Genomic DNA, 72,089 nt, shown 5'->3' with positions numbered 1-72,089 from the left:
ATACCCTTAATATAACTATCTTGTCTAATCAACTGAGCCAAAGGCTCAATAACCAGTGCAAATAGAGCTGGTGACAAAGGACAGCCTGTCTATTCAATCTAGATAATATAAATGAAGTAGATACCTGTCCATTTGTCACCACTTTAGCCTAAGGGTTTTTATATAAAGCCTTAACCCAGCCAATAAAAAGTGGCCCAAATTTAAACTTTTCCAACACTTTAAACAAAAAAACCACTCCACTCTATCAAAGGCCTTCTCAGCATCTAAAGCAACTACCAGACATTGGCCGAGTTGCCCTCAAGAAACATTCATTAAAGAAATCAACTTCACAATATTATCTGCTGACTACTGAATTTTAATAAAGCTGGCTTGATCTACATGAATCAAATCTGGTAAATATTTAGCTAATCTATTAGCTAGAACCTTGGCAACAATCTTATAATCCACGTTTAATAAAGAAATAGGTCTATAAGATCCCACTTTTAATGGATCCCTATCCTTCTTCAGAATAACTGTAATAAGCACTCTAGAAAAAGAAACCTGAGAAGAACCAGTCTCCATCGCCTGGTTCAAAACATCCATCAATAAAGGAATTAATGAATCCTGAAATTCTTTATTCTCAGAATTTCTCAGAAGTGAAACCATCCTCTCCTGGGGATTTCCCACCAGGCATTGACTGTAATGCCTCTGTGGTGGCCTGCAATTGTGGAGATCGGGCTGACACATCGCACGGCAGCAGATGTGGACAGAGATCGCTAAAGCAACTCCCAGGACAACAAATTGGTGGGGGTAGAAGCTGTGGTAGCATCAGAACAACAGACCTAAAATTGCATTGGTCAAGCTGCCCAGCTAACTCAGCAGAAACAGGCTGGGGAAAGAGAGCATTCATATGCATGGATGTTCCCACCCGCTATTTTTATTCATACGGATGACTCAGTCAATCAGCAAAAACAGCAGGAACTTGAACAGTATAAAAGCAACCTTTCCAGCCTTAATAAAGGAGAGAGCTTAACCTGCCACACTGTGTGTGTGTGTTTCTTTGTAGCAGTCGGCTACACTTCCTTCACCTCTACAACAGTAAAAGAAGCATCTAAGTCTTTAATCTCTGTGTCCCTCAGAGACGGTGAAGCCAATTCAGACAAATAAGGTGGCGATTTTAACATTTGATACTCCAGAAATATACAATTTCTCATAAAATAAATGAAAATTCATCATTAATTTTCTGAGGTTTATAAGTCATCAACAAATCATGTCTCATAGCATTTTTGTCCTGGAAGCCTGTTCAGTCTGTAATTGCCATGCTAACACTTTAGGGGCTCTTTCACCCCACTCATAATAACATTGTTTGGTCCTCTGTAATAACTTCTCAAGTTTGTAATGAATTATACCACAATTTCAAATTAGTTAAACAAACTTTTTTTTTTAGCTTCTGTGGCATCCCGTTGTATTTCTTTCTCCAAAGTCTCTATCTCCTTCTCTAATTTATTGGTCTCAGCCAAATGATATTTTTATAGTTTTAGCTGTATAACTAAAAATCTGTCCCCTCAAATAAACTTTCAAGGCATCCCACCGAACAAATTTACTATCAACCAAATCTACATTTATTTTCAAAAATGACTGTACATAATCCTTCATACTTAATAAAGTCAGAATTTTTCAACAACATTGAATTAAATCTTCATCTATTCACATTTTCCACTGTCTCAGAACAAGTATGTGATTAACAGCAAAAAATGATTAGACAAAATCCTACTCTTATATTCAACCCTAAAAATACTTCCTTGTAATTGCTCTGATACTAAAAATAAATCTATTCTCGAATAAGAATCATGCTGAGGTGAATAAAAAGAGAAATCCTTCTCAGTAGGATACCAAATTCATATCCTTCATTACCGTCATTAACTATTTAGCCATTTTTGTTCTATTTACCGATTTTGGAGATTTATCTAACAATTGATCCAGACAACAATGAAGATCAACTCCAACCAATATTTTATCATATGCCTGATTTAAATTTAAAAAAAAAGAATCCACCATGACTTGTTCATCATCTATATTGGGAGCATAAACATTCATTAAAGTCCAAGATTCTGAAAAAAGTTTGCAATTAACAATCAAAAGCCTGCCAACAGCTTCCAAAACTGAATCCACTATAAAAGATAACTGTTTAGGAATTAAAATAGCGACACCCCTTACTTTGGAATTAAAAGAAGAAGCTATAACTTGCCCAACCCAATCTCTTCTTAACTTTTGATGTTCCTTTTTGGTCAAATGAGTCTCTTGCAAAAATATAAGATCAACTTTCAACTTTTTAATATAAGCTAATACCCGCTTTCTCTTAATCAGATTATTAAGCCCGCTAACATTAAAAGTAGCAAAATTTAAGTCCTCAAAGAAAGAAAAAACAGAGAAACCCCCATAAAAATCCCCCCCAAAAAACTACAACAGTATCAGTGTAGTACCCCCCTCAATTATGCAGGAGTGACAAATGCCACAAAGTGGCTGATGACTTAATGAATTAATTGGCAGTTGAACCACCCCCCGCCCCAAACAGAACAAATAAGAAAAAAACATACAATCAATTCAGGTATGGTAAGCTGCTTCTAAATCACGATTGACTTGGTCATCATCAATACCAATGTCAATTAACTGTTGAGTCTCCATCTCTCACTTTCAATTCTTCCCTTTCGGAACTGAAACAAGTTGTTGTGTTATGAGCCCAGAGGACCCAAAAACCCAGCAGCAATAGATATTCACCAAGACAAATGGTTACTTAAACAAAAGTTGCTTTTAATTACCTTTAAACATGAAAACAGAATCACACTTTAACTTAGCACTATTGACTTAACTAACCTAATGTAACCCCCTTCTAATTCTAAGCGCACGTGTATGTAATGTGTGTGTAAGTTGAGAAAAGTTCTTTGGTTCACAGTCCAATCTCACTTCTCATTCCTCCAAGTTCACTGGTTGCAGGAAATTCTTATACTGTGCACAGAATTTAATATTTATAAATTTCACCAGGCTTTAGTGCTTGAAAGGTAAATGGTTATTGCCTAAGAAGGTTCTTGTTGGTTTTCAGAGAGAGATTTGTTCTTCCAGGACACCCACAACTGATTCTTTTTTAATCAGCCACTTCAGTGTCTTGCTGACGAAACTTGCCCCTCAGGGTTCTCCAGATGATAATCTCTTTCTTTTAGGTCACCACAGAGTTCCTTTCTGTTTATCGTATTTCAAGCGAAACATTAGACAACCAGTCCTCTCCCCTTGCATGAACCACAAGGGCTTTGACCAGGCTGAACTAAGAACTCACAACCCATCTTCCAAATGGGGTTTTCGCTCTCTCTCTATCTCTCTCTATCTCTCTCTCTCTCTCTCTATCTCTCTCTCTCTTTCTCTCTCTCTTTCTCTCTCTCTCTCTCTCTCTCTCTCTCTCTCTCTCTCTCTCTATCTATCTATCTCTCTCTCTCTCACACACACACACACAGAAAGTCTATTTGACTCTCTCTGCTTTAAAAATCACATGACCCACTTAGAGCATCAAGTTCCCCTCCAGACAGTCTGCGGCTCCGACAAGCTCTTTCATCGCCTTTTTGTAAACAACAATCCATTAGTGAAGTCTCTTGGACACTCTCCAAAGCTCTTGCAAAGGCTCTTGGGACCGGCCTGTCTAGCATGAACAGAGCTCCAGTATTTTAAATAAGATCTGTTTTAAAGTGTTTGTGTGCAACCTACACTAACAAACCTGCCCAAATTTATCTCCCAAAGTCATATCTATATACTTTGTCACAGTTGAGAAAACTGGTCATGTTTAACAGGCAAAGAGTTAGGAAAGGCAAGAGCCTCAGCATCATTATCAAAAAACTGAGCATGATAATCCCCATAAAAACTTTTAACGCAGCAGGGTAATGAAAAGCAAAATTATAACCCTTTTTCCTCAAAACAGCTTTAACCGAATTAAATTCTTTACGACGCTTAATGACAGCCTGGCTCAAATCAGTATAGAAAAAAACTATTATTCTCAACAAGCAAAGGACCCTGGTTACATCTAACATGCTGTACTGCAAGTCTTAAAATCAATTCTCGATCATCGAATCGGAACGGATCGTGACGCTTGACCCAGAAGTGGTTTCCTTCTTATTGCTTGATGACTTCTGTCCAGTTCCAAGCCACTCAGAAAATGAGCTTTTCCCAAAACCTTGGGAATCCACTTCTGAAAAAACTGAACTGGATCCAAGCCTTCGAAATCTTTTGGAGGACCAACAATTTTAACATTATTTCTCCGACTCTGCTTTTCCAAAACATCAAACTTTTTCAACAAATCACTCTTCTGACTTTCCCAACCAGGTAAGACATATTCTTCAAGTCTGCATATTCCTTTCTGCTGGGCTGATCCGGACTGCACAGATTTTTCAGCCACTTGGATGTCCCACACCTGCAAGAAATAAACTCATTTTCTTGCCTTCAGAAAAGGTATTGACATTAAAAACGGCATCCATGCGATCAGTATAGTCCTCAAAAGGCTCCACAGTCTCCTCAAAGACACCAACATTTACCGAAAACTGCCATCGTGGGTACTTTAAAAGTCCTTGTCGCCAATTTTGTGTACTGGAGAAACTATAAATGAAGTTTGAAGTTCCAGTCGTTAATGTACACAGACAAGGCACATGTGACTTGATAGAATGAGATCTGCAACTCAAGTGGTTTATTCACGAAGCACATGGACCAAGCGGTGGTCAAGTCACATTCCAAGGTGGTTCAGTCATAGCTTACATTTTACCATATATAGCATTCCTTGGGGTACTAATTATACAACAGATCTGCATTAGGGTCTGCATTACACCACCTGCTGAGCAGAAGATCTGACATAAAACAATGAGGTTAATGAGTTTAGCATAATTGCATTGTCACAAGATAGATACAATCTATCAGCATAGATGCTGACTTATAGGACCTCAGTCAGTTGGTCTGTGGAGTCCTTCAGTATCTGACTAGGTATGTTGTCTGGTCCCACTGTCTTGAATGGGTTCACCTTGGATAGGGTTCTCCTCGCATCAGCCGCGAATATGCTCATCGGGGTGGGGTGGGGGGGGGGGGAATACGGAGCTTTCTTCTGCGTCAGCTTGTTCTCAGCGAGCTGTGCACAGATGTTCAGTCTGTCCGGAAGGGAGGTGTCATTGTCTCTAACTTGCAAGGTTATCGTGATCTGTATGGTCACAATTCTTTGCCACATGAGCCTTATGTCACTGCTGTTGCACAGCTGTCTATGGATCTTCTATGTCTGCCCATGCTTTGCCTTCCAGATTTCACAGGAGAGTTCAGCCCTGGCTGATCTTATCCCCTGTTCTGAAGGCAGCACCATGAACTCTGAGAAGTGTCTGGACCTCTCCATTCAACCGTGGTTTCTGGTTAACCACCTTGGTTTTGAATTATTCTATCTCAGTGACCTCTCAGTGTGCTTGCTGATGTAGCCAGTCATTGAGCTCTTCGGTATTAACATGGCCGTTGTAACTGGCCACTTCCCTGAACTAGTCCATGGTCTCAAAGCAGTCCTGTAATGCTACTGTACCCCCCTGTTCCCTCTCTGCCTTGTCCAAATCTCCCTGCAAACTGGCTTATTTCATTTTTCCAACGGTTTGTATGCCAGGGTTATCAGGACAGATGTGGGGCAGTCTTGTACACACAGAGATGTTGGTGTGCACTCAATCCAGGATGTTTTCTCCTCTGGTGGTGAAGTGGACATGCTGTTGAAACTGTGGTATGACTGTGGTTTCCAGTCCTGCACTATTGCCAGCTACAATCATGGCACCATCAGGGTGGGATGTCTGGGCTCAGCAGCTTCACCTTAATTAGCAGAAAGTGGAATGTGAACTGCAGCAATCCCCGTGGCCGAGAATTCCCTGGACGGGTGGAAGTGTCTGCATAACACCATCTGCTGAGCAGAAGATCTTTGCAACAGAGCCATTTGTCCACCAGTTCTCATGGATGTAAACTGCAGAGATCCCCTCCTTGAGTCTTGCCAGAAGCAGCCCTGAGGGAGATAAGGCCATCCAGCTGGATTGGAGTCCTAGCGCCATGTTTCTGTAATTGCCAGAGCACAATGACCCTTTTTAAATTCCTACACCTTTTAAACTCAACAAACGTTTCAGTTAATGTCAATTGCTTAAATCTGATATGAGTCTTCTGACAACAGGAAAGGAGGTGGATATGGTGCATGAATTTCAGTAAGGGTCTGACAAGGTTCTCCATATTAGGCCCATTGAGAAAATCATGAGGCAGGGTATACAAGAAACCTTGGTTGCTTGGATTCAGAATTTGATTGGCTGCCAAAAGCAGACAATCGTAGTAGATGGAATGTATTCTGCCTGGAAGATTTGCAGGGATCTGTTCTGAGACCCCCCGCCCTTTGTGATTTCTATAAATGACTTGGATGGAGGGGTGGATCAGTAGGTTCACAGATAATACTTAGGCTGACGGTGTTGTGGAACAGTGCAGAAATAGGAGCAGGATTTGGCCTCCTGGCCTGTTGATGTCATTACACCACTAGGTCACCAGGTGGCTCACATGGTGACCTTGTATATAAGCCCAGGGGGATCCTTTCCCCCCTCATTCTGGCCTAGGCTTATACAAAGGCAAGACCTCAAAGCCTAGCTGTATACCAGTCTATTAAAACTAGTGTTTTACCTGCACTCTGTCTCGTGTGGTTTGATGCTAGTAGCCTACAGAACCTACTCCGCCATTCAATGTGATCATGGCCGATCTGATGACGGGCTCATCCCCACCGACCTGCCTTTTTCCAGTACCCTTTAATTCCCCTACTATGTAGAGATTATCCGGCCTTGTCTTAAATATATTCACTGTGGTCGTCTCCACTGCTTCCATGGGCAGAGAATTCCACAGGTTCACCTTCCTCTCAGAAAAGCAGGTCCTCCTCGTCTCTGTCCTAAATTTACTAGCCTGAATCTTGAGGTGATGCCCCCTAGTTCTGGTTTCCCCCACCAATGGAAACAACCTACCTACCTCAATCTTATCTAAGCCTTTCATAAATGTATATGTTTCTATAAGATCCCTTCTCATTCTCCTAAATTCCTGCAAGGTGCAGCCCCAGGTGAACTAATCTCTCCTCGCAGGCCAACTCCTTCATCGCTTGAATCAACGCCTCCAAAGCCAGTACATCCTTCCTCAAGTAAGGAGACCAGAACTGCACGCAGTCCTCCCGATGTGGCCTCACCAGTATGTTGCACAGTTGCAGCCTAATCCCACTGGCAATGAAAGCCAACATTCAATTTGCCTCCTTGACAGGCTGCAAACCAACCTTTGGCAATTCACACACAAGCACTTCCAAGTCCTTCTGTACAGCAGCACGCTGCCAACGATCAGCATTTAAATGATATTCTGATCTTCCATTCTTCCTACCAAAACTGACGACCCCCACATTGTTCTCTATCTGCCCGAGACCCTTGGCCACTCATTTAACCTATTCTCTCGTATTCTCTGTACGATTTCCTTTTCCACTCAATTTAGTGTCATCAGCAGACTTAGTCAGACAGCACTCCAGATCACTTATAATTCTGTGAAGGACCGCTGCGGCTCCCCACTCCTCACCACTGATTGCCAACCAGGAAGACATCCCTGCACCCCAACTGCCTGCGTTCTATTGGTTAACCAGTCCTCTGTCCATGCTAATACATCTCCCCCATTCCACGCATCCTTCTGCACATTGTTAAGACAGCACCTTATCAAATGCCTTCTGAGAATCCAGGTAAACAACGTCCATTTGCTCCCCTCCATCTACTGCACTCATTATAACCTCAAAAAAACTACGGTGAATTTGTCGAACAGAACCTGCCTTTGCTGAATCCATGGTGCATCTGCCTGATGGACCCATTTTTCTCCAGGTACCTCCTCTTTAATCTGTAATGATGGCTTCAAGAGGCTTCTGCAACTACAGATGTGAAACTAATTGGCCTATAGTTCCCTGCCTTTTTGCGCACATCCACTGCTCTTAGCGATTTTTAACGTCTTTCGTTTGATGTCTTCCTCGATCTTAGTTAACTGGCGTGACGCCTTTACAGCAACAGCGATTGGAACCGGACCAGGGTTCAAATCCCGGGCTGTCTGTTGGTACGTTCTACTCATGTCTGCATGGGTTTTCTCCAGGGGCTCCGGTTTCCTTCCACCGTTCAAAAACGACCTGGGGGGTCTGGGTTAATGGGGTGTAAATCGGGCGGCACAGGCTGGTGGGCCAAAATGGCCTGTTACCGTGCTGCATGTCCAAATTTTAAAAAGTTAAATTTAACTTTCCTTTGTATAAGCCTAGGCCAGAATGAGGGGGGAAAGGATCCCCCTGTTAGAAATAGAAGTACCTTTAAAGAAATTGCTCGAGACAAAAATTGAGAACAAAGAACATTTATTTTACAACAATGCAAAGTTGGGTGCTTCCCCTTACCCTGGGAATACACACATACACTGGGGCTCACCCAACTTTTATACAGTTGATTTCAGTATAGGAATACCCTCCCCCTTACATTCTTCTGCCTCCTGCTGGAGAGGTTTGGCATTAGGCAATCTTTCCTGCCTACGTGCAGTTTCAGTATACTTGGAGGACCAGGGGGTATCCTGTCGGTGTCCCTTCATGTTATTGTCCTTATTCACACCTTCCTGATTCTCGGGGCTACAGTCTCTTGGTATGCAGAGTTGGCTCATCCTGTCTAGGGTTGGCTAATTTAATATGTATAAATCTGTGTAAGGTTAGCTAATTAGATATGTAGGACTTGGTACTTCTGTCCAGGGCTAGGAGACCCTTATCTGATCCAGACTACCTCAACTTCCTTACCATTCCTTATCTTAGTCTTATGGTGGCTCTTGTCACAAAGAGTAGAAGATTCTTATGTTAATCGTGCTGACTCTGCTTTCCTGCATCCTAATCCCCAAGCTCATCCTGTTTGTACTGGTTACAGCCATTAACTGATGTATGAATTTTAGTTTCCTTCATGTTCATAATTTTAGATCAGTTTTCCCATCTCTCACAATCCTCACTTTTCTTTTAGATCAGTAATACTGATCTTTCACCATGATCAGTGTTACTGATCTTTGGTTACTGGTCTCAGTGTGACTGATCCCCCCCCCCTTCCTCACTTTTCTTTTAGATCAGTATTACTGATGTTGTAAAGTGCAAGGTGTTGTTTTTCCCAGCTGGTCAATAACCGAATTGTAATCTCTGTGTAAAGTCTTTAGGTAGGGGAGCACCATAAAGGTCAGAGTAGCGAGTCCAGCTGCTATTAGGGTTGCGAGTATCAGACTTGTTGGAATCTAGGGGTTAAAACAGTATGAAATAAATGATTAATTAATAAGTGTATATTTACTGCATGGTTCAGGGAAAAAGGAATGTGATTAAGTGGCAATCACAGCATGGAGCAAAGTTGGCTGAGCAAAATTGTCTGCTCCAAAATACAGGGAGAGGAAATGCATAAAACGATTTAGGAGGAATGCTCAAACTAAAGGAGGTGGTGAGTAGCACAGGAGACACAGGCCAGATCAGAACAAAGAATGGCCTGCAAGAAACAAAGGGAATGGAAAACCAGTCTAGGAGGAAGATTAAGGCAGGAGGAGGTGTTAAAGAGAACAGCAGAAATTGGCCAGACAAGAACAGAATGGTGATTAGAAATATCTGGGGATGAATTAATTTCTGATCAACACAACAGGATAGTCTGGCCTGGAGGATTAAGATGGGAGTGCTGCACCCCAGATATCTGCAAAACAGGAGATGACTTGTGATAACCCTTATGCAAAAAGATCTAGCAAAGGAAGACAACTTTTGTTCTGTATGATAATGAAATCTAGCAAAGGAAGCCAACTTTTGTTCTGTATGATAAGGTTGACCTATATAAACTGAGCCAACTGGACAATAGGGGTCAGTCTTGGGGAGTAGCTCACTGTGCAGGTGACCTATGAACTAATGAGTGACCCAGAGCTCTGTTAAGTTTTATTCTTGTGCTGTGTAATAAATTGACTGTTGAACCGAATACCTTCTCCTATCACTTCATTCAAAGAACACGCTGGACTCAGACTACACATAGACTAAATTAAGAGTAAGGTAAAGCCAGAGTCCGACAGACTCCAGTTCTCAGTAGAGTCTAGTCCATCCCACATCAGTCCGAGGTTGCCAAGTCTGAACATGGGCATGGGCAGATTCTCGTTGAAGTCCTGAAGCAGTCTGTGAGAAACGCTGCCTTCAGCAGCGAACGAGTCCTGAAGAAGTCTGTGAGAAACGCTGCCTTCAGCAGCGAACGTGCCCTGAAGAAGTCTCTGAGAAATGCTGCCTTCAGCAGCGAACGAATAGTCGAGAGTCAGGCGGTTCCGTTGAATTGTGGCTCGTATCTGCCGTTCCTCTTCAGCCCCGAACCCTAGGGCCACCGATCTCCGAAGGCTGTCTGGAGTCTGATATTGAAATGCCAAGCAGCTTTAGAGTACTGTAGCAGCTCACGTTGTTTGTAACTGGTGCTCCCCTTCACGGGGTGGTGTTTGTGATGAAAAGAGACCGAGCTGGGGGGATTGTTTCTTGTGATTTAACTGTGTGTTGCCGTTTGTCTGCTAACATTAGCATGGGTATCATTGAACTTGTGAGTTGCAGCCTGTCTGTGTACATTAGCATATGTATTAACTCTCTCTCTCTCTGCGACATGTACAATCCTGACTACCATTCTGTCTGTCTTTGTCCCACCATGTCCTTTGTGCTATCGCTTTAAAACTCCTGTCTTTAACACCTGTGTAGGCTAAGTTACAAATTAGATGTACTCCACTAAAGCTGTTCAGTTCCCCTGGTCCATGTTGGAATCCCTTGTTAACCCATACCCCACTATGACTATACATTAAATCTATGCCCTGTCTACATTCTAAAGGAAAATAATTGTCACCTCTGCTGCCCCTATCCCAGGAAGACTTAATACATTGTGAGTAATTAAGTGATGTCCCAGAAATGGAGAAGCAACAATTAAACAATACAATAAATGGTAAAAACAACATTACGGCACTTTTTCACGGTGTAGTGTCACTTTCAGGTCAGAAGGATGAGGAACTGCACACCAGGTTGAGGGTTGAGTCTGTGTGTCATGATGTTGTGGTTCGGAAGCTGGTTTGATTCTTTGAATGTGGGTCCAGCCTTTTTCTCTTGTTTGTACTGCGGTGTCTGTAATTAAAAGTACACAGTAAGGACCATCCCAGGCAGGTTTTAGTTGATCCTCTTGCCATGCTTTTACATATAACCAATCACTAGATTTTAATAAAATGAATAACAATCTGACTTTCCTTTGTGTTAGTGTAAAAATTGTAAAATGAAACACAAACCATATTTCCATGGGTTTTGAATATGTTAGACCTTATTAAAATGCAGTTGGAGCTGCTTGTCTGTATGGGGCACAACCCTCCAATTTGTTAGAGTGAGTTCATAACAGACATTGCAGCACAAGAGCCCCTGCGAGAGAACTTGAAACATATTCAACCTTTAGTTCTGCCTTAAGTAAAATGCCTTGTGCCACAGCTCACAGGAGCTGGCCTTATTTAAAACAGTCTGTAAAACAGGCACCAAAAAAATTTAAAAGATGTTCTTATGAAGATTGCACACACAATCATTTAAGTACAGGCTAGTTTCTATTATATTCTACTTAAAAGTTCTGCTGCATGAATCCTGGAGCTTGTGGAGTCATTCTTTCTTTGGCTTGGCTTCGCGGACGAAGATTTATGGAGGGGGTAAAAAGTCCACGTCAGCTGCAGACTCGTTTGTGGCTGACAAGTCCGATGCGGGACAGGCAGACACGACTGCAGCGGTTGCAGGGGAAAATTGGTTGGTTGGGGATGGGTGTTGGGTTTTTCCTCCTTTGCCTTTTGTCAGTGAGGTAGGCTCTGCGGTCTTCTTCAAAGGAGGTTGCTGCCCGCCAAACTGTGAGGCGCCAAGATGCACGGTTTGAGGCGATATCAGCCCACTGGCGGTGGTCAATGTGGCAGGCACCAAGAGATTTCTTTAGGACTGTGGAGTCATTATTGAATCAAGAAATATTGGTGCCGTGCCAATCTCATTCTAACATGCCAATTTCTCCAGTCCTTAAGTCAAGGTGTACTGAATAGCATCTGGTACAAGATCTGTGAGTTATTAATGATATTATTATTCTTATGCACCCAATTGTTCTGAACTATGCCACCAATTTAAATCATATTCCACCTATTGCAGTACTCACACACCACCATAGACCAGTTCGCAGGTTTATTTCTCCATTAAGCTGAATCCAGTTGCGCAGGGTTGACCTCCGTGATTATTTACAATGTAACTTCCGCACTACCAGATTTAAATATAAACCTGATGAATCATGAATCTGTGAGTTATCATGAATTAAATAACAGCGGCAATACAGAGAAATTGTGCTGAGGCATTAATTTCACTCCGGAGGTAAATGCACCAGAGAAATGAATGATTAAACTTATGGGAATCCCCAGAGGTATCTTTATTCTCCAGAGGTGGGCGATCTTTAAACTCACGGACCTTGACTGTTGAATGTGTAGAAGAAATATACTAAATCTGTTGATAGGGCTCCATACCTCTAACTGCAAGACAAGAGCCTGAAGCCTCAATATCACGTCCACAGTGCACTTAAAGGGACATGCACACTCCCCCTTCAACTGGCTGATCCAGCCACTTTACACATCAGATCCTTTCTTTATCTCACATACACTTAAAGTTAAGATGTATAGAACTCACCCTATTTGCGCAAACATTTCTCCCTGCAAATGTTATAACATCACTCAACTCTCAGGTACTCCCTGTGCAAAATCACATTTGAATACAATTTATTTCATAAATTGGAATTAACTGGTAGTTAAATTTGCTCATTCTACAGTATTGATAAATGATCATTTATGACATTTAAATTTTAGCATGAATTTTAATCAATATTGGTCAGTGACTGAAGTGGGAAGTCGTGATTTATGAAATTATCTCTGGTCTCTACTCTCCCACTCCCGGCACTTCTCCCAACATTCAGGAGCTGGCACACAGTTCCTTCCTTTTTCATGTTACTCATCTACTATTCCTTTAACTGCTTGCATTAAAATTTTAGCCTTTGCTTTCTGCTTATCCTCAGATGTCTGGACAAATGCTTTTTTGTGCTATCTGTCGAAGCTGGGTTATTCCCTGCTCATGCCAATTTTCTGTCTTTTATAACTTTCTTCTAATGTCTGGGGCTGAATTGGTAACAAAACCTGTTAGTACCAATTGTTCCCCTGCTGGGGATTCTATGTCGAGACCCCCATATTGTATTTGATCCCAAAAATTAGTCTAACTGTTCGGCACATCCCTGGGGATCTTCTATCAGGGAGGTCAGTTCTTTCTTAAAGTTATGCACTTCAGTACTGGTCAGGGGCACATTTACGAAACCGAGACCCTCTCCCATGGGAACTTCCCGCAGTGGTCTCATCCAGTTGGTTTCTAGCTTTTTAGGTCTGGGTTCCTGCTCCCTGGGAAATGAATCAAAGGGTTCTGCCCTTTCTTCCTGAAGAGTCTCACGCTGTTCTGAATTAAAGTTACCTCTCTCTCCTGTCAACAGAGGTGGTAATCGAGTGCTTTGTGAGCAAGTCATCATACCACTCCTATTCTCTTCTCTCTTCTCTAGCTGTGGGGGAGGAGGGGAAGGTGCAGAAGGGTAGGGCATAGGAGGGGGAGGAAAGATAGGAGCCGGCATAGGAGGAACATAAGGTGGAGGGAGGGAATGTAAGCACATCCCACCCTTGTGGTTCAGGGACAAAAGGTTCCTCCTCTCTCTTGTCCTTGTACTCTTTTTCTTTCAAAACCAATTGATCACATGATCCCCTAAGCCAGCAGGCTGCATATTCCCTGCTCTCTAGGTTATCTCTGGTTTTGATAGAGCCAGATGTTCAAAACTTGACACATCCAGTCATCTCAGATCCGAGTTTTGGCCAGTACATGGAGCTCCCTTTTATCGGGTATTTAACCCAGTCCCTACAACAATACCTGACCATGGTCAGTTTGTCCTTTCCACGGGTCCTTCCCGTGCCCCACTCAGATAACATCAACCCGGGCGGGCTGTATGTAGTTATCTGATCCTCACATCCTGAACCAGGACTCTCTTCCTTGCTACCCATATTTCCCATACTGAGAGGCAAGTAAAATTCCTCTTACCGGGTTCCAGTAGCAATGCTCTAGCGCGGTTCCTTCCGTCGTTTGTTCTCAATGCCTCTTCTCGGATATCACTCGCTTCTTCCACTGACCAGCCACCCGTCGTCCGTGAGTCCAGCTGAATCAGCCAGGGTGCACCTACTCTCGTCGTCGGGGTACTCTGTCAGTGGAGGGAGTGTGATCCCGGACGAGCCCCCATTTGTTAGAAATAGAAGTACCTTTAAAGAAATTGCTCGAGACAAAATTGAGAACAAAGAACATTTATTTTACAACAATGCAAAGTTGGGTGCTTCCCCTTACCCTGGGAATACACACATACACTGGGGCTCACCCAACTTTTATACAGTTGATTTCAGTATAGGAATACCCTCCCCCTTACATTCTTCTGCCTCCTGCTGGAGAGGTTTGGCATTAGGCAATCTTTCCTGCCTATGTGCAGTTTCAGTATACTTGGAGGACCAGGGGGTATCCTGTCGGTGTCCCTTCATGTTATTGTCCTTATTCACACCTTCCTGATTCTTGGGGCTACAGTCTCTTGGTATGCAGAGTTGGCTCATCCCGTCTAGGGTTGGCTAATTTAATATGTATAAATCTGTGTAAGGTTAGCTAATTAGATATGTAGGACTTGGTACTTCTGTCCAGGGCTAGGAGACCCTTATCTGATCCAGACTACCTCATCTTCCTACATTCTATTGTTCCTTACCACTCCTTATCTTAGTCTTATGGTGGCTCTTGTCACAAAGAGTAGAAGATTCTTATGTTAATCGTGCTGACTCTGCTTTCCTGCATCCTAATCCCCAAGCTCATCCTGTTTGTACTGGTTACAGCCATTAACTGATGTATGAATTTTAGTTTCCCTCATGTTCATAATTTTAGATCAGTTTTCCCATCTCTCACACCCCTGGGCTTATATACAAGGTCACCAGGTGAGCCACCTGGTGACCTAGTGGTGTAATGACATCAACAGGCCAGGAGGCCAAATCCTGCTCCTATTTCTGCACTGTTCACAATACCGTCAGCCTAAGTATTATCTGTGAACCTACTGATCCACCCCTCCATCCAAGTCATTTATAGAAATCACAAAGGGCGGGGGTCTCAGAACAGATCCCTGCGAATCTGCCCCCACCCTTACTATCTTGCTTTTAACTGGAATATTTGAACTCCGTGAAACATCTCTCCGCTGTCCCAGTCTACTCTGACCAACTTTTCCCTTGTAGTTTCTCTTGCTTAAGCGTAACACAGATTTAGACCAAACAGTCGTACCCTCCACTTGTAAGAGAGACTGAATCACTCTTGATCACTCTTTCCAAGAGGATCCCGGACTACAAGATTGCTAATTTTACCTGTCTCATTGCACAGGACCAGATCCAAGAAAGCATGTTCCCTTGTCTGTTCAGTAACACGTATGTATTTTATTAAGTCCTCCTCACAATCAACCTGATTCACCCAGTCTATGCACACTAATGTGTCCCTCTCTTCAGTCAAAGTTTGGCCTTAATGAAAGGTTCCAACCTAAAATTTCAACCATTCTTCTTCTTTAACTGGCGTTGTGCAACTTGCTGACATCCTCCAGCAGGTGGTGCCTAGGTCGATGACAAATTCATTGCCAATCACGTTATACAATGTACATTTGCACCAACTATTTTACTTGCTGCAGCCAAAAGGGTATTTCATTTAAAAAGAAATGACAGTGGTACACCTTGATCACCTCCGCTTCACTAACCATCAACACGGGAACCCAGCGCTGTATGCTTTAGTCCTCTACTGTTCCCTATCCATCCATGACTGAGTAGCCAAGTTCCAACTCAATCTACAGATTCGCTGGCTACACCACTTTTGTTGGCCGAATAACCAAAAAATTATGAATCAGAATACAGGATGGATATTGAGAACCTGGTTGACTGGTGCCAGGACACTTTGCTCTCAATGTCACTATGACCAAGGGATTTATTGTTGATTTTAGGAAGGAGAGGTGGAGGGACCATGTACCTGTGTCCATTGATGAAACAGAGGAGGAGAGAGCCTGAACATTTAAGTTGCTGGGAGTCCATATTTCAGAGGGTCTCTCCTGGAGCCAGCACATTGAGGTAACTGTGAACAAGGCCCACCAACACCTCTCCTTTCTAAGGAGTCTGGGGAGATTTGAAATGTCATCTATCAAACTCCTACAGGTGCACTGCGGAAGGTATACTGGCTGGTGGCTTCACAATCTGGTTTGGCAACTCAAGTGTTCAGGAACAGACACCAAGTCCAACCTCCCATCCATTGCAGTTACCTATGTGAAGCGTTGACTCAAAAAAGCAGCAAACATCCAAAAGGACTCCTCCCACCACCCTAGTCACAGTGATCTTTGGGCATTCAGAGGTGGAGAGGGTGAGCAAATTTAAATTCCTGGGAGTTACCTTTCATGGACCCAGCACATAAATACCAGGGTGAAGAAAGCACACCAATTCCTTCACTTTCTCAGGAACTTGCAGAGGTTCGAAATGACACCAAAATCGTTGGCAAAGAGCTACAGATGTGTAGTGGAGAGTGTACTGACCAGCTGCAACGTGGCCTGGTATGGGAGCACCAATACCTTTGTGTGGAAAGCCCTGCAAAAAGTAGTGGACACGGCCCAGTACATCACAGGCAAATTGCTTCCCATCATCGAGAAAATCAGAGAGCAGCAGCGATCATCAAGGACTTGCTCTGTTCTCACTTGCCCCTTTAATAATGAAAAATAAAGCCAATGTAAAGGCCGATATTCTCTGCCTTTACTTCGCTTAACTTATTGAAAGCCCTGAGGGCGGATTCAGGAGGCGAACTCCAACCCAACCTGGGGTGCGGTGAGGGGATGGGGGTAGAGACAGAGGTGGAGCGACTCCCTCCACCTCCTCCCTGAAGGTGATGCTGCTGAACATGGCTGTGGTGGGGCAGGCTGCTGATGTCACGATGATGTCATCAGCTCGTGACCCAGGAGCGGGAGTTTTAAAATCCCGTATGCCATAATGTAGGTGATTGTGTTGCTCAGGAGATCCAACTGAGTCCAAAGACTCCTTGAACAGATCTCCACCAGCCCTCTTACCTGCTCTTCCATTGCCATTTTGGGTATAGGCCACTTTCCCTTCTCGCTGTGTGTGGATGATGTCAAGCTCTCAACGCCTTGTAGGGGATCTCCATAAAAAGGGAAGTTCAACGTCTACTGTTACCATCAGAGGTATTGGTGCCACAAGACTCCCGCCACCAGGTTCGGGAATAGTCGCTCCCCCTCCACCATCAAACTCCTCAATGACAAACTCAATCAGAGACTCATTCAAGGACCCTGCACATTATTTATTATTGAATATTTATCGTCTGCAATGTACAGTCAATTTATTTGCACCTCCTTCTTTGTTTATATTTCTCTCTTTTGTCTACACATCTTTTCACGAGTACAGTTTTTTTCCACTACCGCTGAGTGGAAATTCTGCCTGGCCCGCAGGAAAAAGAATCTCGCGGTTGTATGTGATGTGGCACCTGTACTCTGACAATCAATCTAAACTTTGAAACGTCAGTTGTACATCAATACCTGCTGAGTTCCTGTGTTTTCACTACAATTGTAGCATCTGCAGATTTTTGTGTTTCACTCCGTGCAGTTGCAGCGGAACCTCCCTGCTCATTCATATATTCAATATCTCAAGTAATGAAGGCCAACATCCCGTTTGTCTTCTTGATTCCCTGTGGTACCAGCAAACCTATATTTTGTAATTCATGCACAAAGCACGCCTGAGTCCCTTGATGCAACAGCGCACTATAATATTTTACCATTTAAATAATGATCTGACCGCTTCCTTATTTCTTAGTTGACGACCTTGCATTTCCCAACATTGTCTTCCATGTGCAGGCCCCTTGCCCACTCACTTGATCTATCTGGTTTTCTGCCGACACTTCACATCCTCTGCACAACTTGCTTTTCCACACAATTCAGTGTCATCAGCAAACTTCAATCCGTTACACTTGCTCCCCTCTTCCACGCCGTTGATGTATTGAGTGAACAGTTGTGGAGGCAGCGCTGACCCCCTGGAGCATGCCACTAACTGTTGATTGCCAATCAGAGGAGAACCCATTTATCCCAGCTCTCTGCCTTCTGTTGGTCAATCCATCCTCTATCCAAGATAATAGCGGCGGCACGGTTAGTACAACACCAGCGATCAGGACTGGGATTCAAATCCCACACTGAATGTAAGGAGTCTCCCCACATTTACATTGGTTTTTGCTGGTGGCTCTGATTCCCTCCCACCGTTCAAAACGTACCAGGTATTGTAGGTTAATTGGGTATAATTGGACAGCATGGGCTCAGGAGACAAAAGGGCCTGTTACCATGCTGTATCTCGAAATTTAATACTTTACTCACAATGACATGCATCCTTTTATTATGGTTAGTCTTTTATGTGGCACCTGACTGAAATCCAATTTACCAACATCCACCTGTTTTCCACAATGCACTCATTATATGCTCAAAGGGCTGCAGAAAAATGATCAAATATTGGCCATATCGTCTTACATATGGAAGGGTAAGCACCCTCGCCTTAAGAAAGACCTAAGAGAGATGGTGGAATGGCTTGACCTAATTTTAGATTCTACCACTGGGCTGTCAGTGTACGAAGTCTTACATTTTAGTCCTTCTTTCATAATCATTGTTTAAGTTCTTAGACAACACATGGGTGAAGGACAAGGCTCCTTATTTCAAAGTTGATGTAAACAGCACCATGAGGCAGGTCATGAGGCTGCAAATCTCCATTACACCTACAGCATCCTGTGTGTCTCCTGCTCTCTGTCAGCCCCTGCGGGCAGCCAAGTCTAATTAAACAGTAAGGGCCTTGCAACCACGATCACCATCGTTATGCCCATTATGGATATCAATGGAGCTGAATACTTCCTCCAAGATATTTCTAATTCAGTGCTTTTTGACTCTTCACTTCCATTATCAACTCAGTTAAAAAATAATCCTGTTGGTAAATATTCCATGAGAACTTGGGGGAAATTTAGAAAACATTTTGCATTTCATAATTTTTCTCTCTCAAATCCTATTGTGTCCAATCACTTTTTTTCAACTCTCTTTACATGACGATATTTTTCAGAGATGGTACAGAGAGGGTATTCAAAGCTTTAAGGATCTGTTCATTGATGGACATTTTGCATCATTTGAACCGATGACTGATACATTTAACTTGCCCAACTCTCAATTTTTTAGATACTTGCAAGTCCAGCATTTTCTTGAATCACAAGTTTCTAATTTTCCAAGAGAGTCTGAATCAAATTTTGTAGATGAATTTTTTTTCCCACTTAATACCTTCTTGTAAAGAAGGTATTAAGAGACTGACCGAGAAAGAACATTTGGAGCCAAAACGGGACTGGGTTGGCCATGTGATAGCATCATCCTTTAATTCTAAAGCTAGAGGAGTAGCAATTTTGATACGTAAAAGTGTGCCTTTTATTTTGGAGTCTTTCTCTGCCAGTGCTGGTAGAGTGTTGAAGGTTATTTGTAAAATATTTTCAGAAGCTTGGACCCTGATGAATGTGTATGCACCAAATGAAGATGATATAGAATTTGTTACGGACACATTTTTGAATCTGAATCAATCGAATGAAAATATTTTGGTAGGAGTGGATTTTAATTGTTGTTTGGATCCATTATTGGATAAATCTCCAAAAACTATGAAGAAAACTAAAATGGCTAAAAGAATAACTGAGTTGATGAGAGACTTAAATTTAGTGGAAATATGGAGGCAGATGAATCTGACTGAAAGAGATTTCTCATTTTATTCTGCCCATCATGATTCATTCTCAAGAATTGACCTTTTTCTATCAATCGGCACAATTGCAAGGTAGAATTACTCATGCTGAATATAAGAGTAGGATTTTGTCTGATCATTCACTATTGCTAATTTCATGTAGTGCAGAAACTACTTACCATTGGAGATTTAATGAAATGTTGTTAAATAAACCTGAATTTATTAAATATGTTAGAGATCAGATTGGCTTTTTCCTACAAACAAATGAAGATTCAGTACAGAGTAAATTTATCTTATGGGATGCTTTGAAGGTATATTTAAGGGGTCAGATTATTAGTTATGCAGCGAGAGTAAGTCAAAACTTAGAGAAAGAGATAGCAGTGTTAGAGAATAAACTTCAGGAGAGTTTGACCAAGGTACAATTATCCAAATTGAAAATGCGTTATAATACTTTGCAAACTTATAATTATGAGAAAATTATTCAACGATCGAAACAACATTATTATGAGTTAGGTGAAAGGGCCCATAAGGTTTTAGCCTGGTAGTTGAAGAGTGAACAAGTATCTAGAATGATTAATGCAGTTAGGATAAGTTCAGGGATAACATATAAACCACAAAGTTATTGATGAATTTTGTACATTTTACCAGAATCTATACACATCTGAAGGGACTCAAGATATGAATCAGATTAAATCTTTTTTGGCTAATTTAAATTTACCTTTGTTAAATGATACAGATATTATGGAATTAGATGCTTCATTTATTGATTTGGAACTTAAGGAGGCATTGTAATCCATGCCTTGTGGGAAATCTCCTGGAGAAGATGGATTTACAATGGTAGACAGTGCTGTCCTCTATCACCAGCCTTATTTGCATTAGTTATAGAACCTTTGGCTCAAGCCAAAGGGAATTACAATGGGCAAGCAAGAGTATAAAATTAATCTGTTTGCAGATGATGTGTTGATGTATCTTATCCTAAAAGTTCTTTAGAACTATTACAAAATCTGTTGGAACAATATGGTGTGATTTCAGGTTATAAAGTCAATTGTGATAAAAGTGAGATATTATCAATATCGGATGAAGATTATTCAGATTGTAAACAGCTTACAAAATTTAGATGGTCCAATAAAATCAAGTACTTAAGAGTAATAGTAGATAAAGAATATCAAAATTTATATAGTTTAAATTATATACCTTTATTAAATAAGATTAAATTTGATTTAAATAGATGGAAAGATTTACTATTAACCTTGACTGGACGAGTAAATTGTATTAAAATGAATATAGACCCTCGTATTCAATATCTATTTCAGTTTATTCCGAGTGCTGTACCTTACTGAAGAAATTTTTTAAGGAATTAAATCAAGTAGTTCATTTGTTTTTATGGAAAGTTAAGTTGTCAAGAGTTGACATGGAAGTATGATTTAGGTGGACGTCAATTACCACACTTTCAGAATTACTACGAGGCAACGCAATTAAAGTTTATTAATAAGTTGTTTGATATTGGTCAACCTCCAGTATGGGCGAAGGTGGAGTTAGATCTGATTTCCGAAAATAAAATACATCAATTTATATGTAGATGGAATCCTTTATTTTTTGCAAAAGTATAAACTGCCAGTACTGAGACATTTAATGGGTGAATGGCACACATGTCAAACTCTGGCCCGCGGGCCAAATTTGGCCCGCGATATAATTATATTTGGCCCGCAAGATCATTTCAAAAATGTATTAGAGGTGGCCCACCCTGCAGCGAGAGCCGATGCTGTTTTTTGGTAATGTCACCCCCACCATCCTCCCCCTTCATTGCACATCCTTCCCCATTGTAACACGAGAAATTGTAACACGAGAAGTCTGTCGATGTCATCAGCCGGCAAGCCAGTAGGAAGGCTCCCCGCACAACCAGTCACTTCTCCCACCTGTCGAGCGGTGCGGCGGATTGGCGAGCGCCTGTGATTTCCTGTCGGCGCGACGGGCATGGCAGGCTGCGCACGGCCCCCGGGCAGTGCGAGCCCCGCGCGACTGGCACTGGACGGCCCTTCCCCAGCGTGAACGCACTTCTCCCGGTTGCCACGGCCTTCAGCGCTTGCACCCGCGCGGACCCCAGGGACGGCTGGTTCGGCCCTGCACGTGAAGAGAGAGATGGTGGCTGTCCGCAAAGGCTGATCGGCAGAGCGCTGGGCCTGAGTGGGTGGGTAAGCAGGGGTGGGCAGAGGGTGTAGGTGAGGAGTAATGGGCAGGGGAAGTTATGGTGGTGCGAGGGGCAGTTAGAGGGAGGGATGAGTAGAAGGAGGGGTGGATAGGGAAGAGGTAAAGGGAGGGGCAGGGCGAGTAGGGGAGGGGTGATTAGAGGGTGAGAGACGGGTAGAGGGAGGAACAGGTTGAGGGGAGAGGCAGTAGAGGGGCGTGTATAGGATGGGGTGGGTAGAGGCAGAGCGAGTGGAGTGAGAGGTGAGTAGAGGTTGGGTAAAGGACTGGTCAGGTAGAGGGATGGTGGGTCGAGGGTGAATAGAGGCCTAGAGCCTGAGGAGTGAGCAGGAAATGCTGAGTCCTGATGAAGGCCAAAATGGAGACAGCCTGTGAATGCTGACTACATCTCCACAGGGACCAAATATGTTTCCCTCAGGTCAAGCAAAGGGTGAACTTGAGCTACCTACTCCTGACTTGTAACATTATCCTCCTAAAGTTATATCCTAAAGTTTAACATTACATATGTTGAAAGAAGAGAAAACATGCAGATGTTGTTGAAAATTTTCAATAAATATTTAGTTCGGCCCTCGACTTAGTCCAAGTTTTTAATTTTGGCCCTCCGTGAATTTGAGTTTGACACCCCTGGTGTATGGTATAAGTGGGATCATATTATAGGAACGAAAGGTAAAATTTTAACTAAGACACCACTATATCAGAATAAGATAATTCCTTTTTCTTTAAATAATCCTTATTTGAAAGACTGGGAAATGAAAGATGTGAATTTAATGGAGGATTGTTTTGCAGGTATATTTCTTTCTTTTAATAGATTTAGAGAGAAGTTTGGTATATTACATAACAACATAACATAACATAACAATTACAGCACGGAAACAGGCCATTAGGCCCTTCTAGTCCGCACCGAACCAAACACCCCTTTCTAGTCCCACCTCCCTGCACAATGTCCATAACCCTCCATCTTCTTCTCATCCATATACCTGACCAACCTTTTCTTAAATAATACAATTGACTCCGCCACCACTATTTCTCCCGGAAGATCATTCCACACAGCTACCACTCTCTGAGTAAAGAAGTTCCCCCTCATGTTACCTCTAAACCTCTGCCCCTTAATTCTTAACTCATGTCCTCTTGTTTTAAACTTTCCTCCTCTTAACGGAAATAGTCTATCCACATCCATTCTGTCTATCCCTTTCATAATCTTAAATACTTCTATCAAATCCCCTCTCAACCTTCTATGCTCCAAAGAATAAAGACCCAATCTGTCCAATCTCTCCCCATACTCCAGATGCTTAAACCCAGGCAACATTCTGGTAAACCTTCTCTGCACTCTCTCCACTCTGTTTATATCCTTCCTATAATTAGGCGACCAGAACTGCACACAGAACTCCAAATTAGGCCGCACCAACGTCTTATACAATCTCAACATCACTTCCCAACTCCTATATTCCATGCAATGATTGATAAAGGCCAGCATACTAAAAGCCTTCTTCACCACCCTATTCACGTGAGTTTCTACCTTCAGGGAACGATGTACCGTTACTCCTAAATCTTTCTGCTCTTCTGTATTCCTCAATGCTCTCCCATTTACCACATATGTCCTATTCTGATTCTTCTTACCAAAATGAAGCACCTCACACTTATCAGCATTAAATTCCATCTGCCATTTTTCAGCCCACTTTTCTAAGCAGCCCAAATCCCTCTGCAATCCTTGAAAACCTTCTTCATTATCCACTATTCCACCTATCTTAGTATCGTCTGCATATTTACTAATCCAATTCACCACCCCATCATCTAGATCATTAATGTATATAACAAACAACAATGGGCCCAATACAGATCCTTGAGGCACACCACTGGTCACCGGCCTCCAACCTGACAGACAATTATCCACTACCACTCTCTGGCCTCTCCCTTTCAGCCAATGTTCAATCCATTTGACTATCTTAAAATTTATACCTAAAGACTGCACCTTCCTAACTAACCTTCCATGTGGTACCTTATCGAAGGCCTTACTGAAGTCCATATAGACAACATCCACTGCGCTACCCTCATCCACATTCCTAGTCACCTCTTCAAAAAATTCAATCAGATTGGTCAAACATGACCTTCCTCCCACAAATCCATGTTGAGTGCTCCTGATCAGACCCTGTCTATCCAGATGTTTATAAGTACTATCTCTAAGAATTTTCTCCATTAATTTACCTACCACAGACGTCAAACTTACAGGCCGATAGTTGCCAGGCTTCCTCCTTGAACCCTTTTTAAATAACGGAACCACATGCGCAATGCGCCAATCCTCCGGCACTAACCCCATATCTAATGACATTTGAAAAATTACCGCCAGAGCCTCTGCTATTTCCTCCTTCACTTCTCTCAATGTTCTGGGGAAGATCCCGTCTGGTCCCGGAGACTTATCCACCTTTATGTTCTTCAAAAGCCTTAAAACTACACCTTTTGTAATCTCTATATTCCCCATATTTACCCAATTTGCTTTTTTTATCCCACATCTCCCAATATCCTTCTCCTTAGTGAATACCGAAGAAAAGAAACTGTTCAATATCTCCCCCATTTCTCTAGGTTCCACACACAGTTTTCCACTCTGATTTTCTAAGGGACCAATTTTGTCTCTAGCTTTCCTCTTACCATTAACATATTTGTAGAACTCTTTTGGATTAGTTTTCACCCTGCTTGCCATAGTTTTCTCGTACCTTCTTTTAGCTTTCCTAATTCCTCTCTTAAGATTCCTCTTACATTCAATGTATCTTTCAAACATCTCCTTAACTCCATGCTTCTTATATCTAATGTACGCCTCCCTTTTTCTTCGAACCAAGTTTCCAATATTCCTTGAAAACCACGGCTCTCTCAAACCTTTTGCCCCTCCTTTTAACCTAACAGGAACATAAAGCTTTTGCACTCTCAAAATCTGATCATTAAAAGACTTCCATCTCTCTACTACATCCTGCCCATAAAACAAATTGTCCCAATGCACACCCTGCAAGTCCTTTCGCATCTCCTCAAATCTAGCTTTTCCCCAATCAAAAACCTCAATCCTTGGCCCTGATTTCTCTCTTTCCATAATGACATTGAAGCTGATGGCATTATGATCACTGGACCCGAAGTGCTCGCCAACACTAACCTCCATCACTTGACCCATCCCATTTGCCAACAGTAGATCTAACACTGCTCCTTCTCTGGTCGGCACCTCTACATATTGTTGTAAAAAACTATCTTGCACACATTTCACAAACTCTAACCCATCCATTCCTTTCACAGAATGTGTTTCCCAATCTATATGTGGAAAATTAAAATCTCCCATAATTACAACCCTGTGCTTATCACAAATATCTACTATCTCCCTACAGATTTGCTCCTCTAGGTCTCGGTCCCCTCCGGGTGGTCTATAATACACCCCTACAAGTGTAACCTCTCCTTTCCTACTCCTCAGTTCCACCCAAATAGCCTCCGTGGATGTGCCCTCTAATCTATCCTTCCTAGGCACCGCTGTAATATTTTCCCTGACAAGCAATGCAACCCCACCTCCTCTTGCCCCTCTGACTCTATCACACCTAAAACAACGAAACCCAGGGATATTCAGTTGCCAATCACATCCCTCCTGCAACCATGTCTCACTAATCGCTACCACATCATACTTCCAAGTATCAATCCACACCTTCAGCTCATCCACCTTTTTTACAATACTCCTGGCATTAAAATATATGAATTTCAGGGATTTCCCATTTTTTAATCCCTGTTTTCCCTCATCTTTAAGAACAACATTATTTACTTTTCCTGCCAATTGCCCTTCATCTTCTTCCAGAGCATTTCCCTTCTCTATCACCTGCCCATCCATATTCAAATACTTACTACAAACTTTCATTGTTTGCATTCTAACCTTCTCCTTACTGCTCTGTACTGTTTTGTTCCCTCCCCACAACCATTCTAGTTTAAAGGATCCTGAGTAGCCCTAGCAAATACCTCTGCCAGGATTCTGGTCCCCCTGGGATTTAAGTGTAACCCGTCCTTACTGTACAGGTCACATCTCCCCCAAAAAAGGTCCCAGTTATCCAGAAACTTAAAACCCTGCCCCTTACTCCACCCCTTCAGCCACGTGTTAATCCTCCACCTCATTCTATTTCTATTCACACTGTCACGTGGCACAGGGAGTAATCCAGAGATTACCCCCTTTGCGGTCCTTCTTTTTAACTCCCTACCTAACTGCCTGTACTCACTTTTTAGGACCTCTTCTCTAATTCTCCCTATGTCATTGGTACCTACGTGTACCACGACCTCTGGCTCCTGTCCCTCCCACTTTAGGATATCTGGGACACGAGCAGCAACATCCCGGACCCTGGCACCAGGGAGGCAAACCACCATCCGGTTCTCCTTGCTGCGTCCACAGAATCCCCTATCCGTCCTCTTAACTATGGAGTCTCCAACCACAATTGCCCTCCTCTTCCTTTCCCTCCCTTTCTGAGCTACAGGGGCCGACCTCGTGCCAGAGGCACAGCCACTGTCACTCCCCCCAACCTTGATGTCCCCCTCAACAGTGCTCAAAGAGGCGTACTTATTGCTGAGGGTTACATTCACAGGGCTCGTCTCTGGCACCTTACGTTCTTTTGTCCCTCTCCTAACAGTTACCCACCTTTCATCCTCCCGTGGCCCTGGCGTGACCACCTGGCTGTAACTCCTGTCTATGACTACCTCTGTTTCCCTAACCAGCCTGAGGTCATCGAGCTGCAGCTCTAGTTCCCTAACACGGTCCCTGACAATCTGCAGCTCGACACACCTAGTGCAGATATGGACATCCGGGAGTCTGGAAGACTCCAGGACCTCCCACATCCGGCACTCCCGACAACACACAGCCTTAACACTCATCCCTTACCCCAATGAAGAAATAATGAAGACTATCTTAGCTTTCTCTCCGCCTGCTTTCGCCGAAGCCTGATGAGCCAAAGCCTGGAAGTCCCACTCCTTCACTGGGCCACTCACTCGCTGGGCCGCTCGCTGTCCCTCTTATTTATTGGCCTTTTACCAATTAACCCCTTCTGTCCTTCTCCTCTCTCCTCTCCTCTCCTCTCCTCTCCTCTCCTCTCCTCTCCTCTCCTCTCCTCTCCTCTCCCTACTGTTAAGCTCTGTCCCCAGTATGAGTCTTTAAAAAGACCTTACCTTCCCGTCACACTCTCCTGTACGCTGGCTCGACCAATGGCCGCCTCTGACGCCGACTCCTCCCCGCAGACCCTGGTAAGAGACTTTTTAAAAAGTTTTCTTACCTGCCCCGGACTCTTTTCTTTTCTGTCCTTCTCCTCTCTCCTCTCCTCTCCTCTCCTCTCCCTATTACCAAATACTTTATTTGCTTATTATCAAGTTCAGGATTTATTGTTAGAAAGTTTTGCACGAGAATTGGTGTTACCTGGTCAAACAAAATTTGAGATATTAATTGCTGATAAAGGAAAGAAGGGAATCATTTTGGAAACATATATGTTACTCCAGGAAAAGATGGCTAAAATGGATGTATATAAAATGAATGATAAATAGAAGGATTTATCTATTACTTGCGAGGAATGGTCAAACATGTGTGTTGATAGTGTTACTAAGTTAATTAATGTACTAAGTTAATGTCTGGTTAATTATAATTTCTTACATCAATTGTATTTAACAGCTGACAAGTTGAAAAAATATGTTTTTAGTTCATCAGATTTGTGTTTCTGATGTGGAGAAGAGACAGGTACATTCAGTATGGGAATGTACAAAAGTTAGTCCTTTTTTGGAAAAAACTTATTAAGTTTTGGCGAGATTTATTTAAGATAAACTTGACCCACTGGTGTGTTTACTGGGTTATGTGAATACACTAACAGTTTAAGATTGGACAAATCTCAAATTGCATTTATATGTTTATGGTTGGCTGTAGCTAGGAAATGTATTGTTATGTGGTAAAATGATGTAGAATTGAATATACAAAGATGGCAATAATGAATCACAATCATGTCTTTATTTGGAGAAGATAACTTATAATTTGCAAAATAATTATTCATTTTTTGTTAAAATATGGAATTCATATTTGGGGAATGTATGGGTTTGGATATTAAGTAAATGTTTTTATTAGTGATGCTCACCAAACAGCCACTATTAAATATCTGGTATAATTGTATTTTTTTAGCTCCAAGGTGGGTGGGTGGTGGGAGGTGGGGTAGTAGGGGTTTTTTTTGTTAGATTAATTGTATGTATCTATTTTGCAAAACTTCTAAATAAAATTTTCAAAAAGAAAATAAATTGTTATGTTTAAATCAGAGTCCATCAGTTAAAATCAAAAATGCTTGGGAACAAGTTTAAATTTGGATGTGGATTGGGACACAATTCTTAAGTTGGTTCATAGCTCGGCATTGTCCTCTATGATTCATAGAGCACATTTGAATAAGGCTAAATTGTCTCACTTTTATTCTAATCTGACTCCCTGCTGTGACAGGTACAAGAGCGGAGAAGCGTCATCAATTCGTGTGTTCTGGATTTGTCCTAGTCTCAAAAAATACTGGAGAGAGATTTTCCACACTTTATTAAAAAATTTCAAGATAGATTCAATACCGAATCCTTTGGTGGCCTTCGTCGGCACGACGGGAGAGAACGATTCTTCTTTATCTCTGGCTCGGAGTCTTTTGGCTCTCTTTTGGCAAGGTGTGCGGTCATACAGAAATGGAAGGTCGCTGCCCTGCCTACTCACGGCCTGTTCGAACATGGAAAAGCTTTGTTATTCAATTAATAATAAAGACGTTATGGGGGGGGTTATTTGTGACTCACTCTCCTACTTTATAATTTTACTCCAATGTAATTAAATTCTCCAACTCATTTCTTTTCTGTGTTCTTTATATTAATTTTTTTTAGCCTTGTTTGTCTTTTAATACCAGTCATATATCGCATCTGGCAACGTGGTTAGGGAATGGGTTTGAGTTTTTCTCCTCTACTAGTTTCTTCTTTCCTTTCTTTTTTTTGTGTTATTAGTTTTTTTCTAAAAGAGGCATATACTCTCTAAAATATGAATTATGAATATGATTTACAATTTATTTATTTTAGTGTTATACGGAATGTCTTAGTTAGTTTGTCTAACAGTCCATATCATCTTACTGAATTGTACCTTTTTTGTTTGCATGTTCTTTATTAAAATCAATAATAATATTTTAAAAAGGAAAGAAACATGGGTTTCCCCTTCCTTAGTCCATGCTGTGTCTGATATCATGTGATAACGCATTGAACTAACTGGCCTGCAATTCCCTGATATTGAGTAGAGTTACAATTCTTGTTTTCTTGAGATGCAGACATCAGTGACGTCTTTTAGCACATTGCCAAAAGGAAGTTTTGATAATGACGTTGAGAGCTGTGGTTTCCTGAACATGATCGATACACAACCGTCGTACATTCCGTCAGATAGCTCACACACAACGACCTGATGCAGAAGGGACCCTCTCCCACTCTGACTTCAGAAGATATATGGACTTCTTGTGTCTACTTATCTTTTGGAGGATGTTCCCCTTCACAGTCTGTGAGTTTTGTTTCACTTTTCTGACTATGTAGAATATTTATGGGCTTAAATTTTACGCTATGTGGGGATAGGTTGGAAGGAACTCAACCTTGCTGTATCCCACGACAATGTCCCAAATGTTCTCTTCAACAACTTTGAAGACACCCAACACCCAACTTAAAATTCAAAATGACAATGTATTAAATAAATTTATATGGGGCAGCACGGTTGGTGTGGCAGTTAGCGTAACACCTCTAGAGCGCCAGCGATAGGCTCTGGACCGGGGTTCGAATCCCACTCTGTCTGTAAGGAGTCTGTACGCTGCCCCCCCACCCCCTCCGTGTCTGTATGGAGTTTTCTCCAGGAGCTCCAGTTTCCTCCCGCTGCTCGGATCGTACCGGGGTGAGGTTAATGGGGTGTAAGTTGGGCGGCACAGACTGATGGGACGAAGTGGCCGGTCACCGTGCAGTAGGTCTAAATTTAAATTGAATTAAAATGCCATGATTCGGAGGGTGTGGGTCGAACCCAGGCACGTGGAACTCGCTTGTGTATCCACCTGGGACAGCAAGGAAGAGTTGGGCTGAAAGAAGGGTTTGTTTCTGTGCTGTATAACTCTGTGACCATTAAATATGGACATTTTGAGAATGCCTGTCTGCTATGCGCTTCCCCTTGTGGTTGTTTGCGTGGGTGAATTCTATCAGTAATCGAGCAGCGAAGTGCACAGGCCTTAGGCTTGTATTATTGGTCACTCTCTAGCTCACCCTCTTGAAACATGATATACTAATCTTCAACTCCTACCTTTTCTTCCCTCGTTAAATCAGTGTCTGTGTTTTTTTTCTGCTCGACCACTCAATCTTCTGCATGTCCCTGTCTCAGGCCTGGTCCGTCTCAATTTGTCTGCCTGCCTTCCCAACAGCTCTGTCTATCTCATTTCCTCTCTCTCTCCCTCCCATTTTGACGTTTGCTTATTTCTCCATTTTATGATGTGAGCCTCAACCACTTCTGTCACCATTTCATGCAATGTTTCAGGACACTCTTCATATGAGAGACAGCAGGCACCCGCCGCATCTATTTTTAATGTTCCCAACTCTGCCTCATTCTCTCTCTCTCTCTCTCTCTCTCTCTCTCTCTCTCTCCTTTCCCCACCCTCCTTCCCAGTGGTTTCTCCTGGAAGGAGAAGATGTGGGGAAATCTGCTTTCCCAAACGCTGAGCAGTAGGGCAGTGAATCCTGACCAAGTAAACAATTTACCTTTGCCCTCAAACTGGCAACCTACGTACTGACATTCCTGCACTGACATGACAGTCCATGGCTTCGTGCCCTGTCCATATTAGACCATTCATAAATTGGAGAAATAACACTTTATTCCATCTTGACAGGCTCCTATTATTCTCCAGTTTCTGCTAGCCTCTCCCCCTATTCTCTTGCTTTCCCTCATCTCTCCAACTCTTTCAGCTACCAAAGAGCATCTTTCAAAGCCCTCTGTTCCCCTCCCCTTTGTCGGCTTCTAGTGTCAAACCACACGAGGCAGAGTGCAGGTAAAACACTAGTTTTAATAGACTGGTATACACCTATGCTTTGAGGCTTTGGTCTTACCTCTGTATAAGCCTAGGCCAGAATGAGGGGCAAGGGATCCCCCCCGGGCTTATGTACAAGATCACCAGGTGAGTCACCTGGTGATCTAGTGGTGTAATGACATCATGCATGACATACCACCACATTCACCACCCCTTAAAAAATTGTGACTGACCCTCCCCCCCATCCCCTCTGTCTCTTTGCACCCGTTCATAAGTCCAGTATTTGACATGGTTTCCTCTTCCTTCTGCACCTTTGGGGGGCCGGGGCAGGGGAGGTGGGGGGTGCCAGGGCCTGGGGGTCTTGTCCCTGGGTAAGGGTATAGTGCGTGGGTGCAGGGCTTTCTGCCTGTGGGGGTGTGTTCGTCTGCTGCTCTTCATACTGCTCCATGGGGGACTGTGACCCTCCCACGTCAACAGTGGTTCCTTCCTGCTGATCCTCTGGAGCCCGTGGTGCTCCTGCGTTGACTGCCATCCCGTCCTGCCAATCTGTAGGGCTCTGTAGTTCTTCTGCACCTCCCACATCTCCTGCTGGTGCAAGGTTCCTGGTGGCCACTGAGTCTTCCCATCCATTCTCAAATGCGACACAGGCGTAGTGAGGGCTTGCGTGCCTCACTTCCACAGGCTCCACCAGCAGGTCGGTCCTGTGGCGTCTGCAATGCTTGTGGAGGAGGACATTTTAATTCAATTTAAATTTAACTAACATCAGCTATCTAGGCAGCACGGTGCCTGTCATGGCTTTCCTCAGTAAAGAAAAGATATGGTCATGTGGTGTCACGTTAGTGGCGGAACACAATAAAGAGCGTATGGAGAGCAGAGCCTCCGGTAACACGTCTTGCCACCTTGCTACTGGTAGGTCCTTTGCTTTGAAAGTTAGCAGAACTGTCTTCCAGATGGTGGCATTCTCCCTTTCTTCCTGCCCGTTCCCCCTAGGGTTATAACTCGTAGTGCGACTGGTCGCAATGCCTCTATCCTTGAGGTACTGTTGGACCTCAATGCTCATGAAGGCAGCACCCCTATCTGTATAAGCCTCAGCCAGAATCAGGGGGAAGGGAACCCCCGCAGGCTTATAGTGGTGTATATAGCTAGGGTACCCACACAAACTGAATATAGATTGCAGGCACTTTATTACTGTTGCTGCGGTGACATCGGGACATGGGATAGCAAAGGGGAACTGTGAGTACTCGTCAATAGCATTTAGGAAATAGATGTTGCTGTTGTAGGATGGGAGCGGGCCTTTGAAGTCAAGGCTAAGCCGCTCGAAAGGCCTGGTAGCTTTTATTAAGAGGACGCTGTCTGGCCGGTGGAACTGCGGTTTACACTCTGCACAGATGGGGCAACCCCTGCTTACCATCTGTACCTCCTCCACTGAGAACAGGAGGTTTTGGGCCCTGACAAAATGGAAGAGCCTCGCAACTCCCAGGTGGCCCAGCTCATTGTGCAAGCTCTGCAGCTGGGACATGTGATTAAGGGCCGCACAAGTGCCCCTGGACAATGCGTCTGAGGGTTCATTGAGCCTGGATCACCCTGTTTTGATTATCGAACATGAATGCCACGGATCATTGGTCCAAAACAAGGGAGAAACGTTTACAGGCCAGAAAATGTCTCCAGTGCTGCACTGCTTCCACAATGGCCTGGGCCTCCTTCTCCACTGCCGAGTGTCTTACCTTGGATCCTTGGAGGGTCCACAAGAAAAAGGCCACCAACTACCCCTCTTGATTCAGGGTGGCAGCCAACGCCATGTCTGAGGTGTCAGTCTCTACCTGAAAAGGGACCATCTCGTCAATGGATCGCAGGGTGGCCTTCGTGATCTCTTTGAATGCTTTGATAGCTGCAGGACTGAGGGTAAAAGTTGAGGACTTTATGAGTGGGTGGGCCCTGTCGGCGTAATTGGGGACCCACTGCGCATAGTATGCAAACAGCCCCAGACACCTCTTTAATGTCTTTTGAGAATGAGGGATGGGGAGGTCTAACAGCGGGTGCATGCGGGCCGGGTACGGTCTAATTTCCCCGTTTTGCACCACGTAGCCCAGGATCACTAACTTCCTGGTGTTAAAGACACATTTATCCTTATTGTACGTTAGATTGCGGTCCTTTACTGCCTGAAAAATATTTTGAAGGTTAGCATCGTGGTCAGCTTGTGAGTGGCCACAGATCGTAGCATTGTCCAGGTACGGGAACACCCCCTTTAAGTGGTAATCGTCCACTATGCGATCCATCTCCCGCTGGAACAGGGATACCTCGTTGGTGATACCAAAGGGGAGGCGGAGGAACTGGTACAACCTGCCGTTCACTTCAAATGCCATGTATATCCTATCGCTCTTTCTAATGGGCAACTGGTGGTAAGCTGCCTTGTGGTCGATAGTGGAGAACACTTTGTACTGGGCAATGCTGTTTACTATGTCCGCGATACACGGAAGCGGTTATGCATCCAGCTGAATGAATTTGTTGATGGTCTGACTGTAGTCTACGCCTCTTCTCCCCAGACTTCACTACCACTACTTGTGCTCTCCAGGGGCTGGAACTACGGAATTTTGCACCGATAAACTCCCTGTCCTTTGGGCTGTACCGCCTGCTCTTAGTGGCCACCGGGGTGCAGTCAGGCGTGAGGTGCACAAATAAAGGGGGGGCCTCTATGTTCAGGGCCGTGAGGTTGCAGTAACACTTCTTTCTAAGGATTAATGGGGGAAGTGGCCCATCATGCACCATTGTGATGCTTTTCAGTTGGCACTGAAAATCCAACCCCAGCACCACTGGAGCACAGAGGCGTGGGAGCACCAGCAATTTAAACTCCTCATATGCTGTACCCTGGATCTCCAGAGTGATCCTGCAGAAGTGGTTGTCCTTAGTCACATGGTTGTTAGATGCTATTAGGATCTGGTGGTCACTGGGGTACATTTTTTTTTTAATTTTTTTTTCACACCATAAATCACATTAGCCGTGATATACACTTTTTCTTTTTCACACATATACAGTGACTGGGGTACATTTTTAACGCGAGTTGTTCTACAAACCCTTGGTCTATAAAGCTCTCTGTACTCCCACTATCGCTTCCACCAGCGTTGTCTCCGCTCCATCCTCAACATCCATTGGAGCGCTCACACCCCTAACGTCGAGGTACTCGAGATGGCAGAGGTCGACAGCATCGAGTCCACGCTGCTGAAGATCCAGCTGCGCTGGATGGGTCACGTCTCCAGAATGGAGGACCATCGCCTTCCCAAGATCGTATTATATGGCGAGCTCTCCACTGGCCACCGTGACAGAGGTGCACCAAAGAAAAGGTACAAGGACTGCCTAAAGAAATCTCTTGGTGCCTGCCACATTGACCACCGCCAGTGGGCTGATAACGCCTCAAACCGTGCATCTTGGCGCCTCACAGTTTGGCGGGCAGCAGCCTCCTTTGAAGAAGACCGCAGAGCCCACCTCACTGACAAAAGGCAAAGGAGGAAAAACCCAACACCCAACCCCAACCAACCAATTTTCCCTTGCAACCGCTGCAATCGTGTCTGCCTGTCCCGCATCGGACTGGTCAGCCACAAACGAGCCTGCAGCTGACGTGGACTTTTTACCCCCTCCATAAATCTTCGTCCGCGAAGCCAAGCCAAAGACAAAGAAAAGACTCCCACTATCCAGTAAACAATTTACAGTAGCCCCGTTAACCTTAATACTAACAGTCGCATCCAATAGGTCGTGCGGACTCACCTGATTCAGTCGTAATGAGGCCAGCTTGGTGCTCCCTCCATTCTGATAGAAGTTTTCATCCCAACCTTGATTGTAGTACTCAGTACCGAAGCAGTCACCTGGCCACTGTGTCCTCTGCCCAGCCTCCCTAGATGGCAAGCAGCACATGGCACTCTGCTTCGTCTTGCTTGTGGGGGAAGGAGAAGATCTTTCCTGCCTTTCATTTGCATGAGAGAGGGCTTTGGCAGGAGCCTCTTCTGCATACTTCTGCATATGCCCCTTCTTTCCACACCTCGAGCAGTCCTTCTCCTTAGCTGGACAGTGGGTTCTGGGGTGCTTTAGCTTCTCACAAAAAACACACTTGGAATGGTCTAATGAGGCAGTTGCTGTGGAATGTTGCCCTTGTTTATCCATGCACCTCTTCCTGTGTGGCCCACATATCTGGCTCAGTGTACTCCTTTAGCTCCCTCCTAGAGTCCTCCAGAGCCTCCGCAATGGTTTCAGCCTCATCTAGCCTCACTGTCCTCTTTTCCAACAGCCTCTGTCTTATTTCCGTTGACCTGACCCCAGCTACGATTCTGTCCCTCACCAAGTCGTCTGTATACTTTTGGGCAGATACTGTCTTAAAATTGCAAGCCCTCGCCAAATCCTTTAGCACGAGTATAAAGTCTCTAACAGACTCTCCTGCTTGCTGCGACCTGGTCACGAGTCTGTGCCTGGAGTGCAGCTCCCTGTGCCCCCTATTATAATGTCTTTGCAGAGTGTCCATTGCTTCCTGGTATGACTTGGTGTCCTGAATTAATGAGTACGGACAATCTCCCAGCTGAGCCAGCAGTAGCATCAGCATTTCCTCCTCTGACGCTCCCTCTATCCCCGCATAATTAATAAAACACCTATACCATCGGCTGGAATGCATGCTTGCACTGATGGTTCTGGGATCCAGCTCAAGCTTCTCTGGCCACAGTACCTGGCTGAGCCTCAGCTTGTGGTTTGATAGCTAGGGGGTAGGCATGTGCTGGACCTGATCCCTCTCGCACGTGGTCGCTCACCCCTGCGGAGACATGGGCCCCCTCTGGGGAATCAGAGATGGTTGGGGGTGGCTCTGGAGTAACAGCCCGTACCCACAATCCTGCCGGTAAACTGCAATCGGCAAGGCGACTTGCCGTATGCCCTTCACCTGTGTCTGGCATCACTCCTAGTCATACATCAGGTACCCTGCGTGCTGCCTCAGTGAGTTCGCAAACAGGTAGGGCACTCTGCCACTCATTACCTGTCCCGGGGTATTTCTGACCCCTCCAAAATCCACCACGACTGTGGAGTGGGCTCCCCCCTTGCTCTTGATCCTGATCTCACAGCTTTCTAGCCCGTCCATTTTCGACTGCATGTGCGCAGGGCCCATTTCCGTTCCTGGGTCCCTGAGTCAGGTCTCGGCTGAGTCGAGGTCTAGTGGAGCGTCCATTCTGGAAATGTATAGCAGTCTATTAAATTAGCTACTAGCATCAAACCACACGAGGCAGAGTGCAGGTAAAACACTAGTTTTAATAGACTGGTATACAGCTAGGCTTTGAGGCCTTGGTCTTGCCTCTGTACAAGCCTAGGCCAGAATGAGGGGCAAGGGATTTCCCCCCCCGGGCTTTAGATAACCAGGTGAGCCACCTGGTGACCTAGTGGTCTAATGACATCATGCATGACATACCACCACACCCTTATCACCTCTCAGCCCCTTTCTTCCTCCTCCCACCTGTGTCCTTCAATCACCTCCAAGCCTATGCTCCACCCTCTCCCTCCACCCAGAGCTCCTTGATTTTTGGCAGTCGTGAAGAAGGGGTCAGGCCTGAAACATTGACTGCCTGTTGCTTTCCACGGATATTGAGTTCCGCCAGCACTTCAGTGTACTTCACTTTTCCCCTCCAGGTACACAGATAGAAGAGGAGAAGCCCACCAGAAGGAACGCCGAGGTGTCTAGAGGGCCCCATCTTTAGTGAACTCTTGCTCAGGGCCAGGGATACCACTCATTGGGTCTTCAGAGAGAAGACACCCTTCCCGTAGATCTTAGACTCTGCAGTAAAATGTCAGAAAACTGGAACAGGACAAGCTGGAAAGCTTGTGGAAACCCCCATTTGGAAGATGGGTTGTGAGTGCTTAGTTCAGTCTGGTCAAAGCCCTTGTGGTTCATGCAAAAGGAGAGGACTGGCTGTCTAATGTTTCACTTGGAATAAGAGAAACAAGAAGGAACTCTGTGGTGACCTGAAAAAAAAAGAGGGTTATCATCTGGAGAACTCTAAGGGGGAAAGTTTCTTTGGCAAGACACTGAAGTGGCTGATGGAAGTAAATCAGTTGTGGGTATCCTGGAACAACAAATCTCTCTCTAAAAACTGACAAGAACCTTCCTGAGCAGCAACAATTTACCTTTCAAGCACCAAAGCTTGGTGAACGTTATAAATGTTAAATTCTGTGCACAGTATAAGAATTGCCTGCATTGGAGGAATTAGAAATGAAATTGGACTGTGAACTAAAGAACTTTTCTGAACTTCCACACACATTACATACACATGCCCTTAGAATTAGAAATGGGGTTAAGTTAGGTTAGTTAAGTCAATAGTGATAAATTAAAGTTTGATTATGTTTTCATGTTTTTTTGTTTTAAATTTTTTTTTTCACACCATAAATCACATTAGCCATAATACACACTTTTTCCTTTTCACACATATACAGTGACATTTTCTCCCCCCCCCCCTCCCTCCTCCCAACCCACCCCCCCACCCCCACCCCATCCATTTAAGGTATACAATCTAGGATACATTAAACCAGTCAGACAATGTTGTCACTCAAAAAAAATACACCAGAAATTCTACTGAGTCCATTCTTTTCTTTCCTTCTCCTTCCATCAACTTAGGTAATGATTGTCCCCGGTAGGTTTTCGCTATTGTATTTAATGTAAGGCTCCCATACTTGTTCAAATATTTCAATATTATTTCTTAAACTATATGTTATTTTTTCTAATGGAATACATTTATTCATTTCTATAAACCATTGTTGTATTTTCAAATTATCTTCCAATTTCCAGGTTGACATAATACATTTTTTTGCTACGGCTAGAGCTATCTTAACAAATCATTTTTGTGCATCCTCCAAATCAATTCCAAATTCTTTGTTTTTTATGTTACTTAGGAGAAAGATCTCTGGATTCTTTGGTATATTGTTTTCTGTTATTTTATTTAATATCTGATTTAGATCTTCCCAAAATTTTTCTACTCTCTCACATGTCCAGATTGCATGAATTGTTGTTCCCATTTCTTTTTTACATCGAAAACATCTATCAGATACTGTTGGGTCCCATTTATTTAACTTTTGAGGTGTAATGTATAGTCTGTGTATCCAGTTATATTGTATCATACGTAGCCTCATATTTATTGTATTTCTCATCGTTCCAGAACATAATTTCTCCCATGTTTCCTTTTTTATCTTTATATTTAAATCTTGTTCCCATTTTTGTTTAGTTTTACCATTTGTTTCCTCATTCTCCTTTTCTTGCAGTTTAATATACATATTTGTTATATATCTTTTGATTATCATTGTATCTGTAATCACATATTCAAGGTTACTTGCCTCTGGCAAACTCAAACTGCTTCCTAATTTATCCTTCAAGTAGGATCTCAATTGGTAATATGCCAGCGCTGTATCTTGAGTTATATTGTACTTATCTTTCATTTTGTTCAAAGGATAAGAATCTATTTCCTGAAAAACAATTTTCTATTCTTTTAATCACTTTTTTTTCCCATTCTCTAAAGGAAAGGTTATCTATTGTAAAAGGGAGTAGCTTATTTTGCGTCAATATTAGTTTTGGTAATTGATAATTTGTTTTATTTCTTTCTACATGTATCTTCTTCCAAATATTGAGGAGATGATGTAATACTGGAGAACTTCTATGTTGTACCAATTTTTCATCCCATTTATATAATATGTGTTCAGGTATCTTTTCCCCTATTTTATCTAATTCTAATCTCGTCCAGTCTGGTTTTTCCCTTGTTTGATAAAAATCTGATAGATATCTTAATTGTGCGGCTCTATAATAATTTTTAAAGTTTGGCAGTTGTAAGCCTCCTTGTTTATACCATATTATGTTTTCATGTTTAAAGCAACTTTTGTTTAAGTAACCATTTGTCTTGGTGAATATCTATTGCTGCGGGGATTGGGGGTCCTTTGGGCTCATAACAAATTAAATTAAGAGACATAAACACATAAGATCGATAATAAATATTCACAGTAATTTTTGTGCAAAAAAAGTGACTTATAATAGCAAACAAACAGTCCTTTTGAGGTGTTGAAGCATCTCCTGAAGGGAAGGTTCAAGAGCCTGATAGCTGTTAGAAAGAATGAGGACATCATTGGTCGTGGAACCAATGAGAAGAGGACAACTTTAGATTCATTCGTGTGGAAAGGATTCATTGACAATCTCGAAGTCAAGGGGGGCCTCGGGGGAAGACTGAGAAAGAACTTAAAAGGTTCGAGATGATGAGATTCAATTTGAAACCAGGGTTGTAATTTTGAAGATGGCAAATTTTGATGTCACGAGGTGTGAGTGTCCTATAGTGGGTTGGGAGGTTGCATTAAAATATATGACAATAAACCAGCAATTGTTCACTTTTGAAGAACTGGTGCATAAGTGAACAAGTTGTGTATATCCCTCAGGCTCAGATACCTAATGGGAAATTAGTCCAACTGTAGCAGACAGAAAAAAAAGTTCAAGATCCAATGAAAAGCCAAGAATCCTGAAAATATCTGATGCAGCAGAAGAGGTGCAAGGTGCTTTAATAAGGCCAAGGAGAAGTTGGATGGAGCCTGAGAGAGTCATAGATTGCAGTTACAGTGATGTAGCCACATATTGGGAGCAGGCTGGGGGTGGTTGGGGTGACCACTTGAAAGAGGAAGGCAGAGGGTGCAGTGTTCTCCTGCAGCCACTCCCCTCAGTAACAAGTATACTGCTTTAGATACTGTTGAGGGGGAGGGGAATGATCTATCATAAAGGTCACAGCAGCTCCCAAGTCATTGACCCCACGACTGGCTCTGAGGCAAGAAGCAAGAAGGTTGTTCACATCATGTGTGGATTGTGACTGAGAGCACTCGAGGCCAGAGAGAAAGAGAGTACAACAGTAAGAATAACACACAATAGTCTGGATTGAACTGAGGATTTGGCGGGGATCCAGGGTTTATATTGGGATATATGGGGACGGAGTCAGGGGAGGAGCCAGTCCTTAGAGCATCACACTCCTCTAGTGGCATCACCTACGGCTCCTAGAATCGAAGTACTCGAGCTGGCAGAGTCCGCAAGAATCGAATCCATGCTGCTGAAGACCCAACTGCGCTGGGTGGGTCACGTCTCCAGAATGGAGGACCATCGCCTTCCCAAGATCGTGATCTATGGTGAGATCTCCACTGGCCACCGAGACAGAGGTGCACCAAAGAAGAGGTACAAGGACTGCTTAAAGAAATCTCTGGGTGCCTGCCACATTGACCACCGCCAGTGGGCTGATATCGCCTCCAACCGTGCATCTTGGTGGCTCACAGTTCGGCGGGCAGCAACCTCCTTTGAAGAAGACCGCAGAGCCCACCTCACTGACAAAAGACAAAAGAGGAAAAATCCAACACCCAAACCCAACCCACCAATTTTCCCTTGCAACCGCTGCAACTGTGCCTGCCTGTCCCGCATCAGACTTGTCAGTCACCAACGAGCCTGCAGCAGACGTGGACATACCCCTCCATAAATATTCGTCCGCGAAGCCAAGCCAAAGACAATGTGGATGAGCTGACAACAGAGATAACAGTTAATGCTTATAATGCGATTGGAATGACTTAGACATGGCTCCAGGGTGACCAGGGTTGGGAACTTGACCTTCAAGGGCATTCAACATTTTGGAAGGAATCTGAAGCATAACAGGCTCTGCTGTAGGAACTCAGCAGGTTGAGTAACAATGGGAGAGAAAGAATGATGGATGCTTCAGGCTGGAGCCCGTCGTTGAGACTGGCGATGTGAAGGAGAGAGTCAGTGTAACAATGCAACGGTGGAGAAACTCACTAGGTCAAACAGTGTCCTCTATATAGGAAAAATTAAGAAACATAATCAATGTTTCGGGCTTGCGCCATTCATCAAGGTGGGAGCAAAATCTGGGCAGGTGCCCAAATAAAATAATGAGGGGGGAGGGGCAGGTAGAGGACAGCAGTCCCATAGGCAGAAGGTAGTACGTGGATAAGGGAGGGTGGGCACATCGGTTTAACAGGGGGAGCGGGACTGCTTCTGTGAGTGGAGAGGGAAGGGGGTGGAAAGAGGGAGAACTAGCAGAAACCAACCGATTGGAGGGTGCCAAGTTGGAAAATTAAGCGTTTCTCCTCCAATTCATGGGTGGGCTTGGGTTGACAGGACATGAAGCCATGGACAGACATGAGAGTGCAGGAGTGGGGCACAGTATTGAAATGGTTGGCTCAACAAAGCAGTTAGTGTGAATTGGACAGTGTGGGAGGAGTGGGGCCGGGACCCCATGTGGGATTGGTGACCAGGGAGAGATGAACCATGACGGACAAAGGCATAGGATTGACAGATGACAGGCAAAGGGAGAGAGAAGCAAGAAAAACAAGGAGACAGGTGGGAGAAGACGAATCGCACAAGATGGAGTGGGGAATTATAGAGGCAAAGGCTGATAACAAGAGCGGTAGGATAAAGAAAGATCAGGTGGAAGAGTAGGATGAGGGTTGGAGTGGGGAGATGGGATTGGAGGGAGATGGAACAAAACAGTGGGAAGGGGGGGATGAGAATGGGTAGGGACCTGGGTAAAGGTGTGTGGAAACGTGGACAAAAAAAGAGTGTGTGAGGGAAGGGGAAAGGGAGAGAAGAATAAAGAGTAGAGAAGAAGAGAGAGAGAGGACTCGGTGCCTGAAATAAGAACATTCAATGTCCTGTAGACTGCCCAGGGGACAGTTGTCCCTCTAGTTGACATTGGCCCTCACTCTGGCAGAGGAGAAGGCCCAGGACAGATAGATCGGGGTGGGAATGGGAAGGGGAGTTTAAATAGCAGCAAACAAGACCTTGGGATGGACATGTGGACTGAGAGTGGATGCCCTGTGAAACTGTCCCCAAGTCTGTGTTTGATTTCATTGTTGGAGAGGAGGCTACACCGGGAAGACCCAGTTCAGTAGATAAGGTTAGAGGATGTGAATCTCTGCCTCACGTGGAAGGGCTGTTTATGTCTCTAGATGGTGGTGAGGGAGGCGGTGCAGGAACAAGCGTGGCACCTCCAGTAGATGCAGGGGAAAGAACCAGGGGTCATGGGGAGGTGGGTGGGAAGGGATGTGCTGACAAGACAGTCACAGAGTGAGCAATCCAGCAGAAGGCAGAAAGGGGTGGGGAGGGGGTAGATGTGTCTGGAAAGGTGAGTCTCGGGTTCAGCAGGTGAAAATGATGGAGGATGATGTGCTGGATGAAGAGACTAGTGGGGTGAAAGGTGAGAACAAGAGGAGCCCTGTTCTGTTTGTAGGGAGGGGGTGGGAGCAGATCTCCATGAGACAGAGGAAATGTGTGAGATGGCTCTGTTGACCACAGGAAGTCATGTTGGTTGAAAAAGGAGGACATTTCAGATGTCCTGGAACTTGGGTACATCATAAATTTGAAGGAAATTTGATATGTCAAAAGTGAATTTATTTAGGGTGAGAATGAGTTTTGCAGGCAGAAGTCAGTGTCAGAGCGGAGGGCTTCTGTTCTTTGGGGGAAGGATTGTTGGTGGAGATGCACTGGACATCCATGGTGAGGATGGGACAGCTGGGGATCAGAGAATCTGGAGTTGTCAAAGTGGTGAAGGATGTGGAAAGCATCCTGGATGGAGGTGGGAAGGGACTGATCAAGGAGAGAGAGAAAGGATGGAGTCAAGGTGTGTGCTGGAGCCAGAGCAGGTGGAAACAATGGGCCTGTCGGGGAAGTGCTGGTTGTAAATCTTAGGTAAGAGGTAGAATCAAGAAGTGCAGGGTTGGGACACTCGTGCACCCTCTTCAAACAATGATCCCAGTTGATCAGCAGTTCCCAGTACAGGCTTACGAAAGTGAGCAGGACATTGAGGAACAAGTGAAAAGCAAGTACAAGGTGTTCCTGGATTGCGTTCTTCAGCACGCTTAAAAGGGAAAATAACTCATCTGCAGGCACCTTAAGGCCAAGGTCCAGGAATCTATTAAAGGCCACACTGCTCAGATTCTTCAGTGCCCAACTTTCAATGACCTGAGCACCTTTGACTATATCACGCAGCAATCTTCATACTCCAGTCTTGCCACCACCTTGACAGGCAAGAAGTTTTAAGCCGACTTTTTTTATAAAATGTCTGAGCGCAGATGGTATTTTGCAGAAGTTTAAAACAGTGTGGAACATCGGCAACAAAACCTCATCAAGCACGAGAATACATCAGGGCATTCTGACAGACCTAGTAATTGTGGCCATCTTGAAGAAAGGTAAATCCAATGCCACGAACTAGAAGCCTCTCCCTGTTGTCTGTCATTATCTGGTGGTCCTGAACAGCCTTCTGCTTGTGGTCAAAGAGTGGATTCTGTCCCTTTAGAGGTACAATGGAATGATTTTCAGACTCCCATCAGCTCAGGAGCTTTGCAGGAAGCAGCACCAACCCTGATATTGTAGCACCTGACTTTGTCATTCAGGTGGGACTGAGGAGCCTCAAAATTGACTGCCAGTAGAAATTCATGTTGATTTGAGCTAGTGGAGTTGTTCTAGTGAACCGGTGAGGAATCGAAAGGCCGACATGGCCTGTTTCCGCTCCGTAAATGGTTATATGGTTAAATGGAGTGGGGAGGGTGGTGTGACTCCAGTTCCCAGTACAGGAGAGGGGAGGGTGGAGTCACTCCAATTCCCAGTACAGGAGAGGGGAGGGTGGTGTCACTCCAGTTCCCAGTACAGGAGAGAGGAGAGTGGTGTCGCTCTCGTTCCCAGTACAGGAGAGGGGAGGGTAGTGTGACTCCAATTCCTAGTACAGGAGAGGGGAGTGTGGTGTCACTACAGTTTCCAGTAGAGGAGTGGGGAAGGTGGTGTCACTCCAGTTTCCATTACAGGAGAGGGGAGGGTGGTGTCACTCCAGTTCCCAGTAGAGGAGTGGGGAGGGTGGTGTCACTCCAGTTCCCAGTACAGGAGAGGGGAGTGTGGTGTCACTCCAGTTCCCAGTACAGGAGAGGGTAGAGTGGTGTCGCTCCAGTTTCCATTACAGGAGAGGGGAGGGGAGTGTGACTCCAGTTCCCAGTACAGGTGAGGGGGTACAGGATAGGGGAAGGTAGTGTGACTACAGTTCCCAATGCAGGAGAGGGGAGGGTGCTGTCACTCCAATTTCCAGTACAGGAGTGGGGAGGGTGGTTTCACTCCAGTTCCCAGTACAGAAGAGCGGAGGGTTGTGTCACTCCAGTTTCCAGTACAGGAGTGGGGAGGTTGGTGTCACTCCAGATCCCAGTACAAGAGTCAGGAGGGGGTTGTCACTCCAGTTTCCAGTACAGGAGAGGGGAGGGTGGTGACACTCCAATTCCCAGTACAGGAGAGGGGAGGGTGGTGTCGCTTCAGTTCCCAGTACAGGAGAGGGGAGGGTAGTGTGACTCCAGTTCCCAGCACAGGAGAGGGGAGTGTGGTGTCACTCCAGTTTCCAGCACAGGAGTGGGGAGGGTGGTGTGACTTCAGTTCCCAGTACAGGAGAGGGGTGTGTGGTGTCACTCCAGTTTCCAGTAGAGGAGTGGGGAAGGTGGTGTCACTCCGGTTTCCATTACAGGAGAGGGGATGGTGGTGTCACTCCAGTTCCCAGTTCAGGAGAGGGGAGAGTGGTGTCACTCCAGTTCCCAGTACAGGAGAGGGAAGAGTGGTGTCGCTCCAGTTCCCAATACAGGAGAGGGGAGGGTAGTGTGACTCCAGTTCCCAGTACAGGTGAGGTGGTACAGGATAGGGGAGGGTAGTGTGACTCCAGTTCCCAGTAGTGGAGTGGGGAGGGTTGTGTCACTCCAATTCCCAGTACAGGAGAGGGGAGGGTGGTGTCACTCCAGTTCCCCGTACAGGAGAGGGGAGAGTGGTGTTGCTCCAGTTCCCAGTACAGGGGAGGGGAGGGTGGTGTCACTCCAGTTTCCAGTACAGGAGAGGGGAGGGTGGTGTCACTCCAGATCCCAGTACAGGAGAGGGGAGGGTGGTGTCACTCCAGTTCCCAGTACAGGAGAGAGGAGAGTGGTGTCGCTATAGTTCCCAGTACAGGAGAGGGGGGGGTAGTGTGACTCCAGTTCCTAGTACAGGAGAGGGGAGTGTGGTGTCACTCCAGTATCCAGTAGAGGAGTGGGGAGGGTGATGTCACTCCAGTTCCCAGTAGAGGAGTGGGGATGGTGGTGTCACTCCAGTTCCCAGTACAGGAGAGGGGAGTGTGGTGTCACTCCAGTTCCCAGTACAGGAGAGGGTAGAGTGGTGTCGCTCCAGTTCCCATTACAGGAGAGGGGAGGGTAGTGTGACTCCAGTTCCCAGTACAGGTGAGGGGGTACAGGATAGGGGAAGGTAGTGTGACTACAGTTCCCAGTGCAGGAGAGGGGAGGGTGCTGTCACTCCAATTTCCAGTACAGGAGTGGAGAGGGTGGTTTCACTCCAGTTCCCAGTACAGAAGAGCTGAGGGTGGTGTCACTCCAGTTTCCAGTACAGGAGTGGGGAGGTTGGTGTCACTCCAGATCCCAGTACAAGAGTCAGGAGGGGGTTGTCACTCCAGTTTCCAGTACAGGAGAGGGGAGGGTGGTGTCACTCCAATTCCCAGTACAGGAGAGGGGAGGGTGGTGTCGCTTCAGTTCCCAGTACAGGTGAGGGGAGGGTAGTGTGACTCCAGTTCCTAGTACAGGAGAGGGGAGTGTGGTGTCAATCCAGTATTCAGTAGAGGAGTGGGGAAGGTGGTGTCACTCCAGTTTCCATTACAGGAGAGGGGATGGTGGTGTCACTCCAGTTCCCAGTTCAGGAGAGGGGAGGGTGGTGTCACTCCAGTTCCCAGTAGAGGAGTGGGGAGGGTGATATCACTCCAGTTCCCAGTACAGGAGAGGGGAGAGTGGTGTCGCTCCAGTTCCCAATACAGGAGAGGAGAGGGTAGTGTGACTCCAGTTCCCAGTACAGGAGAGGAGAGAGTGGTGTCGCTCAATTTCCCAGTACAGGAGTGGGGATGGTAGTGTAACTCCAGTTCCCAGTATGAGAGGGGAGTGTGGTGTCACTCCAGTTTCCAGCACAGGAGTGGGAAGGGTGGTGTGCCTCCAGTTCCCAGTACAGGGGAGGGGAGGGTGGTGTCACTCCAGTTTCCAGTACAGGAGAGGGGGTACAGGATAGGGGAAGGTAGTGTGACTACAGTTCCCAGTGCAGGAGAGGGGAGGGTGCTGTCACTCCAATTTCCAGTACAGGAGTGGGGAGGGTGGTTTCTCTCCAGTTCCCAGTACAGAAGAGCGGAGGGTGGTGTCACTCCAGTTTCCAGTACAGGAGTGGGGAGGTTGGTGTCACTCCAGATCCCAGTACAAGAGTCAGGAGGGGGTTGTCACTCCAGTTTCCAGTACAGGAGAGGGGAGGGTGGTGTCACTCCAATTCCCAGTAAAGGAGAGGGAAGGGTGGTGTCGCTTCAGTTCCCAGTACAGGAGAGGGGAGGGTAGTGTGACTCCAGCTCCCAGTACAGGAGAGGGGAGTGTGGTGTCACTCCAGTTTCCAGTAGAGGAGTGGGGAAAGTGGTGTCACTCCAGATCCCAGTACAGGAGAGGGGAGGGTGGTGTCACTCCAGATCCCAGTACAGGAGAGGGGATGGGGTGAACTCACTTCACTTTATCTGCAGCAGGAGGTTGATGATAATCGATTTGTTTGGAATGTGGTGCAAGTCTGAGGTCCCATTGCTCCCTTTTCTTGCTGAAATATTCTTGTCCCTCCACTTTGATCTGATGTTGGTGACTCCAAGGTTTTCTCTAGCTTCCTCTGTGCCTCCACACCATACACGCCCTAATTTTTTTGCCATGTTCCTTCACTATGTCCTCTATTTCACACGCATCATGCCCCGCCCTATCCCCCCTCCACCCCATAACCCCTATTTTCTTTCTTCTGGTCTATTTGGCATGTCTGGTCCTCCTGCCCCGTCTCTTGATATCTGGCTGCAGGCTACAGCTTCTTTCCCCATGGTCAGGTGCAGAGCCTTCCCTCCACAACCCCACTCTCCCACCACTGGGCACACTATGTAATACAAGAACTGTGGGCTGGGTCTCTCACAGACCCAGGAACATGGGTCGCATGGCTCACTGCTGTGTATAGGAACTATCTATTGTTACAGAGTTCTGTGTTGTGTATTGGCCTATGTGTTGTGTGGTTTTATGTTAAAAAGTGATAGTTTGCCTTCGAGAGCCTAGGTGAAGGTGGACTGCTGAGAGAGTGGGAGAGGGACTGAGCATGTGCAGTAAATGATCTCAAAATTTCTGGACTTGGACTGTGGAGTGGAAGGAGGCCCAGAGCATGAGTCATGGTCTGGGGGACAGTTTAGAATGTTGGGCATCTCAAAAAGGATGAGCATTCCGAAGGCAGCCAGAAGGATCCGGACCTAGTCTCTCTCTCTCTCTCTCTCTCTCTCTCTCTCTCTCTCTCTCTCTCTCTCTCTCTCTCTCTCTCTCTTTCTCTCTCTCTCTCTCTCTCTCTCTCTCACTCTCTCTCAAAGATCTTTTGGCTTCAGTTCACCAAACAAACTGAATTTTGATTATGATCTTTACTTCGGTTGAAATCGAAGTTTTGTGAGTCTCATGTGTTTTGTGTTTGTTTTGTGTCTAAGATTTTCTGTGGGCTGTTTGGAAATATGACTTAGACTTTAATTACATATGTTATATTTAGGCTGGGGAATTTTACACTGTTATAGGAATTTGCATAGTAACCAGTGGGCATTCTTATAAAAGGGGGGATTTTGAATTAAAGTTTGAAGGTGAATTTTTGTTAATAAAGTAATTGTTCATCTTTACCCCTGTGTGATATGTCTTCTTTGTGGTTGCTGGTTTGATCTTGTAACACTATAAAAAGTGCTGTAATTTCTAAATGGTCAAACCAAAATGCATACAAATAACCTGGAATAAAATCTGGAATGCACACTTTAATCACGTGAATTATTTGATGACAAATTTAAAACTGTGGAGCACAGGGGCAAATAAAGGCAAACGTGTGTTTGTCTCAAACATTATGGAGGTAACTAGTGGGGCACTGAGTGCGTTTGAATAGAGGGATCTGGGAATCTGTGCTCTGTGATGTTCCCAGCTCAGATTCCTCCTGCAGTCACTGGAGCTTGCCGGCTGACTCTGCTCTTGTCTTTGCAGCTGGGACAGTGGCTCATCCTCCCATTGTGTACAGAACACGGGGACAGTCGATCGAATTATCTCTTAGGACTGCACCCCCTGGAGTTAATGAGGTTCTGTGGAGACACTCAACATCCAACACCCGGTTAGCAGACTACTTCAAGGGAAACGTTACATACTACGGTACTAAGGAGTTCAAGCAACGGACCTCTTTTAATCGCAAGAACTTAAGTCTGACAATCCATGATCTATGGAAATCTGACTCTGGCAATTATGAAATGGTTTTCACTGAGAAATCGGGAAAAGAAACCACAGAGAGAATCCATCTGGAGGTCTACGGTAAGTGAGACTGCTGTGGGGGGGGGGGTCCTGGGTTTCACCGGTCCCTGGAATCCCCACCCTCTTCCTGATTCACATGTGAGGGCAGATCCCATATATTCCCCTGTTTGAACCCCACTTACTGTGCCAGTGTTCAGAACTGGGTGGGGAGTGGGGGGCACAGTCCCAGAATAGTGGGGCTGAGGCAATGGCCAGGCTGGGAGACACACCCACCAAACCTCCATGGATGGGGCCGGGGTGGGGGCAAGATGTTTATTGCTCGATCTTCATGCTGCGTATTCATTCCATAGGATATCGTGTCCCAGTGAGTGACACAGTGACGTTCACAACCAGCAGTTTAGTTTCTGACCCACTCTTTTCAATAGTGTTCACTATTGTATAATAGAACATTGACAATCACAGCTCAACACAGGCCCTTCAGCCCACAATGTTGTGATGACCTTCGTAAACCTACTCCACAACAATCTTAATTTCCCCACAAATATAACCCTCTATTTTTATTACATCCATTTGCCTATCTTGGATTCTTTTTGAATGGTTCCTATTGTACCAGCCTCCAACATCATCTCCAGGCACCCACTACTCTCTGTATAAAAAAAAATCTGGCATCTCCCCTAAATATTCGTCCACTCACCTCTGGTATTTGCTGTTGTTGCAGAGGTAAAAAGTGCTGGGCTTGTCAATGGATGTGAGGACCTCAGTGTCAAGGGGCATAAGAACAGTGACGAGAGGGGTATGGGGATGCCAGTGATGAGGGCCGTGGGGACCCCAGTGACGAGGGGCATGGGAACCCCAGTATCAAGAATCATGGGGTCCCCAGTGTCAGGGGGTGTGGGGACACCAGTGTCAGGGACGTGGGGGTCCCCAGTGTCAGGGGCGCGGGGTCCCCAGAGTCATGGGGCATGGAGACCCCTGTGTCAGGAGAGGTGGGGACCCCATTGTCAAAGGGGCATGAGGACCCTAGTGTTGGTGAGCATATGGACCCCAGCAGTGTTTGGGGATGGGTATGCCAGATGTGGTGACCCCAGTGTCAGAGAGCATGGGGACCACAGTAACATGGGGACCCCAGTGTCAGAGACATGGGGACCGCAGTGACATGGGAACCACAGTGATATGGGGACCGCAGTGACATGGGGACTGCAGTGACATGGGGACCGCAGTGACATGGGAACCGCAGTGGCATGGGATTGTTGGGTCTCCAATGGGTCTGGAGAACCAATAAATCTCCAGAGCCAGATTCCAGCTCGTTTCATACTCTCACCACTTTCTGTGTGAAGTATTTCCTCTTAATGTTCCCCCTAAACTTTTCCCAGGGTTTTAAGGAAGTGGTTTTTGAATAACTGGTGTAGTGTCTTCCTGCAGACTCCTGTGGGTTCTGCAGCAGTTCCCATTTATCGCAAATTTGTTGGGGGAGCTGTACAATTTTAGGAGGGGTGGAACACTGCAGAAGCATTCAAGATTTCCCCTAGAACCATAGGACATTACAGCACAGAAAAAAAGGCCCTTCTAGTCTTGCTGAATTATTATTCTACCTCATCCCACTGGCCTGCATCCATTCCACGTTCCTCCATAATGCCCCCCCCCCAATCCATGTACCTGTCCAAATTTTTCTTAAATATTAAAATTGAGTCTGAATTCATTACTTTAGCAGGCAGCTTGTTCTACTCTTTCACCACTTTCTGGGTGAAGAATTTCCCCCTCATGTTCCCCCAAAACTTTTCCCCTTTCATCCTTAATCCATGTCTTCTGGTTTGTATCTTACCTAACCTCAGTGGAAAAAGCCTACTTGCATTCATTCTATCTATACCCATCATAATTTTGTGTACCTCTCCCTTCATTCTTCTATGCCTCAGGGAATAAAGACTAACTGGTCAACCTTTCCCTGTAACTCAGTTCCTGAAGCATCCTAGTAAATATTTGCTGCATTCTTTCAATTTTGTTGATATCTTTTCTATAGTTAGATGACCAAAACGGCACACAATATTCCAAATTTGGCCTCATCAATGACTTTTACAACTTTACCATAACATCCCAGCTCCTCTACTCAATACTTTGATTTATGAAGACCAATGTAAAGCTCTCTTTATGACTCTATCCACCAGGGAATTATGTATCTGTATTCCCAGATCCCTCCATTCTGCCACACTTTCAGTGTCCTATCATTTAACATGTATGTCTTACCTCTATTTGTCCTTCCACAGTCCAACACTGCACACTTACCTGCATTAAACTCCATCTGCCATTTCGCTGCCCAGTTTTTCAGCTGGTCCAGATTCCTCTGTAAGCCTTGAAGCCTTTCTCGCTGTCCACAATGCTTCCCATCTCTGTGTCATCTGCAGACTTGCTGATCCAATTTATCATCTTGATCATTGAGAGAGATGACAAACAACAATGGACCAGCACAGCACCAATTTTTGAGGCACACCACTAGTCACAGGCCTCCAGCCAGTGAGGCAATCATCCACTGCTACTCTCTGGCTTGTCCAATAAAAGCCAATGTCGAATTCAGTTTATTACTTCACCATGAATACTGAGTGACTGAACCTTCCAGACTAACCTTTGATGTGGAACAATGTCAAAGGCTTTTCTGAAGTCCATGTAGACAACATCCACAGCTTTTCCTACTTCAACTTTCCTGGTAACCTCCTCAATAAACTCTATAAGATTTGTTAAACACAACCTAACATACACAAAGCCATATTGACAATCATTCCCTGACTCTCCAAATACATATGTATCCAATCTATCAGAACACCTTCCAATAACTTACCTACTGCACCAGCTTAGAATTTCCTAGGTTACTTTTGGAGCCTTTTTTGAAGAATGGAACAACAAGAGCTACCCTCCAATCCACCTCACCTGTGGCTAACGACATTCTAAATATTTCCACCAGAGCCTCTGCAATTTCTGCACTTACCTCTCTCAAGGCCCAAGAGAATATCTTGTCAAGCCCTGGGGATTTATCCACCTTATTTACTTTAAGACAGCAAAGATCTCCTCTTCTTTTAACTGTATAGGTTCTCTGGCCTCACTGCTTGTTTGCCTCACTTCCCGAGAATCTGTGTCTGTTTCCTGAGTAAATACAGATGCAAAAAAATAACATTTGAGATCTGCCCACCTATTCTGGCTCCATACATAGCCAGACACTCTGATTTTGTCCCTTAATATACCTGTAGAAGCCCTTAGGAATTGCCAAAGCAGCCTCATGTCTTGTTTTAGCCTTCTTGATTTTACTCTTAAGTACTTCTAAGCATTTTATATATTCCTCAAGTATCTAATTTGCTCCTTGTGGCCTATATCTGCGATAAACCTCTCTCCTCTTCTTACCAGACCTCTAATATCCCTCAAAAACCAAAGTTCTTTATACCTGTTAACATTACCTTTATCCTCCAGGAACAACAAGCTCTGGACTCTCAAAACTTCACCTTTGAAGGGCTCCCACTCATCAAGCACATCCTTGCACCTACCAACACCTCCTATGCTGCTGCCTCCTCCGTAGCCTCGCAGCGACCCATCCAATCCAGCAATGAGCCCGGGCTTTGGGCATCTGAGCAACCCTCCACAGCCCCGGTTCCAAACCTCTGAGGCTTGTTCAGAATCGGCACTCTCACGAATCCCTATCCCGATATCTGCTTCTCCTGGTGTGTGGCCATAGGTTGCCGAGTCCCTCCCTGGCCCGCTGATGTGGTCTCTTGCCCCGTAGGATCCTCGTAGTGAAAGTATACTGTATGTGGGAGAGGGGGTTGTTCTCTCACTCTGGTACCTTGCGCCGATCAGCTGCTCTTCCGGTTTGGGCTGGATTTGGGCACCCGCTGTCTTGGGCACTGGTCTTATGGATCTTCACTGTAAAAACTGCCATCAGCCCTTTTCAATCTAAACCTGTACAGAACCACCAGGTGGGATGGCCGGGCAGTAGGAGTGCTGAATCTGTGTCCCCCACTTCCCCTGGGTCACAGTGGTCGGTGGGACTCGAGGTTGCCTGTCAAACAGAAGAGATGAGGACAAACTAATGTATGTGTTGGGCTGTGTCTGTCATTCCTACGGCCATCCTGATCTCACCCTATTCCAGATATTCCCTCTGCCCCATCACCCTCCCTCACCCACTCTTCAACCAAAATCTAATTGAATTTCCTGCAATCACTGAACTGAACTATGACCAGTTTCTCCCTCTACAGTTACTGCCCAACCTGCTGAGTGCTCTGAGCCCTGTTTCAGATTCCCACTCCCTACAGTCTCTTGACTTGCGATGCCTCAGAAGAATGAGAGGAGCTGTCACTGAAAGCTTGGTGGGAAGGACGCAAGTCATGGTGTCTGGAACTGTGGTTGCATCTCTGAATGGGGTGGTGCTGAGGAGGGTCAGGAACAGGTTTGTGGATGACCGTGGGCAGTGGTTGGAAAGGAAGACGCAGCACATGTGTGAACCTCCTCCAGCAGCACACACGTGAAGGTCTCCAATTAGGGCATATATGAACTACAGCGTGAGGAGAAACTGGTGGGTGGTAATGAGCAGAGATTGACTCATGGATTATTGGGGGCGTGATGGGAAGTTTGAGATCGAGGGGCCAACAGGGATCTGCTTCACCCATCTTTCATCTCCCCATTCCATCCTCAGAGATCGTGTCAGGGACATACATCTTGGTTCAATATACCACCAGGAGCTGCAACCTCACCCTGACCTGCTCCGTGACATTGGGCCAACCCACCAGCTTCAGATGGTGGAGGCAGCAAGAAGCGGTGGTGAACAACTGGACACATCATCTCCATGGGGACGGAGCAACAGTCGAAATCATTCACCCAGCAGAGACCGAGGGTGTCATGTACCAGTGTGAGGCCAGAAACCCAGTCAGTCACAAAAAGGCAGAGATCCAGCTTAGGGACTTCTGCAGACAGACATCACCATGTGAGTGTCAAAGTGGGGATTCAGGATTTGGGAAGGCACTGGTTTCCCTGTTAAGACAAAATTGAAATATTTCAAGTAAGAGAGTCATTCAGCACAGTCCAGTGGATCACATCCACGTAAATTCTGCATTCCAGCTCATGGCCATCTAGAACTAGTGATTCAGATGATCATGTAGACATTTCTGTCAGGAAATCTGCTCCCCCACTCTCTCCATCTATGTGATCCCCGACCTCCTCCACTCTCCCCATCTGTGTTCTCCATTCTCCCCACTCTCTCCATCTATGTGTTCTCCATATTCCCCACTCTCCCTGTCTGTGTTCTCTGTCCTCCCAACTCTCTGTCTATGTGATCCCCATCCTCCCAACTCTCCCCATCCATTCTCCGTACTCCCCACTCTCTCCATCTATGTGATCCCCGTCCTCCCCACTCTCCCTGCCCTTGTGTTCCCCTTACTTCCCACTCTCCCCATCCATGTGTTCCCACTCTCTCCATTTACGTGTTCCCCATACTCCCATCTCTCCCCATCATGTGTTTCCCATAGTCCTCGCTCTCCCCGTTCAAGTGTTCCCAGTACTCCCCACTCTCCCCATCTATATGTTCCCCCTACCCCCCCCCACTCTCCCCATCTATGTGTTCCCTATACTCCCCACTCTCCCTGTCTGTGTGTTCCCCCTACTCCCCAAATTCTAACAAAGAGAATGATCTCGAAGCTAGAGGTCCTCAAATACTAAATAAAAACAGGTAGGGGCAAAAACACAAATGGTTTGCACAGCATTCTCCAGTTCATAGTCTTAATCCTTTATCTACTGGGATGAATTTTTTTCTCTCTTATTTGGGGTAGGGAGTATCTGGGCACCAATGTGCCTCCGATATTGTTGCCACACTTCAATATCTCTTGATATTCCATATCTCTTCCACAAATTGTAGGTGATTTTCTCCAGGGGAATGCAGCTCTGTATTTCCATATTCCATATTTAGCTGGGAGTCTGACTTCCATGAAACTGCTATACACTTCCTGGCTACTGCCACAAACTGAATTTGGTGTTTGGAAGTCTTAACTGTACTTCTCCAATGTCCCCCAGAAGGTACAACTGCAGATCCTGTGGAAAATCCACCTTTGTAATTTTTTTCACAGTGTCACCCAGGTCTTCCAAGAGGATCTCACCTTTGTACTCAGCCAGGTGGAGTGGACAAAGGTTCCTACCTCCATACCCCACCTGAAGCACATTTCTGAGGTTTCTGGTTTTGAATTGTGTAATTTTATCGGTGTGAGGTATCACTGAAGCAAGAAATTATATTTCCCCAGTATTGCTGGACATAAATTGGGATAAAAGTGAAATTATGCCTTCAACAGAAGGAAATTATATGCAACGCCAAAGGGATACTCAATTCAAGTGGCCAAAAGATTGTATTAAATACTTAGGGATTTGTGCAGATAATAATTTGAAGAAAATAGAAATTGAATTATCTACTGTTACTTAAAAATGTTGAAGAAATCTTTAAAACTTACCTATAACTTTAGTCGGAAGAGTTAATTGTATAAAAATGAATATATTCCCAAGAATACAATATCTTTTCTAAACATTTCCTATCTTAATACCTCAAATTATTTTTTCAAGAACTGAATAAATATATAAGGAAATTCCTCTGGCAAGGTAAAATTTCAAGAGTTTCTTTTTTTAAAAAAAACTTTATTTAAATGATTTTTAAACAACATGCAATCAAACATAACAAAAAGAAATAAATTTATATATATAAATAACCCTCCCCACCCTTCCACCCCCCTTAAGGGGAGCCAAAGATAAAAGTAAAACATAAAACATATATAATATTTCAAAGTATTTCCAAATTCATATATTCCAAATAAGGAGACCACATTTTTACAAAAAAAGAATAATTATCATGCAAATTACATGTAATTTTTTTCCATAATAATACAAGCTCTCAATTCATTCTGCCAATGTACTATGTTAATCTCCACATTATCTTTCCAAGTACTAGCTACACATTTTCATGCTACAGATAGCACTAAGTGTAGAAATACAATTTGAAATTTATCCAACCCCATTCCCTTCAAAGAAACCATATAGACCAAAAAATAAATTGATGGGTCTAATGGTAATTTAATTTTAAATAATTTCTCCAAAACCAATCTAACCCCTTCCCAAAACTTAATCCACATCTAAAACAGAAATCCGAATTACTAAATCCATATTTTTTCAATTTCTCCGAAGTCAAATATAACTGATGTAAAAAATTATAATTACCCATTCCATATCTTACATTTGTCAATTTAGTTTCACCTTCATGACACATAACTTCTGAATTCTCTTGAGGGATAATATAAATTAAATCACTTTCCCATTTATTTCTAGATTTCTCCCAGTCTGGTTTATTCATACTTTCTTGTAACAATTTATAGATCTCCGAAATATAATCTCTCTTTGGTACAGAAGAAATCAAAGATTCAAATTCTGTTAACTTAGGCAAATTCATCTCTTTACCATAATTATCTTTTATCAAAGCTCTGAGTTGATAATACACAAATAAAGAATTTAGCGAAATATCAAATTTCTCCTTCATTTGATTAAGGGAAAGAAACTGTCCTTCTTCAAAACAATCTTGAACCATCTTTATATCCTGAGAATTCCATCTCTTCCTAGAACCATAATTCTTTTAACCCATATTTTTAACAAATGTTTCAATACTGGCATATTACATTCCTGCAATAAATTCATATTCTACTTATATATAAACTGATGTACATCAACTTCAGAAATACAGGCCAAATCCACCTTCACCCAACTATGTGATTGATCAGTATCCATCATTCTACTAATAAACTTCAATTGTGCAGCTTCATAATAATTTTGAAAATGAGGTAACTGAAATCCACCTAGTGCATATTTCCAAGTAAGTTTCTGCAAAGCTACTCGTGCTAACTTTTTCCCTTCAATAATAATTCCCTCACCATCTTATTCAAGTCTTGAAAAAAGCCCTTTGAAAGTAGATATGGTATTGACTGAAATAAGTATTGGATACGGGGGAAAATATTCATTTTAATACAATTTACTGGACCAATTAATGTTAATGGAAGATCTTTCCATTTAATCAAATCCATTTTAATATTTTTAACAGAGGAACATAATTTAATTTATATAAAGATTGATAATCTTCATTTACAATTATTCCTAAATATTTAATTCTATCAAACCATTTTAATTTTATAATATTTTTACATTCTGAATAATCTCTTTCCCTAACTGGCAATATCTCACTCTTATCCCAATTTGCCTTATATCCAGATAACTCCCCAAATTGCAACAAACAATCTTGTAAATATTTCAAAGTTTGTTCCGGGTCTGTCAAAAACACCAACACATCATCCACAAATAAATTAATCTTATATTCATCATCCGCAATTCTCATCCCTTTAATCTTATCATTCTGCCGTATTGTCTGAGCTAATGGTTCAATAACCAATGCAAACAAGGCTGGTGATAATGGACAACCTTGCCAAGTCGATTGTGTTAATTTAAATGGCAAAGAAGTTTGACCATTTGTCACCACACTGGCAATCAGATTTTTATATAAAGCCTTAACCCAACCAATAAAAAAAGGACCAAAATTAAATTTCTCTAACACCTTAAATAAAATAATTCCATTCAACCCTATCAAAAGCTTTTTCCGCATCCAGCGCAACCACCATTGGGTGGTTAGGTTGTTGTCTCGATGCATTGACCAATGAAATCAATCTAAGGATATTGTCAGACGCATTTCTATTCTTAATAAAACCTGTTTGATCTATATGTATCAACTGAGGTAAATATTTAGCAAGTCTATTTGCTAGTACTTTAGCTATAATTTTATAATCCACATTTAATAAAGAAATAGGTCGTTACGAAGATACTTTTAATGGATCTCTATCTTTCTTTGGAATCACAGTAATTATAGCACTTGAACAAGATTCCGGTAATGACTGATCCTCAGTTATTTGTTGCAATACATCTCTAAATACTGAGGATAAATCTTCATAAAATACTTTATAAAATTCAACTGAAAATCTGTCGTCCCCTGGCGACTTTCCATTCGGCATCTCTTGTATAGCTTTTTAAATCTCAAAATCTGTAAACGGAGCTTCTAATTCCTTAACCTCCTCCTCCCCTAAAACAGGTAACTTTAACTTGGATAAGTAAGATTCAGTAGAACCAGCATCCTGCTTTTCCTCAGAAGTATACAATTTCTGATGAAATGAATAAAACTGATCATCAATTTCCTGAGGTTTATAAGTAACTATTGAATTCTTTTTAACAGCATTAATAGTTCATGATACCTGTTCATTTTTAATTGCCACACTAATACCTTATGAGCTCTCTCACCCAATTCATAGTAACGTTGCTTTGATCATTGAATTAATTGCTCATACTAATATGTTTGTAAAGTATTATAACGTAATTTCAACAGTTAATGCTGCTTTCTTATCTTCTGTAACATCTTTCTGAAATTCCTTTTCCAACTCAGTAATTTGTTTCTCCAATGTCGAACTTTCTGCCAAATATTGTTTTTTTAACTTTCGGAGAGTAAAATTTGTCCATGCAAATATGCTTTCAAAGCATCCCACAATATGAAATTACTACTTACTAAATTAACATTTTCAGGCAAAAATAAAGTAATCTGTTTCTTAACAAAACTAATAAACTCTGGTTTCCTTAATAACATTGTGTTAAACCTCCATCTATAACACTTCTGAACTTACACAAGAAATGAACAACATAGAATGATCGGATATAACCCTACTCTCATATTCAGCCTGCACTACTCTACCTTGCAAATGTGCTGATATCAAAAAGAAATCTATTCTGGAAAATGAATCGTACCTAGATGAATAAAAAGAAAAATCCTTTTCTGTTGGATTTACTCTCCTCCAAATTTCAACTAAATTCAGATCTTTCATCAAAGCTCCCATTTGTATTGCCATCTTTGATTTCCTTATACTTTTCGGAGATCTATCCAGTAAAAGATCTAAAACACAATTAAAATCTCCCCCAATCAAAATATTTTCATAGGCCTGATTTAACATTGAAAAAGCCTCTGATATGAATCGATCATCATCTACATTAGGTGCATAAATATTCAACAAAGTCCAAGATTCAGCAAAAATTTTACAATTCACCAACAAAACCCTCCCAGCATTTCCTTCAAATAATCCCAATTCAAATGGTAATTTCAAGATCGCGACACACCTTGCCTTAGAATTAAAAGAAGAAGCAAACACATGTCCAACCCACTCTCTCTTCAGTTTCAAATGTTTTTTTTGTCAAATGTGTTTCTTGCAAAAAAGCAATATCAACTTTCACTTTTTTATATAGGCCAACATACGTTTACGCTTAATTGGATTATTCAATCCTTGAACATCAAAAGTTGCGAAATTCAAATTAGACATTTCTTTAGCTTAACAATAAATTTTTCACTATTATAAAATATTGCTCCCATTTCTAATCTTAGTACACTAAACCACCCCTGTATAAAAGGTCCCAAAAATCAAAAAAGAAAAAAAATATGCTCCCCCCCCCCAACAAACTACAAAAAAGTACTAACTCCCTAAAAATCTGGATGTGGTAAAACCCACTAGTGGCAGATGAATGTCAAAAGTGTCAGTATCATCCACCCACCCCCCACCCCCAGTCAGACTTTCACAAATACTTAGTAAAACACATTCAACCCAGTGATTCCAGTCCCAATGACTGTTCTGGATCTTCAATATCAAGGAGACTTTGCGTCAGTTCAACCTTCTTTCCATTCTTTTTATGTTTCCCATTCTTCCCATTCCCATTTACCCTCCTTTTAGTCGACAATAATAGCGACCTCCTACTTCCTCGCAAATCTGGCAATGAGTTAGCAAAAATTAATGCATCATGAGCATTTTCAAAAAATTGAGATTGAAAATTTCCATAAAAAATTTTCAATACAGCAGGGCAACGAAAAGCAAATTTATAACCCTTTCTCCACAATACTTCTTTAGCTGAATCAAATTCTCTATGCCTTTTTCTTGACTCAAATCGGAATAAAAGAACACTCTGTGTTATTTTGAACCATCATTCGAGCTGATTTTGTCACGCCTTCTGCTCTGCAATTCGAAATATAATTTCTCTATCTTGGTATCTAAAACAACAGATCAAAACTGCTCATGGTGGTTGGCCCAGAAAGGGTTTTTTCCTCAATGCCCTATGTGCCCAATCCAGTTCCAAACCATCTGGAAAAAATTCATTGCCCAATACCTTTGGAATCCATTTCTTAAAAATTTTCACCGTATCTGAGCCTTCAATATCTTCTGAAAGACCTACTATTTTTACATTATTTCTTCGACCTTGATTTTCTAAAGAATCAATCTTCTTCAATAATTCCTTCTGGATCCCCCAGTCCACTAAAGAATCCTCCACTTTTTCCATTTTTTCACTATTACAATCCACTTGATTCTTACATTCAAAGAAAGCTTCTTCAAATTTTTTAGTTATCCTGTACAATATTCACTGCCTTCATACATCTATTAACATCACTTTTAACCACAGTCATATCTTTCTTCATAGAAGTCATTTCTTCACAAATATTATTCATTTTAGTTTTCTCTTCCATAAACCCTTGATTTATCTGTGAAGACATCTGCACTGACATATTTTCCATTTGATGTGCAATCCCTTCCAAAATTGTAAAAACATAATCTAGTCCAGCTTCCATCACTCCCTCTTGAGACCTACCTTCTTTAGTCCCAGCCTCTATAAATTCTTCCCATGTTGATTCCATTACAGCAGGGCTCTCTTCCTCTTCCAGCACAGTTCTACCTCTTCCAGTGCAGCTGCGGGTCTGTATCCCCGTCGACTGCAGGCTGACCTCATCAGCCCGCTGTCGTTCGGGATCCCCCACAGCCCACACCTTTTCCAACAATTCCCTGACATACGACACACTGCGTGTGCCCGGGAAGGTTGCTGACCGCGCAGGCGCGTCTTCCGACGCTGCACTGCGCACCCCTTGACCACCAGGCAATTTTGCGAGTTTGCATGATTGTCCCCACTTGGCTGATCCACCCGCACTCCTGGGCTCACAGGAGCGCAAGTCAGGGCTGGCCGAGCTCACAACAGAACCGGCACCATCTTGCAAATGCGCGATCGGCCCCGATGTTTTACTCAGCCAAGCAGGGGTCTGTTGAGGCTTGGGAACTTCTGTCGACGACTCTGTGGCTTCAGCTTGGTAGGTAGGCCTCAGTTGTTCCACACTTTTATAGGGTCATTTCTTTTGTAACTGACCTTTTGATTTCTTTACATTTGCAGCCATTTTAATTCTCCACTCTTCAGAAGTCTGTAAATACTATTTTTTCACCACTTTCACAACTTTTAAAATCGGGTATTTATAAGTCCAACACGTCCTCTATCTACGCCATCTTCCCACGCCCCTCATGTCAAGAGTTTCTATCGAGAAGTTAATGCCGACATGTGAATTAGGAGGCTTACAACTTCTTCCTTTCAAAAATGATCACTGTGCAGAGCAAATGAAGTTTCTTGCATCTTATTTTCTGAAAGAGAGGAAAAACTAGCATGGGTTAAAATAGAAATGAATAAAATTGGACAGAGGAAAGCAGAAGAATTCATATATAAATGGGATGAACAATTGATAGTCAATTGGTGAATCATCTGATTAATATGTGGAATAAAATAAATGATGAAATTGGTATAAGAGGATATCTCCTTCAGAATGTATTAAAAGATTTTATGTTGGAACATATTCCTTCCTCTATCCAATCCTGAAAGTCTTTCTTTTTCTTTTACTGCAGAACTATATTTTATTCTAATATTGATTATTCTGAGGTTGGGGAGGGGGTCTTTAGCTTGGGGGGTAGGTTGTACACCACATGTAGGTAATTTTATATTATCTTTTACTTTTTTTTAGTTTGTATTAATATGTTGAAAAATTTTAAATAAAATATTCAAAAATAAAGGTAGATAAGTCTCCCGGACTGGATGAGGTGCACCCATTGGTTCTGAAGGAGGGGGCTTGAGAGATTGCGGAGGCATTGGAATTGATTTTCCAGAAATCAATAGACCCTGGTGTGGTTCAGGAAGATTGGGAGGTCGCAAATGTGGTTCTGCTGTTTAAGAAAGGAGGAAGGCATAAAAAAGAAAATTGAAGGCCTTGTGGCGGCCCACCACTGAGATCGAGCCGGAACATCGTGTGGTAGTAAACAGTGGCATAGCACACTGTAGCACGTCCCTTCACACAATGAACTGGCGGGATTGGAAGCTGGAGCAGTACAAGACCAGCAGCCCTAAAATGGCACTGGCCAAGCTGCCCAGCTAACAGATCAATAACAGGCTGTGGGAGAAGGGTATTCACAGATGGATTCCCGCCTGCTATTGTTATTCATGCCAGTCAATGAAACAAACGGCAGTAACTCCAACTATATAAAAGGAGCCTTTCCATAAATCTTGGACCTTAACCTCCCACACTGCGAGTGTGTGTGTTTCTTTGTAACAGTCGGGTACAGCCTATTAGTCTGACGTCAGTAGTTGGAAAGTTATTGGAGTTGATCCTCAAGGACAAGGTTATGAAATACCTCGAGGTGCATGACATGATGGGTTCAAGCCAGCATGATTTCATGAAGGGAAGATCCTGTCCAACCAACCTATGGGAATTTTTTGAGAAAATCTCAAGTGGGATGGACAAGGGAGAGGCTGTGGATGTTGTGTATTTGGATTTTCAAAAGGCCTTCGATAAAGTTCCACATAAGTGGCTGCTTAATAAGATGAGAGTCCGTGGAATTACAGGGAAGATATTAGATTGGGTGGAGCATTGGCTGAAAGGCAGAAAGCAAAGGGTGGAAATAAAGGGATTCTGTTCTGGTTGGTGGCCAGATACTAGTGGTGTTCGCAAGGGTCAGTGTTGGGGCAGGTTCTTTTCACAATGTTTATTGATGGTTTAGATTATGGAGTGAATGGTTTTGTGGCCAAGTTTGCAGATGACACCAAGATAGGTGGTAGAGTAGGAAGTGTTGAAGAAACTGAAAAGTTGCAGAGAATCTTGGATAGTGTAGGAGAGATGGCAAAGAAGTGGCAGCTGAGATACAATGTTGAGAAATGCATGGTCGTATATTTTGGAAAGGGAAATAAACAAGCAGATTATTATTTGGATGGGGAGAAAATTCAAAATTCGTAAGTGCAGAGGGACTTGGGGGTCCTTGTGCAGGATACCCGAAAGGTTAACCACCAGGTTGGATCGGCAGTATAGAAAGCGAATGTTATGTTGGCATTCATTTCAAGGAGAATAATGTATAAGAGTAAAGAGGTGTTGATGAGGCTCTATGGGGCCCAGGTGAGACCTCATTTGTTTTGGGCCCCTTATTTGAGAAGGGAGGTATGTGGGTGAAACATGATGTTGCGGGCACGTTCCCCACTGAACTGGGCAGGCTGGCCCACCTGTGGAACCAGTAGCCCCTCCTCCTAATAAAGGCCAAGAGCCCTAATATCCTCCCTCAGACCTGCCCTTGGACTTGAGCCAGCAGTATTCTGAGGCAGGCTTGGATCTTTAGATCAATAAAGCATTTGGCCCTTACTTCGTGTCCACGAGTGGTCATTGATCACGCTACAGAGGGTGCAGAGAAGATTTACCAGGATGATTCCTGGAATGCAGGGGGCTAACATATGAGGAATGTTTAGCGTTCTTGGACTCTACTCACTGGAGAATAGAAGAGCGAGAGGGGATCTCATAGAAACATTTTGAATGCTGAAAGGATTGGACAGAGTAGATGCGAATAAGATGTTTCCCTTGGTGAGTGAATCCAGGACAAGAGGGCACAGTCTTAGAATTAGTTACCCATTTAAAACAGAGATGTGGAGAAATTTCTTTAGCCAGAGGGTCATTGTTACGGATTCAGAGGACCCTAAAACCCAGCAGCAATAGAAATTTGCCAAGGCAAATAGCTATTTTGTGGCGGCACACATCCTCATGGCGAACCGGTCCCGCTTGTATCGCCACATGGAGGGGCAGCCATGGGAAAATGGCGTTGTCAGAGGGATGCTGGCATCCCTTCCAGCGCGGACCCTGGGCAGAAATTATGATGTCACAATGCACCAGGTGACTGAGCTCATGCTGCCCTTATAGGGGCGTGCAGAATTTGTATAAAAACTGTCGTTAATGACCCTCAACGGGTCGGTGGAGAGGTTCCACAGGCACCTGAAGGCATCGCTTATGGCCAGACTCTCCAGACCAGAATGGGTGGACAAACAACCCTGGATCCTCCTCGGGATTAGGATGGCACCCAAGGAGGACCTGCAGGCTTCACCAGTGGAGATGGTCTATGGCGCACCGCTTTCCCTGCCGGGTGAGTTTTTCAGCCCAGATCCTGACACCACGGCCACCATCAAAAACCTGCTGACAGATCTACACAGGCGACTGGCCTCCTTAGCTCCCCCACCCCCGGAACACCACGGCACCCGGCCGTTTCACCTCCCCAAAGAGCTTGACTCGGTCTAGTTCGTTTTTGTGCGGAGGGGACCACAAGGTGCACAGCTACAGCGACCGTATGAGGGGCCATACAAATTCTTGCACCAGTCCGGCGAAACCTTCACCCTGAACGTTGGGGGGAGAGAGGATCTTTTTATGGTGGACCGCCTGAAGGCAGCCATATAACCATATAACCATATAACCATTTACGGAGCGGAAACAGGCCATGTTGGCGTTTCGAGTCCGCACCGGTTCACTGATTTTGTGCGCCCTCTTCAGGCATTGGTCCCGGTAGATCTTCATTCAATATCGCCCATCTGGACTTATCACAGCCGGCGCAGACGGCCGCACCCAACCGCAGGGGCCGGCTGCCAAAGTGACAGGACGCGTAGCCAATTCTGGGGTGGGTTGTGTGGCGGCGCTCATCCTCATGGAGAACCAGCCCCGCTTGTATTGCCACTTGGCGGGGTAGCCATGGGGAAATGACATTGTCAGAGGTTTCTCTCTGACTCCAGCATCCCTTCCAGCGCGAACCCTGGGCAGCGATTATGATGTTGCCCTTAAAGGGGCACGCTGAATTTGAATAAAAACAGTCGTTAATGACCCTCAATGTGGTGGCTGTGTTTCTTCCACTGCTCACACAGCCACAACTTAAATAAAAGGTTCTTTTTATTTTCTTTAAACATTAAAAACAGGGTCAAACATTAACTTAGCCCCCTTCTACTTCTAAGTGCACGTGTATGTAATGTGTACAAGTTCAGAAATGTTCTTTGATTCACAGTCCAATCTCACTTCTCTTGCCTCCAAATTTACCGGTATCAGGCAATTCTTATACTGTGCACAGAATTTAACATTTATGAGTTTTCACCAGGATCTGGTGTTTAAAGGTAAATGGTTACCATTCAGGGAGGTTCTAGTTGGTTTCAGAGAGAGATTTATTGCTCATTGGACACACACAAACTGATTTCCCACAAGCTGTGTCTTGCCAAAGAAATTTGTCCCATCATTGGTTTTCCAAATGATGACCTTGTCTTCCAGGTCACCACAGAATTCCTCTTGTTTCCCTTATTTCAGGAGAAACACTCTAGCCGGCCATTTCCTCTTGTAAGGATTAGGAGGGTTGTTTCAACAGGTGGACCTCAGAACTCACAGCCCGTCTTCAAAATAGGGTTTTAAACAAGCTTCCAAAAGCTATTGCAGATGTCAGTTCTCTCTCTCCCTCTCGCGCTCTCTCTCCCTCTTAGAGAAAACATGTTTGGTCTTTTTCCTCTCTCTCTGCTTGCAAAAACCAGAAGGAGCTCTGCAAGGAGTCTTTAAACCCAATCTTTGAAGGATTTTATCAGCCCTTGAACTCTTTTAAGTTTTTTCCCAAAGCAGTTTTTATTGTCTTTGCTAAGGTACTCGGAGTCTGTCTTGAGCAAAGCTCTTGCATTTTAAATGAGGTGTCTTTTGTGAAGTGACCTAAACACTTAATCCCCCATAATCTATCCCTTTTAAAGACATATTTGTATATACCTCGTAACAGTTGTGGAATTCATTACCACACACAGCTGTGGAGGCCAGATAATTGAGGGAGTTTAAGGAGGAGATTGATTGGTGTCTAATTAGTCAAGGTATCAAGGAATATGGGGAAAAGGCTGGAAATTGGAACTAGATGTGAAAACAGAGCAGACCCAATGGGCCAAATGCCCCGACTTCTGTTCCTTTTTCTTGTGATGTTCTGGGCTGTGTCTACTACCTTTTGCAGGGCTTTTCACTCAGGTATTGATGCCCCCATACCAGGCTATGAAGAAGCCGGTCAGCACACTTTGCGCTACACATCTGTAGAAGTAAGCCAAACCTCCGCAATCTCCTGATGAAGTAGAGGCACTGATGAGCTTTCTTCATAATGACATCCTCCGAGACAGTGACCCCCAGGAATTTAAAGTTGCTCACCCTCTCCACCTCAGATCCCACCTCTTGTTTTCCTTGCCTAAAGTCTACAATGAGCTCCTTGATCTCAGTGACATTCAGTGCAAGGTTGTTGTTAGTACACCATTCAGCCAAGTTTTCAATCTCCCTCCTGCGTGCTGACTCACCACCTCATTTTATACAGCCCCTGACAGTGGTATCATCAGAAAATTTGTACATTGGTGCTGTTGTCGTACTGAGCCACTCTGCCGTAGGTATAAAGTGATTTGAGCAGATGAGATGGTGGAGGAGATGTTCTTGCCAATCTGCACACAGTAGGGTAGTGAGGGCTTGGTCTTGGAGTTTACTGATCAGTTTTGAGGGGATGATGGAGTTGAAAGCCAACCTGTAGTCAATAAAGTGCATCCTGATGCATGCATGCTTACTGTCCAGGTGTTCCATGGTTCTGCATACAGCCAATATGATGGCATCTGCTATAGACCTGTTGTAGGCAAATTGGAATGGATACATGTCATCACTTAAACAGGATCAAATATGCTTCAACACCAGCCTTTCAAACACGTTATCTGTGTAAACTGAGTGCCATTGGTCAATAGTACTTTAGGCACACAGGTGAATACCACACCCTGTCGGAGTGAGAGGCTGAAGAAATTTAGGAATACACAAGCCAGTTGGTATTGTGTATTCGAGTCCACACAGGTTTCCAGGACTTGGCCAAGTTCTCCTTCCAGTCTGGATGCTTTCCTTGGATTCACTCTCCTGAAGGCAGCCCGCAGTTCATTTTTGGACACTGTCAGTAGAGGATCATGGGAGGATGTAGGGATGCATAGCGGTTCTTCCTTGCTCTGGTGGTCAAATCAGGCATAGAGGCATTGAGCTCATCTGTGAGTGAAGCTTTGTTGTTTCTTGCACCAGATTTGATTTTGTAACAGGTTGTGTCATTGAGGCCCTGCCCACAGCTGGTTGATATCCATTCTTGCTGGAATGTTGCTTTGAATGGAGGGTTGTGGTCAGCAGAAGAGATTGGATCGGCTGGGATTGTTCTCACTACAGGGCAGGAGGCTGAGTAGTGACGTAATGGAGGCTTATAAAATGATGAGGGGTGTATGGGGTGGATGGTCAGAACCTTTTTCCAAGGGGTGGCATGGTTCACGTAGCGGTTAGCGCAACGCTGGACTGGGGTTTGAATCCTGCGCTGACTGAATGGAGTTTGTATGTTCTCCTCATGTCTACGTGGGTTTCCGCCCACCTTTCAAAATGGACCAGGAGTGTAGCTCATTTGGGTGTAATTGGATGGTACGTGGGCCAAAAGGGACTGTTACTGTGCTGTATGCATGTCTAAGGGGTGCAGGAGAATAAGGGCATGATTAAATCAGAATGTTTACTTCTCCCTGTAGGTGGGTCATGCACTGGATGGATTGTTGCAATCATTATATTAATAATTGTGGTAATTCTGATTGTCTACTTACTCTGGAGAAGGGGTTCAATCTTCTCGATGGCAAAACGAAAAAGTGCAGAAAGAGTACAGGCAGGTAAGTGTCTCATCCCCACCCTAAGACCAGGGTCCCAGCCCGGGGAAGGGTTAGGGTATGGTCAAGCGTCTCACCCCCGCCCTGAGACCAGGGTCCCAGCACAGTGGGAAGGGCCAGGGTACAGTCAAGTGTCTTACCCCCACCCTGAGAGCAAAGTCCCAGCCCAGTGGGCAAGTGTCTCCTTCTCCCACCCCTCCCCTTACCCTGAGACCAGGGTTCCAGCCAGGGGGAGGGTCATTGAATGGGCATGTCCCACCCCCACCTTGAGACCATGGACCTAGCCCACAGGGAGGGTGGGTCAGGGTACAGGCAAGTGTCCCACCTCCATCCTGGAACTAGGGTGCTCACCACCCCCCCCCCCAACCAACTACCTCGAGATCATGGTCCCAGCCTAGGGGTAGGGTCAGGTATTTCACCAGCACCCTTAGACCGGAGGCTCAGGCCAAGGAGAGAGAGAGGGTCACTCTGGGTTAAGATTGTGATGTTTGGTGGGAAGGGTGTGCCTTGCTCTGGGAGATGAGATGATCAGGGAGAGAATGATGCAGTGAGTTGACGAGAGAGGGAGCTTAAGGGGGCAGTCTAAGGGTGGGACTAGGGATGAGTAGGAAAGGTTGGGGAAGCAGGGAGTGAGCAAGGGGAGAGTCAGGTTGAAGATGGGGGAAAGTGGAAATGGTAGTGGGGCTGAAAAGGGGAAGAAGTTGGGGTGGGGCTGGGGAAATGGGATGTGTTGGCTGGTTTTGGGGAGTGTCTGGGAAGGGGAGGAGAATGATGTAGGTGAGAGACTAAGGAGTGGTTAGGGTTAGGGTTGGGTGGAGTAGCATTGGGGGATGGTCTGGGCAAGGGAAAGGCCTGGGATAGAGGGAGTGGTTGGGACAGGGTAGGGGTTAGGTGGTATTAGTGAGGCTCTGGAGTTGTGGAGGAGTTGGGTGGGAGTCGAGGAGGCGCTGGGCAATAGGAGGGATTGGGTGTAGGGTAGGAGTTGCTTTGGCAAGGTGGAATTGGGGAGGAACTGGGGAGGGGTGTGGATCAGTTCTGGGTGTGTGGAGGGGCTGAGAAAGTGTGGACTTCAGCTCAAGAGAATTTAGAAATGGCTCAGGGTAAAATGAAGTGTTTATTTGATAGGAAAGCTCAAGTGAAGAATTTTAAGGTAGGAAGTAAAGTTTTGATTTTATTTCCAACACATGACAATCCTTTGAATGCTAGATTTTCTGCTCTGTGCACGGTTAAATCAAAATTGAATGATGTTAACTATGTTATTAACACTCCAGATAGAAGGAATAAAACTCAGGTTTGTCACATAAATATGTTGAAACCTTATTATGAGAATAATGGTAGTTGAGAACAATCTGTATCAGAGATGTTGGCTGTTGACCGAGAGAAGGAAGTGGTGGATCATGAGATTATGGAAATAAAATCTTGTGAGGGTAACCTTAAAGAAACCATGGTTTCTGTGCACTTGTCTAACTCAGAAATTTTGGAAAATTTAGAGGAAAAGTTAGTTCATCTTAATTCACAAGAACAGATACAGTTGAAGGATTTAATTTTAAAGTACACAGATCTGTTTCCTGATGTTCCAAAAAGGACATTAGTGATCCATCATGATGTGGATGTTGGAGAGGCAAATGCCATTAAACACATCCATACAGAATAAACATTCAGAAAAGGAATATCATGGATCAGGAGGAGGAATATATGTTGAGAAATGATATTATTAGACCTTCAATTCAGATTGGAGTTCTCCTTGTATTCTGGCACCAAACTCAGCAGGAACTGTAAGTTTTGTACAGATTACGGGAAAGTTAATGCAGAAACTAAAACATATGCTTATCCTATTCCAAGAATAGATGATTGTATTGATAAAATAGCAAAAGCTAAATTTCTTACTAAGTTGAATTTGTTGAAGGGTTATTGGTATGCCTTTGACTGAGAGAGGAAGGAATATTTCAGCTTTTGTTACTCCATCTGGCTTATATGAGTACAATGTGTTACCTTTTAGCATGAAAAATGCCCCTGCAACATTTCAAAGGATGATTAATTCGGTAATCCAAGGCTTAACACATACGGATGCTAATATTGATGACTTGGTCACAAAAAGTGACACATGGGAAGAACATTTGAAAGAATTAGACAAATTGTTTACAAGATTATCCAAAGCAAACTTAACTGTTAACTTAGCAAAGAGAGAATTTGCAAACGCCATTGTTACATACTTGGATCATGTAGTTGGCCATGGCAAAGTTGCACCTATTCAAGCAAAAGTGAATGCAATTTCTGAGTTACCTATTCCCAATGGTAAGAAGCCAGTGAGAAGGTTTTTAGGAATGCCAGGGTGTTATAGGAAGTTTGGCAGAAATTTTACTAAGGTTGCTCTTCCTTTAACCAACCTATTGAAGAAAGAGGAGAAATTTGTGTGGACTAAAGAGTGTCAGATAGCTTTAGAAAATTTAAAGGATATGCTATGTCATTATCCTGTGTTAAACTCTCCTGATTTTGATAAACCCTTTTCTGTAGCAGTGGACATGAGTGAGGGAGCAGCAGGGTCAGTTTTATTGCAAAAATTAATGAAATCGACCATCCAGTTGACTACTTTTCAAAGAAATTCAATGTTCTTCAAAGGAACTATTCTACTATTGAGAAAGAATTATTGGCAATTGTGTTATCTTTGCAGAATTTTGATGTGTATCTCAGTACCTCTCAAGAACCAATTGTGGTATTTACTGACCACAATTCTCTGATGTTTTTGAATAAAATGAAGAACAAGAACAGAAGATTGTTAAACGGGAGTTTGATATTACAAGAATATAATCTGCAAATTGTTCATATAAGAGCTTTAAATAATATAATAGCGGACTGTCTATCAAGATGTTAAATTTTATCTTTTATAAATTGCTGTCAACATTGTTACTTTATTATGACATGTATATATTGTGAATTGTTATATTTTTAGAGGTTTTAAAGACAGTTTAGTTATTATTAAATTTTAAATCAGAGCTAAAATTCTTTCTAAGTGTTAAAATTATTTTAAAGAAAGGGAGGTGTAACAATATTAATATTTGGGGAGAATTTCTAAGATTTAGAGTAGGTCACATATATACACACATTTTAAAACAGATCTTATTTGAAAAACTGAAGAATTCACATTACAGGATCTCTGGAGAATGTAAGCACCTTTCACAAGCGAACTGATGTCATAAAATGCTTGAGCTATTGTTTTGCTGGAGTCATACTGTCTATCAATACCCTTTCGCAAAGTGATCACAGGGTCAATTCTGAATTGTTTAACTAAGATAACAACTTGAGAAGAAGAAAGAACTCCTGTTGTTTGCTGGAGAAGGTGGGGGTTTTGCAAGACATGAGTCACATGCTCTCTTTGGAGTTTCAGTTGGAGAGAGAGATAGAGGATAAGCTCTCTCAGTCAGTATGTGTGGGACACTGAACAGTGCAATCCGGGAAGAAGTGATGAAAAGTTCCAAAAGCAGTGGATGGCTGGCAGTGCTATCTTTCTGATGTTTCTCTTGGAATAAGAGGAACAGAAGGAACTCTGTCATAACCTAAAAAACTCTGATGGGCCAAGTTTCATCAGCAAGAAATGGTTGAAGGATTTAATTTTAAAGTACACAGATCTGTTTCCTGATGATCCAAAAAGGACATCAGTGATTCATCATGATGTGAATGTTGGAGAGACAAATCCCATTAAACACACCCATACAGAATTGAGGTGACTAATGATGATACCTCAGTTGAGGAAGTCCTGGAGCAACAAATATCTCTCTCTGCAAACCCTACAAGAACTTTCCTGAGTGGTAAACATTTACCTTTCAAGCACCAAGCCTGGTGAACTTTATACCTGTTAAGTTCTGTGCATAGTATGGTGATTGCCTGCAACCAGAGAACTTGGAAGAAGGAGAAGTGAGATTGAACTGCGAACCAAAGAACTTTGCTTAAATATACACACACACACACTCACACACACACACACACACACACACACACACACACACACACACACACACACACACACACACACACACACACACACACATTACATCCACATGTGCTTAGAATTAGAAGGGGGTAATTTGGGTTAGTATAAGTTTTGGGTTAGTATAAGTATAGAGTTAAGTTAAAGTTTGATTCTATTTCCATGTTTGAAGTTGATTAAAAATAACTTTTGTTTTGAAAGCCACTTGTCTTGGTGAATGTCTGTGGCTGCTGGGTTTTGGGGTCCTTTGGGCTCATAACACAGGGCTCTGGAGAGTGCTAGAGCATACAGCACAGTATTGGCCCTTTGGCCAACCCATATATTCATTTTTAAAAAGTGCAAAACCCACCCTATCTCGTAACCCTCTGTTTATCTTTCATCCATGTGCCTGTCGAAGAGTCCCTTAAATTACCTGAATGTTTCAGTTTCCACCACCATCTCTGACAAGGCATTCCAGGTACCCACACTTTGTGTAAAAAAAAGTACTTTCTTCCCTTCACTTTGTAACGTTGCTCCCTGGTGTTTGCTGTCCTTGCCCATAATAAATCCTAAGAAACGTACTTATATGGAAAAAGGATTGTGAATGTCTGAATGTTCTGGAAAGCTGGAGGTTTGTCTGCATTAATATGCAACCTGTGAGCCATGCGGCAGCTTCCCTTGTGGTGAGACTAGTTGCTTCTAGCTGTGCT

General features: G+C 43.9%; 1 protein-coding gene across 1 annotated transcript; it reads left to right on the top strand.

Annotated features, from left to right (window-relative positions):
• The first annotated feature begins 29,537 nt into the window (after positions 1-29,537).
• LOC138764838 (CD48 antigen-like) lies at positions 29,538-71,600 on the top strand. The gene is made up of 5 exons (XM_069941171.1): positions 29,538-29,674; positions 48,267-48,584; positions 53,197-53,484; positions 67,284-67,418; positions 70,087-71,600. The coding sequence occupies exons 1-5, from the start codon at positions 29,623-29,625 to the stop codon at positions 70,092-70,094; spliced, it is 801 nt and encodes a 266-aa protein (XP_069797272.1). The 5' UTR covers positions 29,538-29,622; the 3' UTR covers positions 70,095-71,600.
• Positions 71,601-72,089: the final 489 nt, after the last annotated feature.

The sequence above is a fragment of the Narcine bancroftii genome, chromosome 5 (genome assembly GCF_036971445.1).
Source record: "Narcine bancroftii isolate sNarBan1 chromosome 5, sNarBan1.hap1, whole genome shotgun sequence".
NCBI classification, from domain to species: Eukaryota; Metazoa; Chordata; class Chondrichthyes; order Torpediniformes; family Narcinidae; genus Narcine; species Narcine bancroftii.
The sequence above is the reverse complement of the archived record's forward strand: the minus strand, read 5'-3'. Positions and strand labels throughout refer to the sequence as shown.

Excerpts from the sequence above, each read along its gene's own strand:
- LOC138764838 (XM_069941171.1), top strand. The coding sequence starts at position 29,623 with ATGGACTTCTTGTGTCTACTTATCTTTTGGAGGATGTTCCCCTTCACA. Across the intron at positions 48,585-53,196 it reads AATCCATCTGGAGGTCTACG|AGATCGTGTCAGGGACATAC; the intron begins GTAAGTGAGACT and ends TTCCATCCTCAG. Across the intron at positions 53,485-67,283 it reads CTGCAGACAGACATCACCAT|GTGGGTCATGCACTGGATGG; the intron begins GTGAGTGTCAAA and ends TTCTCCCTGTAG.